General features: G+C 37.0%; 1 protein-coding gene across 1 annotated transcript; it reads left to right on the forward strand.

Moving 5' to 3' along the window:
- Positions 1–10831: 10831 nt before the first annotated feature.
- RFC3 (replication factor C subunit 3) lies at positions 10832–41158 on the forward strand. Its single transcript, XM_049778814.1, has 9 exons — positions 10832–10982; positions 13946–14083; positions 20433–20500; positions 23613–23710; positions 28812–28993; positions 29967–30103; positions 30192–30290; positions 34642–34711; positions 40878–41158. The coding sequence occupies exons 1-9, from the start codon at positions 10896–10898 to the stop codon at positions 41067–41069; spliced, it is 1071 nt and encodes a 356-aa protein (XP_049634771.1). The 5' UTR covers positions 10832–10895; the 3' UTR covers positions 41070–41158.
- Positions 41159–72089: the final 30931 nt, after the last annotated feature.

Here is a 72089-nt window from a genome sequence, read left to right on the forward strand (position 1 = left end):
GGCCCGGGAAAGCCCTGGAGATCTGGAGCAAGGCGGGCAGAGAAGTGCTGGGGTTACCCAAGTCCAGCACCCCCCTTAGGCCTGGCCAAGCAGGCCTCCGGCATGGCGTGGGCTTGCCAAGCCTCCTCCTGCTAGACTCCCGGCTCCCAGGAAGGAGAGATCCTTCAAGAAGCTGGGAGACCAGAGGTTCAGAGCCCCACCCAGACCCTCCCTAAGGAGCCGCATGGATAGTGGGGGAAGCCTAGGGTACCTTCAAGCTCCACCAAGGGACCCAACTCACCGGCTTGCCCAGGCGTGTGGCCCGGGAAAGCCCTGGAGATCTGGAGCAAGGCGGCAGAGGGTTGCTGGGGTTACCCAAGTCCCGCACCCCCCCTAGGCCTGGCCAAGCAGGCCTCCGGCATGGCGTGGGCTTGCCAAGCCTCCTCCTGCTAGACTCCCGGCTCCCAGGAAGGAGAGATCCTTCAAGAAGCTGGGAGACCAGAGGTTCAGAGCCCCACCCAGACCCTCTCTAAGGAGCCGCATGGATAGTGGGGGAAGGCCTAGGGTACCTTCAAGCTCCACCAAGGGACCCAACTCACCGGCTTGCCCAGGCGTGTGGCCCGGGAAAGCCCTGGAGATCTGGAGCAAGGCGGCAGAGGGGTGCTGGGGTTACCCAAGTCCCGCACCCCCCACTAGGCCTGGCCAAGCAGGCCTCCGGCATGGCGTGGGCTTGCCAAGCCTCCTCCTGCTAGACTCCCGGCTCCCAGGAAGGAGAGATCCTTCAAGAAGCTGGGAGACCAGAGGTTCAGAGCCCCACCCAGACCCTCCCTAAGGAGCTGCATGGATAGTGGGGGAAGGCCTAGGGTACCTTCAAGCTCCACCAAGGGACCCAACTCACCGGCTTGCCCAGGCGTGTGGCCCGGGAAAGCCCTGGAGATCTGGAGCAAGGCGGCAGAGGGGTGCTGGGGTTACCCAAGTCCCGCACCCCTCCTAGGCCTGGCCAAGCAGGCCTCCGGCATGGCGTGGGCTTGCCAAGCCTCCTCCTGCTAGACTCCCGGCTCCCAGGAAGGAGAGATCCTTCAAGAAGCTGGGAGACCAGAGGTTCAGAGCCCCACCCAGACCCTCCCTAAGGAGCCGCATGGATAGTGGGGGAAGGCCTAGGGTACCTTCAAGCTCCACCAAGGGACCCAACTCACCGGCTTGCCTAGGCGTGTGGCCCGGGAAAGCCCTGGAGATCTGGAGCAAGGCGGCAGAGAAGTGCTGGGGTTACCCAAGTCCAGCACCCCCCTTAGGCCTGGCCAAGCAGGCCTCCGGCATGGCGTGGGCCTGCCAAGCCTCCTCCTGCTAGACTCCCGGCTCCCAGGAAGGAGAGATCCTTCAAGAAGCTGGGAGACCAGAGGTTCAGAGCCCCACCCAGACCCTCCCTAAGGAGCCGCATGGATAGTGGGGGAAGGCCTAGGGTACCTTCAAGCTCCACCAAGGGACCCAACTCACCGGCTTGCCCAGGCGTGTGGCCCGGGAAAGCCCTGGAGATCTGGAGCAAGGCGGCAGAGGGTTGCTGGGGTTACCCAAGTCCCGCACCCCCCCTAGGCCTGGCCAAGCAGGCCTCCGGCATGGCGTGGGCTTGCCAAGCCTCCTCCTGCTAGACTCCCGGCTCCCAGGAAGGAGAGATCCTTCAAGAAGCTGGGAGACCAGAGGTTCAGAGCCCCACCCAGACCCTCTCTAAGGAGCCGCATGGATAGTGGGGGAAGGCCTAGGGTACCTTCAAGCTCCACCAAGGGACCCAACTCACCGGCTTGCCCAGGCGTGTGGCCCGGGAAAGCCCTGGAGATCTGGAGCAAGGCGGCAGAGGGGTGCTGGGGTTACCCAAGTCCCGCACCCCCCCTAGGCCTGGCCAAGCAGGCCTCCGGCATGGCGTGGGCTTGCCAAGCCTCCTCCTGCTAGACTCCCGGCTCCCAGGAAGGAGAGATCCTTCAAGAAGCTGGGAGACCAGAGGTTCAGAGCCCCACCCAGACCCTCCCTAAGGAGCCACATGGATAGTGGGGGAAGGCCTAGGGTACCTTCAAGCTCCACCAAGGGACCCAACTCACCGGCTTGCCCAGGCGTGTGGCCCGGGAAAGCCCTGGAGATCTGGAGCAAGGCGGCAGAGGGGTGCTGGGGTTACCCAAGTCCCGCACCCCCCACTAGGCCTGGCCAAGCAGGCCTCCGGCATGGCGTGGGCTTGCCAAGCCTCCTCCTGCTAGACTCCCGGCTCCCAGGAAGGAGAGATCCTTCAAGAAGCTGGGAGACCAGAGGTTCAGAGCCCCACCCAGACCCTCCCTAAGGAGCTGCATGGATAGTGGGGGAAGGCCTAGGGTACCTTCAAGCTCCACCAAGGGACCCAACTCACCGGCTTGCCCAGGCGTGTGGCCCGGGAAAGCCCTGGAGATCTGGAGCAAGGCGGCAGAGGGGTGCTGGGGTTACCCAAGTCCCGCACCCCCCCTAGGCCTGGCCAAGCAGGCCTCCGGCATGGCGTGGGCTTGCCAAGCCTCCTCCTGCTAGACTCCCCTCGAGTTACTTCTAACTGCACACAGAAGTAGCTTTTGGGGCCGGATTTATAGCACAGAAGTAGGGTGTTTGCCTTGCCTGCTACCTGCCCAGAATGGATAGACTTGGGTTAGAGGCATTTTAATAATAATAATGATAATCCAACTTAATCTGACAGTTTCTTTCTTAGTACACCTCCTCAGTCCCTTTTACACATTCTCAAATTCTCTGCATTCAACCACTTTCCTGTTTCCTTTCTAAATTCACTCTACAAATTTCCTTCAGTCTTACCAACTGGCTGCTCTTTTTCAGAGTTTTATTTTCTTTTCCCCAGTATTAAATTCATCTGGCATAACCACATATCCTCCCACATAAATAATATTTGATAAGGCTTTTAATTAAAAATTTTAAAAGCTATGATTTTCTATTGTACATACAAGTATTTCATGTTAAAATTCCTATATATCATATTTAACAAAATCTTGGACCAATGCAAAATATAAATATCTCTTAAAAGATTTTTAAACCTACAATCTAGAGGAGTTATAATTCTCAAATCTGACCTTTCCACTTTAATTTTCTGAATAGCTTATAACATTATCCAAAATGATCCTTTTTCTTTTTTTTTGTTTTGTTTTGTTGTGTTTTTGTTTTTGTTTTTCGGGCCACACCTGTTTGATGCTCACGGGTTACTCCTGGCTAAGTGCTCAGAAATTGCCCCTGGCTTGGGAGGGACCATAAGGGACGCCAGGGGATCGAACTGCCGTCCTTCCTTGGCTAGCGCTTGCAAGGCAGTCTACCTTACCTCTAGTGCTACCTCGCCGGCCCTAGTCTTTTTTCTTTAACTATTTCAGGCATTGCATTGTGCAGTTTCTAAAAAAATTATCTTACAGTCTCTTACTGCTCTATAACTGATCATAGGTCCAAATGAGTTTACTACAAATCTACCCTGTTTATTGATCAAAATGACAAATTTACGACAGTGTCCAGAACATATTATATCTTAAATTCCAAGTTACTTAGGCTTTACATGATGCACCTTCAGCAAACGAGAGGTAGGTATTTTAACCATCCAAGCACTACAGTATAACTTAAGTTATAAAAACCTCAGCAATATTAAATATGACTAATTTTACTCCAATTTTAAAAGGTCTACACTTAATACAAATACTTAAAACTTTTATTTCTTTTATTTTTCCCAATTAGAAAACAAATTGCTAGAATTACTTTCATCTGACAGGACCAAGTTTTTCTCTATTACACTTAGTAAAGACAATCTATGGATTTTTACGTTAAGACCTTAAAACCACATTAAATTTCATATTGTTATCTAGATTTAGTTATCTTAACAATATTAAGCACTCACAAAGTTAACAATAGTATCAAAATGCTAACCACAACATTTTCCACACAATTTTGGTCTCTTAAAAATCAATATAAATTTTTAATAAAAATAGAAATATAAAGACTCATATTAAACCCACATTATAATGCTGTTGTAACCTGTCTCTGAATTGATTGATAATTCTTTAGGGTTGATGAAATTTCTTAAGGCAGGTGGCATTTTTCAGTCTGTATTAGAACTCATTTTCATCAGAAAAGTTAATTACAATAATTTGCATCATTTCCCACCAAATTATTTATTCTAAAAAATTTCTAAGTCAGAAGAATTTTTCTGAGAGATTTAAAGGCCCAATTTTTTTCTTCTGGACTCCCAACCACATCTTTCCTTTTATTTGTAAACCCTGGGGGGAAGGGAGTTGGATAAGTTTCTTTTTCTTAAATAAACTCCAATAAGAATTTTAAACTCTCAAATAAAGGGGGGAACAAGGAAGGGTACCAGGACCAAACATATATATGATCACTAATAGTAAGCTAGACAAAGAGGGGACTACCTACTCTAGCAGCCCAGAGGTGATGGTGGGGGATATGGGTTGCAGGAAGGGAACGGGGATGGGGGGAAGACAAATTTAGTGATGGGTATTCCCCTGATTCAATGTTAATATGTACCTAAAATACTACTGTGAAAGATATGATCAAAATATGATCAAAATAAAAATTAAAAAAGAGTGTTCTTTATGTATTATGTATCGAGGTGGAGCTTGATAATTCGAGTTATGTAGTTTTGTTTGAAGAAAAAAAAAGCAATAGAATGGATTAAAAATAAGAAAAAAATTAAAAAGTTAAATAAATAAAATAAGCTAAAAATGGGAGGAGTCCTTCTAGAGGCTTTCAACCTCAGTTTGAGTGAAGACATAAAAAAGGTAAATGAAATACCACATCAATACAGAAAGAAATATCAAACTAAATATCCAGTGAGCACTACAGCAATAAAGACAAGCACCACACAATAGTCTTGGTTCTGAAATCAAACCATGCCAGAGTGCAAAAAGAAATCGAAAGATAAAATAAAATAAAATTGGAGACATCAACTTCAATATCTACACCAAAATAAAGACGTCAATAAAAATTGATCAGTCAATAAATATATGTGTAAAAATGAAAAGAAAAGAATTTTAAACTGACCAATTTCTTCACTTTCCAGCCAGAAGCAGCAAGATGGAAGCTCTCAAGATTTTTCTGATTTTACCTTTTGGCTGAGGTGTTTAGTCACAAAGTCTGGCCTCTCCAGGACAAATTTAAGTCCTGCTGGCCAGTATGGAGGCAGAGTTTGTGACCACCATCCTGCCCTTTCCCTAACAGAGCCTGCCTTGAAATACAAAAACACATAAAACTCCATTAAACAGAAAATAACAAGGAAGTATAGAAATAGTCACTCACCAGGGGGGAGGTGCATGGGGAGGATGATGGGCAGATATCTGGCTTCTGGTTTCCTCTTTGATTCCAGAGGCCAGCTCTTGCCAGGTATGGCATTTGGGGAGGCCCCATGTTAGAGGCATTCTCCCTAGACTGGGGAGTGCTGGGAGGCTTGGCAGGCCCCAGCTGTCCCCCTTTTACTCCCCTGGACTCCAGGCCTTCCCTGTGTGTCAGCTCAGATGACCAAAAGTGGGTTCAGGTGGACTCTTAGGGGTCCTCAGGCTTCCCCCCACCCTCCGTACTCCGGATGGAGAGTAGGGCGGGCAGATATCTGGCTTCCAGTTTCCCCTTTGATTCTGGAGGCCAGCACTTGCCAGGTATGGGGCTTGGGGGGGTCCCCATGCCAGAGGCCTTCTTCCTAGCCTGAGGAGTGCTGGGAGGCTTGGCAGGCCCCCCCAGCCATCCCCCTCTTTCTCCCCTAGACTTCAGGCCTTGCCTGGGTGCTGGTCCAGGTGGACTTTATATAGGGGTCATCAGGCTTTCCCCTACCTCTCCCTACACTAATGGGAATGTGCTTTGGGAGGAAGGTGGGCCGTTGCAGCACTGGTTTATGTTGGGATAGTCACTGGAAATTTTTTCTCCTTGGTCTCCACCACGTGTACAATATATATTGATAGTATTATATGCATATAGTTTATATATGCATAATATCTATCTTGTATTGTGACCTTGATATTGCCCTACAAAGCTCATTTCTAATCTTTTACTGCCTTAGTCCCAATTATTATTTCCCCCTATTTACCCATGTAGGTGCAGCTCATGACATGAAGCTCACCACATAGAGTGATGAGTGCAGTTAGAGAAATAACTACACTGAAAACTATCGTAACAAAGTGAATGAATGAGGGAAATAGAAAGCCTGTCTTGAGTACAGATGTGGGTGGGGTGGGGAGGAGGGAGATCTAGGAAATTGGTGGTGGGAATCTTGCACTGGTGAAAGGGGGTGTTCTTTACCTGACTGTAATTATACAACTACAATCATATTTGTAATCCCGGTTTTTAAATAAAAATAATTAAAAAAAAATAGTCACTCAACACCATTTTCTGCACCTCTGGGAAGTTTGCCAGCAAGAGACCTTGGTCTGAGCAGACTGAACCTGCTCCATGGTTGACTGAGAAAAGGCAATAGATAACAATAGTCAAGAAACCAGCTATCACACAAATTCCCCACACATTCTGCCAAGTGCTCCACCACTCACACTGACCAATCCACAGAAACACTTCAAGTGGTTCCAAATTCATCTGCCACAAGGGGCCACAACCCCTTAGGATCCGGAGGGACGTCTCCCTCGTCCTGGGTTGTTTCCAATTTAAAAGGAAAAAAGAAAAATGAAACCAAACCAACCTGTAAAGGATTTGCCAAGGGCTCAAGCCCAATTTGGAAAGTCCGCCAGGGACTTGCACTGATCCTTGGAGCTCCGTGAAGTCTCCTTTGTTTGGAGCCAGGATTCCTGTTCCCTGCTGAGGAGGCCTCGCCCAACCTCCTCCCTGCTGAGAAGGGCCCCTCTGGGCACTTTTCTCTAGGACTCCTCAATAAGAAGAAACAATACACACAAAACACTAACAGACAGACAGACAGACAGACAGACAGACAGACAGACAGACAGACAAACAACAGTAACAGACAGCAAAGTCTAACCTAGGTCCTAATTCTTGGGCAGTTCACAAATGTATAGCACACTTACAAAAGGGTATACTTACAAAAGGGGTTTCCGAGTGTCCTCGGGATCCCCAAACTTCACTGAGGCGTCCCTCGGGTGTGTGACCTGCGGCCTTCTAGACACATCTGTCAGCCACCATTGAGAACCCTCACAGGCCTTTCGGCAGTCACACTGTCCACACCAAGTACAAATTTAACCTCCTAGGAGCCGGTGATCACTAAATCCCGAGTTGAGATGTTAATGTCCCCAAATAGGCGTGGATATCTCAATGGAACCTCCAATGTTAAGTCCGGGAGAACAACAGGGTCTTTCAAAGACACCAAGACCCCAGTCTCATGCAAAAGTTTATTGTTCAAGCATATATGCATGGGCACCGGAGCATTGAGGCTGAGAGCCCTGATCACAAATCCAGCAATTCTTTTATAACACTCCAGTACAATGGAAAATTTACAGAACACAGCATGACATTAATTTCAGGAAGTTTAGTGATTTTTATATTTCAGGGAACATTTGGAACATTTATCATTGACACAATAACAGGTTGTACAGGTTCAGTGAATTTTCAGTTGTGGTCACCTTAACCTTTTGAGGGCTTTCCAGCCATATACAGAGACTTTTTAACCTTTTTTAACTCATTTATGTCCCTTTTCACTAGTAATAGAAGTCACTTGTTAAGCACATATTCTTTACTGGTAACAATTGGTTGAAATTGCCTTTGACATGTATGAAGTCATAAGATTTGAATTCTTGAACTTTCTTTTTTGAGGCAATTCATGTGCCAATAGCAAAGCAGCAGAGTTATCTGCTAAAAACTGTTGATCTATTCTTGATTTGTGAATCCCTGGCATTTTAATAAAGTGTCATTTTACTTTTTGCGTGTAAAAGTCTTCTCTGTTAAACATTATTCTCTCTGATGAGTTATATTCACACATATATATTAGTTATAATAATTAAGGCACATGTAGTTATTATGAAAGAATGGTGTTATGGGGCCGGAGAGATAGCATGGAGGTAAGGCGTTTGCCTTTCATGCAGAACGTCAGTGGTTCGAATCCTGGCACCCCATATGGTTCCCTGAGCCTGCCAGGAGCATTTTCTGAGCATAGAAGTAACCCCTGAGCACTGCCCAGGTGTGACCCCCCAAAAAACAAACAAACAAAAAGAATGGTGTTATAAGTAATAACATAGTTATGTTAACAAAGATTCATTAAATCAGTATATGGGATGGATGTTGGAGGAGTCCTTGAGACATTGGTGGAGTCAAGAGGTTCTCTGGAGGTAGATACAAATTATATATATATGAAAAACATAATGAACAGTATTGTAAATGTTGATACTTCAATAGTTATTGTTTTAAAAAGATATTGGCTAATGAAAGAATAAAGAGTAAAAGTCACCTAGAAGCATAGCATAGTTGAAGTGGAAATGGTGCTTTCCATTGTGGCTTACTTACCCTTGACCATAACTTACATGGTTCCATTTGGTGAGAGAAGGAATTTCCTACTGGAAAGCTGGATAAAGCAACAGAGATTTGGTGAGCACAGAACAGTGTCTGTTACAATTAGCCATTTCTGAAGCTTTAATGTATTTTTCTCATATATTTGCACCAAGAGGTATTTAAAAAATAGAAATCTTGTAATATTGCAAGAACTTAACTTATACATTATATTTATACTGTGAGAAATCTTAAAATTAAAAAATGTCTCAAATTTACTGTCTAATTTTTTGTTCTAAAGGATGGAGAGATAACTTCCTGTTGTCCTGCCTTGATTAAAAGAATGGAATTAAGGGGCTGGCATTTGCCTTGCATATGGCTGACCTAGGATGGACCGCAGTTCTATTCCTGGGTGGCCCATATGGTCCTCCAATCCAGGAGCTATTTCTGAGTGCATAGCCAGGAGTAACCCCTGAGTATCACTGGGTGTGGCTCCAAAACAAAACAAAAAGAATGAAATTAAAATTATCACTGCCAATTAAAAATATAATAAGTAAAAACTGAGAACACGTTTTCACTATTAAATAGAGTTGAAGGATGCTAGCAAAATTTGTGAATGCTCTCTGCAAAAGAAAGTCCAAATTTTCCAAGAAACATAAAGAAAACTGGGCCAGTGAAATAGCTGAATGAGTTGTTAGCACGCTTTGCATTCTGCAGGCCTGGGTTAGATCCTGTCACTGCCAGGATCCCCAGAACTATTTGAAATGATCCTTACTAGCAGAGAAAAGGCAGCAGCCACTCCCTCCATGAAACAAAAGGGTATGGCTTCAGAATAGAGGGATAAAAAGTGGGGAGGGGGAAGAAAGTGTAATTAAAAAGGGGAAATGGAGGTGCAGGAGAGGTTGGAGAGGAAGAGGATGAAGGAAGGAGTCAGATGCATGGATAAAGAGCAAATTACTATTGCTTTAGAGGAAGTACAATTGCTGTGGTATTCCTGACTAGACTAAGGCTTTTTAAGATTATGTATCATATGTCTCCTTTAATAACCTGAAAAGAGATTCAGCATGGACAAAGAGCTTTCTTTGAATTTTGGTAAGAATCCATTATGGATTTGCCCTTAGAGAGATGAGCAGAATAGACCAAGTAGCTCAATCCTTTCTCTTGAGGGCCTTTAAGAAAGTTCATTTGGTTCTAGCCACTGGTTATAGGCACACATTTTAATTAATATCACTTTTTAACATTTAATCTTGACATATTTTATCTTTAAATTTTTTACTTAAGCATCATGATTTACAATGCTTTTTGTTGTTCTTAATTATTTTGGGGTCACACCTAGTCATGCACCAGGCTTTACTCCTGCTTTGTGCTCAGAGATCACTCCTGATGGTGCTCAAGGGACTATCCCATCTGGTTTTCAGAAGATAGAACTCAGTCAGCTGTTTGCAAGGCAAACACCTTATTTACTGTACTATTGCTTTGGTTCCTGATTAACAATAGTAGTTGTAGACATGTAATGTTACATTTCCACATCTACTAACAATGTCAGTTTCCCTTCACCAATATCCTAAAGTTGTCTCCTATTCCTAACGATTATTTCATTGGCAAAGTAATTTATAAAAATGGATATTTTTTATAGTTTGAGCTACATGTTTACAATAATGCTAACCCTAAGAATCTTAACATACCAAGTTACCTCAATTTATCACAATCAAAATGTCCAAGACTTGTCCACCAAGGTTACTATGTGACACTCAGTTTATCTCATCATTTCCTCATCCCTTTCTTCTCTAGCTCACTCTCATATTTGGCAATTTCAGTTTTGTAATGTAGGGCCTGACAAATATACATATATTTTTATTGTATTTTTATTCAAGTCCCCTCCTTATGTGTACCATGGTGAATATTAGTCTCCTCAATGGGTGCCTTTTATGTTTAGACCTGTTCACTTAAATTGGCTGATGTAATCCTCAAATGAACCATGGAAAACAAGTATCATTAATCTCATTTGAACGGAAGAATATTAATTATTAAGGGATTTCATCTGTAGTGTGCCATTCACTGCTTCATATTTATAATGTCTTTTTTGATCACTTCTTTCAAGTTCTTATTATCCACTCCAAAAATCCCTTTCTATAGTTGTCTGTCACACATTTTCAGAGTATAAGATGGGATTGCAAAGATAACACAAAGGACACCTAATTAGAGTTTAATTACAGATAATGGTTTTAAAAAATAAATATATCTTGCCCTGGTGCTACAATATTATATAAAAAAAAATACAAAAGAGCAAAAGCTGTGACTAATTTTGACTCTTCTCAGTGCCCGTAGTCCGGACGTCTCGTCGACGTGATTTCCGCACCCAAGGCCGGAAGTGACGCCCGGGGCTTTGGAACTCGCGGGAAAGAAGCCGCGTCTGTCTGGGTGTCAGGCGCGCGCGCGGGATTTTCAAGCTCCGGACCCCCTGGCCGCCCGGTGACATGAGCCTCTGGGTGGACAAGTATCGGCCCTGCTCCCTGGGACGGCTGGACTATCACAAGGAGCAGGCGGCCCAGCTGCGCAACCTGGTGCGCGGCCTTGCAGGGTGCGGGGGGAGGAGAAGGGAGGGAACCGGCCCAGAATTCGCGGCCCGGGGTAGCGGTGCTGGTGCCGTATAATTTTTTTCATTCATTCATTCATTCGTTCATTCATTCATTATTTTTTTCTTTTCTTTTTTCCTCCTTCCTTTCCTTACTTTCTTTTCTGTTTTCTTTCACTTTTTCTTCTTTTCTTCCTTTCCTTTTCTTTTTTCCCTTTCCTTTTTCTTTCTTTATTTTTCCCTTCCTTTTTCTTTTTTATTTCTTTTGTATATATAACTCATTTTATTTACTTATTTTTTAAATAATATCTTTATTGAAGCACCATGATTACAAACCTGTTTGTCGTTGGGTTTCAGTTCCAAAAAAAAAAAAAAAAAAGAAAAAAAGAAAAAAGGACACTTCCCCTTTACCAGTTTTTTTTGTTTGTTTGTTTGTTTGTTTTTGTTTTTGTTTTTGAGTCTAGAATAAGTCGGGAAGAGGGTGTGTGGAATTTTAAATGAAATAAGGGGAGTATTTTTGTTTTGTTTTGTTTTGTTTTGTTTTGTTTTGAGGAAGGCCGATTTGAAGGGAGCCAAGCAAACCCCCAAGTAGAAATCTGCGGGAAGCTTGAAAGGAACAGCAAGCTGCAAACGCCTCCTTCCCCAATGGCGGGCTGCCTGGTGCACCCCTGCAGCAGGCCCGTGTGGTCCGGTCACTGGCTCTTGCAAGCGACAACGGGCGTGGGGTGCAGTGCTAGAAAAGCCTTAGTGAGCTGGGAGGCCAAAGGAGGATTTGGAGCAGAAAAAATACCTCTGTCTCCTCCCAAGTTTTTGCACACACCAATTTAAATGATTGTGATATTTTGTCCTTCACGCAGATCAGGGAAGGGGATGGGTTTAATTTCTCGGGGCACTTCTAATGCTAAATTGGTGTGTCAGCATATCCTTGGTGTCTCAACAATAAGTAGGTATAAGGAATAAAATGATCATTTCAAATTTTTTTCGTAGTTAGTTGCACTTTAAAGCATCCAGTGTTTTGAGAGAAACTGCAGAATCTTGTGGAAGCCATTCACATACCTTTTCCACTGGATCCCCCCCCCCCTCCACTGGATGTTTTTAATGTTTGGTTTTGGGGTAACACCTGGCTGTGCTCAAGGCTTACTGTGCTCAGGTGGTGGAGATTGAAGAGTCACTGCTTGCAAGGCAGCAACGCTTCCCATCCCCTTAGGACCCTGTCTATTTCTTCCATGTACTGATTGGAAGTGTTTTTGTTAAGCATTCTGGTTCCATTAATTTTCAGAATTACTATTAAATTTACTTTTTAACCACTGAGAATTAATTAACGGGAAACATTCTATATCTGAATATCATCAGAAAAATTGAGAATGAATGGCTAGTTTTTTTTTAATTGTCTGTAATTACTGATATTCCATCTATACTAGTTTAGAATAACTTAAAATTGCATTCTCATACAATAATGAACTTTGTCTTTGATTTTTCTTAGGGTAATTTTATTTTCTGTGACTTTGTCTACAATTTGGAGTATTTTGACCTTAAGCTTGTCATATGAACTAAAGACATTTAAAATAGTCATCCATTTATTGCAGAATTTAAAAACTAATAAAGATGGATGTTTTAGGCATAATCTTTTTTTTTGGTTAAAATAAGTATAACACTTAATGTTATTCATTATTTGTATTAAGTGAATCATTCCTTTCCTGAGATTTTCTTATTCTTTGTTTTTGTAGCACATTTTTTAATATGTACATTAAAATTTAGCTTGTAAGGACATCTATTATACTTTTCATCTATAATGATTGTTAATAAAGCTTTTGAGGAGTCATGCAGCTGAGGCTAAATAAGGGTGGTTTTCAATGTCATTAGGGTTTTCTTGACATTGATTGTTAGAATTATTTTCTCATCTGATTATTTTCTCATTTGATTATTTTCTCATCTGATTGTTAGAATTATTTTCAAAACCAGAATATAGCACTGCCATGCCCATGTCCCTTCCCAGGCATTTAACTTCCATTGTGCAAAAACTGCCATCTAACTTTCTCTAATAAGCATTTTCTGAAGGCTGTTTTTTGCTAACATCCCTAGGAAGACTAGAATTTGACTAGAATTATTCTCTTGGCATTAACATTAGAAAATTTATGTACTTAACATAGTATAGGCAAGATAAAAGTACTATATGTTGTATATGTGTATATATGCATACATATATACATATGCATATATATACATTATATAGTCCTATATACAGGGTACATATACAGAGTCAGTATATATATATATATATATATATATATATATATATACTGTATCTTGATTCCTAGATTGCTAGGGAATTAATGTCTTGTATTACTCCATCTACTTTCCCTATAGGCTTAGTAAGGCATTCATGAAAGGAAGCATATCAAAGATTGACCTCCTCACTCCTTTGTAGGTTAACCAGTGTAATACTGGCTTTTCAAGAGAAGACCCAGCAAGATCAAGTCTCAGATGCCCAGAGTTGTGTTTAAGTTGATAATAAACTTTTATTGACTTTTCTTCCTTGTTTATGTCTCTGTCACCCTACAGTTTTTCTTTATTTTCCATATAAACAGTGTGCTCAGTTCTCAACAGAGACCCTTTGTAGAAACCTAACCAGTAAGACTCAGTCATCTTATGGATGCCATCCAGTCTTTTTTGGAGAAGGGTCTCAGGAGAGTCAAAGTTAGTTGTATTAGGGAATTCTTGCTTTCTAATATATAGTACTCTTATCTTGCCTATACTATTGTATTACATAAATTATCTAATGTTAATGCCAAGGGAATAATTGCCATTTGAGAGTTATTTAAATGCCTCTTCTAGTGCACATAAATGTTTATTTGAAATTTTATAGGTAGAGATGAAAATTATTTAATAAGTAATTTAATTATACCCATCAGGTATTTAATTAGGAAAGTGCTGTGTTCTTTTGTTTTTCAGGTGCAGTGTGGTGACTTTCCTCATCTGTTAGTGTATGGACCATCAGGAGCTGGAAAAAAGACTCGAATTATGTGTATTCTACGTGAACTTTATGGTGTTGGAGTAGAAAAACTGAGAATTGAACATCAATCCATCACAGTAAGCTTTTTACTTAGATTCTAGCAGGATGATAGTATAGCAGGGTTTTTTGATTTTTGAAGTTATATTGCATCTTGTATTCCTTGCTTTGCTGCTGTCTGCATGATATAAATATGACTCTCATAGATAATCCTGGTACACGCATTGAGAGCTATTGAATTATTACCAGACAAAATACATTCGAAAATATGAAAATATATGTTTGTGAAATGAAGGTGGCAGGTTCATTACAAGTTATCCAGTAAATCAGTGTCTAAGAGTGCTATGGAAAATGTTTCTAAAGTTCCTTGTTCTGAGACCTATAGAGGAAATGGGGGGGGGAATGGAATGATTTTTGAGGAAATTGTTATATATAGAATTAGGTTACTTATTGGGTAGTTGATTGGAAAGGGAGATATGAGATTCTGAATTTAAGGTGTTCCTATCATCTTTCCTGTTTCACTTTTACTTACGTTCTTTTCTTTTGGATATATTTAAGATTTAGCTGAAATATTAACTTGGACATATCCTATAACCCCATTAGAATTAAGTTTTCCTTCTGCAGTCCATAGTAAATACTTTATCGGGACATATATTTTGCCTTGACTGAGTATTTTTGTGTTTGTGTGTGTGTTTCTGTGTCTGTGTGCACACATACACAATAAATTTTAGACTATTGGTTAGCTTGTATTTAGAAACTGGGTTTAAAATGCTAGTGGAAATTCTTGCAAATTTTGTAGAAATTAATTTAACAAGAAAGGTGTGGTCTATATCAAAAGAAAACAAATTTCTACTTTTTTCTTTTTCTTTTTTAATTTTTTGTTTTGTTTTGTTTTGTTTTTGGACCTGACTCTTCAGGCCTTACTCCTGGCTCTGTTTAAGGATCATTTCTGAAGAAGATAAGGAGACTGTAGTGTCTGGGATCAAACCTGGGTAGTACAATCAGTATTGGTCTCTGTTGCATTGTGATTTGATACGGTGCTTGGTGTAATTCTGTTATTTGTGACTTTATGTTAGATTTGTGTCCTAAAATGTGGTCTATCCTAGAGAAGATTCCACGTGCACTTGAAAAGAATGTGTATTCAGGTTTTTGAGGATGAAAGATCCTATATAGATCGTATAGATCTGTATAGTCTAAGTTCTTCTAGTTTCTCATGTAGGTCTCTTAATGTCTTTGCTAGTGTTCTGCCTGGAGGTTCTGTCTAGTGATGATAATGACATGTTCAAATCTCTCACTACTATCACATTTCCACTCATATGTTTCTCAAGGTTTGTGAGCAAAAGCATTACATATTTTGTGGCTCTATGTTTGGTGCGAAAATGTTGGTCAGAGTTAGTACTTCCTGGTTTAATGTTCCCAAACCTGGGTAGTACAAGGCAAGCAGCTTACCTGCAGTATTGTATGGCTCTAAAAAAGTTAAATTTCTTTCTTTTTTTTATTTAAACAACTTTATTACATACATGATTGTGTTTGGGTTTCAGTCATGTAAACAACAACACCCATCACCAGTGCAACATTCCCATTATCAATGTCCCAAATCTCCCTCCTCCCCACCCAACCCCCACCTGTACTCTAGATAGGCTTTCTATTTCCCTCCTACAGTCTCATTATTAGGATAGCTCAAAATGTAGTTATTTCTCTAACTAACCTCATCCCTGTTTGTAGTGAGCTTCATGAGGTGAGCTGTTACTTCCAGCTCTTTTCTTTTCATGTCTGTAAGTTGTTATTGCAAGAATGTCTTTTATTTTTCTTAAAACCCATAGATGAGTGAGACCATTCTGTGTCTTTCTCTCTCTCTCTGACTTATTTCACTCAGCATAATAGATTCCATGTACATCCATATATAGAAAAATGTCATACTTCATCTCTCCTGACAGCTGCATAATATTCCATTGTGTATATGTACCACAGTTTCTTTAGCCATTCATCTGTTGAAGGGTATCTTGGCTGTTTCCAGAGTCTTGCTATGGTAAATAGTGCTGCAATGAATATAGGTGTAAGGAAGGGGTTTTTGTATTGTATTTTTGTGTTCCTAGGGTATATTCCTAGGAGTGGTATAGCTGGATCATATGGGAGCTCCATTTCCAGTTTTTGGAGGAATCTCCATATTGCTATCCATAAAGGTTGAACTAGACGGCATTCCCATCAGCAGTGGATAAGAGTTCCTTTCTCTCCACATCCCCACCAACACTGCTTGTTCTCATTCTTTGTGATGTGTGCCAATCTCTGGGGTGTGAGGTGGTACCTCATGGTTGTTTTGATTTGCATTCCCTGATAATTAGTGATGTGGAGCATTTTTTCATGTGTCTTTTGGCCATTTGTATTTCTTCTTTGTCAAAGTGTCTGTCCATTTCTTCTCCCCATTTTTTGAAGGGATTAGATGTTTTTTTCTTGTAAATTTCTGTCAGTGCCATGTTTAATTTGGAGATTAGCCCTTGTCTGATGGGTATTGGGTGAATAGTTTCTCCCACTCAGTGGGTGGCTCTTGTAAAGCACCAACTTCTGCTTTCCTTGATCTTTTGGATTATTTTTCGGGTTTCCACTTCATTGATTTCTGCTCTCAGCTTTGTTATTTCCTTCTGTATCCCTATTTTTGGGTCCTTTTGTTGAGTACTTTCTAATTCTATGAGCTGTGTCATTAACCTATTCAGGTATGCCCCTTCTTTCCTGATGTGTGCTTGCAAAGCTATAAATTTTCCTCTCAATACTGCTTTTGCTGTGTCCCATAGGTTCTGATAGTTTGTGTCTCCATTGTCATTTGTTTCTAGGAAGGTTTTGATTTCCTCTTTGATTTCATCTCGGACCCACTGGTTATTCAGTATTAGGCTGTTTAACTTCCAGGTATTAAAGTTTTTCTTTTGTGTCCCTTTGTAGTTCACATATAATTTCAGGGCCTTGTGGTCAGCAAAGGTAGCCTGCAAAATTTCTATTCTCTTGATATTATGGAGGTATGTTTTATGTGCTAGCAAGTAGTCTATCCTGGAGAATGTCCCATGTACATTAGAGAAGAATGTGTATCCAAGCTTCTGGGGGTGGAGTGTCCTGTATATATCTACTAGACTTCTTTCTTCCATTTCTCTTTTCAGGTCTAGTATATTGTTGTTGGGTTTCAGTCTGGTTGACCTGTCAAGTGTTGACAATGCCGTGTTGAGGTCTCCTACAATTATTGTGTTGTTATTGATATTATTTTTCAGATTTGTCAACAATTTTATTAAATATTTTGCTGGCTCCTCATTTGGTGCATATATGATTAGGAAAGTGATTTCTTCCTGCTGTATATATCCCTTGATTAATACAAAATGTCCATCTTTGTCCCTTACAACTTTCCTAAGTATAAAGTTTGCATCATCTGATATTAGTATGGCCACTGTAGCTTTTTTATGAGTGTTGTTTTCTTGAATGATTTTGCTCCAGCCTTTTATTTTGAGTCTATGTTTGTTCTGACTTATTCAGGTGCATTTCTTGTAGGCAGCAGAAAGTTGGATTGAGTTTTTTGATCCATTTAGCCACTCTGTGTCTCTTAACTGGTGCATTTAGTCCATTGACATTGAGAGAAAGAATTGTCCTGGAAGTTGGTACCATCTTTATATCTGAGTTTGATGTGTCTGTTGGTCAGTCTTGTCTTAAAGTAGGTGTTCAGTTTTTCTTTTAAGAATGGTTTTGAGTATGCAAAGTTTCTGAGCTGCTGTTTGTCTGTGAAACCATGTATTATTCCTTCAAACCTGAAAGTGAGTTTTGCTGGGTGCAGTATTCTAGGCAAAGCATTTATTTCATTGAGTTTTATCACTATGTCCCACCACTGCCTTCTGGCCTTGAGTGTTTCCAGTGATAGGTCTGCAGTAAATCTCAAGGATGCTCTCTTGAATGTAATTTCTCTTTTTGATCTTGCTGCTTTCAGAATTCTGTCTCTATATGTGGGTTTCGTCATTGTGACTAGGATGTGTCTTGGGTGTTTTTTCTGGGGTCTCTTTTAGTTGGTACTCTTCGGGCATGCAGGATTTGATCACATGTATTCATTAGCTCTGGTAGTTTCTCTTTAATGATGTTCTTGACCGTTGATTCTTCCTGGAGATTTTCTTCCTGGGTCTCTGGGACTCTAATGATTCTTGTTTCTGTTGAGCTTATCATAGACTTTTATTTTCATCTGTTTCCATTCTTTGAGTAACTTTTCCATTGTCTGATCCTTTGATTTAAGGCTTTTTTCCAATCTCTTCTGCTGTGTAAAGTTGTTATGCATCTCATCTTCCAGCGCACTAATTCTATCCTCAGCTGCTGTTAACCCGTGGGAAAGCTCAACCATGTTTTCCTTCAATTCATCTACTGAATTTTTCAGACCTGTTATTTGACCTGAAATTTCAGTTTGGAGTTTTCTGATTTCTATCTTCATAATCTCTTGATTCTTATTAGTGTTCTCTTCTATACTTTGTTTGCGTTCTTTGAACATCTTCTATATTGCAACTCTAAACTCCTTATCTGAGAGACTGACTAGTTGGTTGGTCATGTTCAAGTCATCAGAGTTGCCATCGTTATTCTCTATGTGTGGCGCTGGCCTGCGTTGTTTCCCTGTTGTCACACTTGTATCTGAGTTTTTCTACCTGTTGTGGTTGTATTCATTGGCTAAATGATGTGCATGGCCGGGAAGCAAAGCAGAGCGGCCATGCCCTCTTGCTCCACCCTTTCTGGGATTGTAAACTCACCTTGTAAACTGGGCTTCTAAACTCATATACAGGATGAAATCAGGCTGAAAATGGAGCACAGCACAGAAGACAGGCATATAGGGGTGCTGGCATCTGAGTTCCAGCAGAGTTCAGTGGTTTCCCCTTTCTGGGTGTGTAAGCTCAGCTCCAGGGAAGGCTCCAGGGAAGGCGAGCTGTCCGCAGATGAGCCACATACAGGATGAAATCAGGCCAATAATGGAGTACAACACAGAAGACAGGCAGATAGGGGTGCTGGCATCTGAGTTCCAGCAGAGTTCTGCGGCTTCCCTTTTCTGGGCTTGTAAACTCACCTCCAGGGAAGTCTCCAGGGAAGGCGAGTGGTCTGTAGATGAGCCACACACAGGATGAAATCAGGCTGAAAATGGAGCACATGACAGAAGACAGGTAGATAGGGGTGCTGTCATCTGAGTTCCCGCAGAATTCAGCTGCTTCCCCTTTCTGGGCTTGTAAACTCACCCTCCAGGGAAGGCTCCAGGGAAGGTGAGCCTTCTGCAGATGAGCCACACACAGGATGAAATCAGGCTGAAAATGGAGCACAGCACAGAAGACAGGCAGATAGGGGTGCTGGCATCTGAGTTCCAGCAGAGTTCAGCCTCCAGCACAGTTCTTAGTGTGATTTTTTCCTTCTTGTTTCAATGGCGTTCTTTCCTTAGAAAGAATGCACGGCCGCATAGCGAAGTGGAGTGGCTGTGCTCTGCTGGAGACTCTTTTCAGCCCACTCCCAAGAGGTTCAAGCGACAGGACAGGAGACAGACACACACAGGCAGCACTCACAGTTTCTCACGGTCGGGCCCCACTGGGCAGGCATAGTTTTTTAGATTTTCCCAGCCTGATGTCACAAACAGGGGACCTGACTTCTGCAAAGTACTGCTTATAGCCGGTTTTCACATTGTGGAGCAGTTCCTAGGTTGCCCGCCCTTGAATGAGCCTCTGGGAGAGTGAGTTTTCTGGAATCTGGAATCTGGAACCTCTTCGGCTCACTCCCAAGAGGTTCAAGTGACAGGACAGGATACAGATACACACAGGCAGCATCACAATTTCTCATGGTTGGGCCCCACTGGGCAGGCGTAGTTTCGTAAAGTTAAATTTCTTATAATTACAGAAAGACAATGCTGACTGAATGGAAAAATAAAATATACTCTCATATGAGAACCAGTAGTTAATAGTTCTTTCCAAGTCAGAATATAAGTTTTACTGAAATTCTAATTAAAATTCAATGTTTAATTTGACATGGTGATCTTAAAGCACATATGAAAAAATGTATTTATGAGACTAGCTAAAGTAATTGTGAAAAAGATTTGTTAAATGGAACATGTAAGACTGAATAGAAAATGAACAAAATCGAGTCGTTGTGGGAATGGAGTATTAGATCAGTGTAGATGATATATAAAATATAACTGGAAATCTCTTCCAGATCAGTGAGAAAAGGATGAATCAGTAAAATGTGCTGGCATATATATATATATATATATATATATATATATATATATATACATATATATATATATATATATATATATATATAGTTACCTAATCAGAAGAAAATGATTCTCTAACATAAAACACCATATGTGATACAATCTAAGTTAAACATATAGAAAAGATAATTGCCAAAAAATATTTTTTAAAAATTCTCTTTTCTCCCCAATAGACTCCCTCTAAAAAGAAAATTGAAATTAGCACTATTGCAAGCAATTACCATCTTGAAGTTAATCCCAGGTAAGTTTCTATAAATCAGCATTTTGAGAATAGTGATACTCAGATTATTTTTTAAAGAACACTTTTTTTTTTTTTTTTTTTTTTTGTGGTTTTTGGGTCACACCCGGCAGTGCTCAGGGGTTATTCCTGGCTCCAGGCTCAGAAATTGCTTCTGGCAGGCACGGGAGGACCATATATGGGACACCGGGATTCGAACCGATGACCTCCTGCATGAGAGGCAAACGCCTTACCTCCATGCTATCTCTCCGGCCCCCACACTTTTTTTTTTTTATAGTGGTACAACCTGAGGTGCTCAGAGGTTTCTTTTGGTTCTGCCTTAGGAATCAGTTTTAGCAAGCTCAGTATATCATATAGGATGCTGGAGAATTGAATCTGAGTCAGCTGTGTGCAGGCTAGCAACTTTTCCACTGTACTATCTCTGGTCCCAAGAATACTTAAAATAACAGTGAAACTATTCTCCAAATTCGGGAGTTAAAATTGTTTGGCTAGAACCATTTTTCCTCCTTGAGACCTCTGATAATAATTTAATATTTATATTATTTTTAATCCAATATGAATTAATATAATTAAAAAATAAGCAAAAATATTATTGACTAAATAACATAATTAACCCAATATTATTTTTGCTTTATGTAGCTTAGTGTTTTACACAAACTGCCTTGAATAACTAATACATTTTTGTTAAATTGTATTTACTCCTTCAGAACTGATAAGCAAAGTGTATTTCAAAATTTATGTCTTGGACAAGAGAATATGTACAAAGGTGAAAGCTCTTTTCTTGTATACACCAACTTGGTTAGAATTCTGAACACTGTGTGGTACTTGAACATGGTCACTCCTCAGCACTCCTGAGCCTGGAGCTGGGAGTAGGCCCTGAATATTGCTTTCCTGGGTGAGGGGCAACACCTCCCATTGCCCCCCAAAAAGTGTATGTCTGATTGAATGTTTCAGAGTGGGAAATATGCCTCTTCCTTTGTTTCTTTATCTTGGTTAGAGGGTATTTTAATAGAACAGCCAAAGTCTGTTTTTACCTGTTAATAAGATCAGGGTTTTATTGGGTAGAACTTTTAAAGCATATTAGACACCAGTTAAATCCTTAAGTAAATTGTATGTAAATGATTATATTGGGAGCAAAGCTGGCTAAGGATTCAGATAACTGGTACTTTCTTGAAACAGAATTGAATCCTGGCAAAAGCTACTTGATGGCAGTGTCACAGAGTCCTGACTCTGGGCAAAGGCTCCTAGATGGGCCCAAAGTGAGTTCTGTTTTGGATGGACTCTATATTTAATATTGGAGCAGGAAGAGCAGAGTTAGAAGTTGATGTTTAATATTTTGGTGGGCCTATGCAAACAATATTTGCCACTCTAACACCGTTTATACTGTGCCCTTTTGACTAACCCTTAAAAAAAAAACTCTTAAACTTTTGATGTTAACTTAAACTAATATGTATGTGCATGAAAATATAAAAAATACTATGCCTTCAATGTTAAGGAGTCACATAAATCTCATGGCTTTAGGTTGCTTTGTGTACTGCTAAGAAATGTTATAATGTACTACAATCTGGGGACTTGTGGACAAAGTAATTGTACATGGGTTCTGCCTTATTTTTCTTAATGTTCTTTGACTGTAAGTTCAATATCTAGGCATCAGCAAGGGGATTTCTTCTGAGAACTCTGTTTATGGGCTATTGTCCTTTCACTGTAACTTTACCTTGTCCTCTTTGCATCATTTTTCTCATAATTAAAAATAAAAAATTAAAAAAAAAGAAGTTGATGTTTATTTAGTAGCAGGCAATGTGCAAGAATATTTCATGGATTATTTAGTTCTCAGAGAAGCTTAATGGACAATCCTGATTATGCCAGAGACAATTAAAAGAAAAAGGTTGGTTGAAAGGATCTTTTGAAATAGAGAAAATGTTAATTTTATAGACAAAAGAAAATGTTTTAGATTTTTTTTTTTTGTTTTGGGGTCACACCCGGCAGCACTCAGGAGGTACTCCTGGCTGTACACTAAGAAATCGCTCCTGGCAGGTTTGGGGGGACCATATGGGATGCCAGGATTCGAACCACTGTCATTCTGCATGCAAGGTATGCCTTACCTCCATGCTATCTCTCCAGCCCCATGTTTTAGATTCTTTTTTTTTTTTTTTTTTTTTTTGGTTTTTGGGTCACACCCAGCAGCGCTCAGGTGTTACTACTGGCTCCACGCTCAGAAATCGCTCCTGGCAGGCTCGGGGGACCATATGGGATGCCGGGATTTGAACCAATGAAGGCAAACGCCTTACCTCATGCTATCTCTCCAGACCCATCATGTTTTAGATTCTTGACTAGAAAATTATTTAAAAAAATGCCCACGGTGTATTGATCTGAGAAATTAAACTGAGAAAGACTTGATAACTCTGGAAAAATAAACTAAAGCTATTGGCTTTATATTTTGTTTTTCCTTGTGAATTTATTTGTAGCAAGAATAGCCAATTACAGATTAATATGATTGCTTTTAAGATGTTTGAAACCAACAGTCTAAAGGACTTATTATGGCTTGTGAGATGCTTGACTTAAGTGCTCAAGCATTACGTTTACAGCTTGATTTTGTATGGTTATTTGCATATCCTAACCCTTTATTAAGACCCATAATCAACCTGTTGCCAGTGCTGGGAGCAGACTTGATCTAGGCTTTCAGAGCTTTGCTGTTTTCAAGATGAGAAGAATAGTAATTACATTTTTGTTTTAGAGTTATTTATATTTTGTGGGTAATTGCAGAGAATTAAGATGTTAGATGTAATTAGGTAATTAAATATAGTCCATACAAAAGTAGCTAAAGTATTTGTAAACTTGTTAGTATTGTTCTTTTAAAAATAACATCAAGTTTATAAGTTCATGCTTAGTGTTCTTTTGGTGGTGTTGATCAAGTTGCAATTGGGTAATGGGTTTTTTATTACCCAATTAGTCCTGTAATTGAATGCTGGTGATTGTTGGCCTAGTGCAAGGATGCTTGCATCCTACCAGTTGTACTATCGCTTTGGTCCTGAACTTCAATATTTTTTTGTATGCTAAGAATAGAAAAAATACTTTGTAAGTATTTACATGTATATTTATATTATTTTTAATACAGTGATGCTGGAAATAGTGATCGGGTAGTAATACAGGAGATGTTGAAAACAGTAGCACAGTCACAACAACTTGAAACAAATTCTCAAAGAGATTTTAAAGGTATGTGATAAAACATTTTCCTTGTATGAGGCTGATACTCAAATTGAAAGCAGTGTATGTAAGAAAAGAAGTCACATATAATTTATTAACTATAATTTCTATGAGAAAGGTATTGTTATCTTTTTTGATATAAAAGTGAATAAAAGCCTGATGGGGGCCAGCATCAGGTAATGTGTTTGCCTTGTATGTGACTGACCAAAATTTGATCCCTGGCATCTTATGTGGTCCCCTGTGTCCTGTGAAGAGTGATTCTGAGTTCAGAAAATTTAACAACCTTTAAAGTAGAACAAAGGCTGGAAAGATAGTACAGCAGGTAGGGTTGCATTTAGTTGATGCAAGTTTGATCCCTAACATGCAAATGGTCCTCAAGCCTGACAGAAATAGAGAGCAGTAGTAAGCCCTGAGCACTATTCTCACTGGCTCCAAACAACAAAAAAGTAGAACATTATATGTATAATACTCAACTCTTAGCAGATTTATAAATCAAGTTGTTTAAACAACAAATAAGAAATTGCATGCTTTCAAAACATGTCTTAGAACAGATTGTTGTCAAATATTTAAACCAAAAAAGATAAATGAAATATAATTTTACCATCCAGATACACTATATTTTTTCATATTCATATTTTAGATAATACATATACTTCATATTTCAAATTCAATATTTCAGTATTATTTCTGAGATGTACATCTTTTTTTTTATTTTATTTTTTTTTATTTTGGTTTTTGGGCCACACCCAGTAACGCTCAGGGGTTACTCCTGGCTATGCACTCAGAAGTTGCTCCTGGCTTGGGGGACCATATGGGACACCGGGGGATCGAACCGCAGTCCGTCCAAGGCTAGCGCAGGCAAGGCAGGCACCTTACCTTTAGCGCCACCGCCCGGCCCCTGAGATGTACATCTTAATATTAGAGAAAAATCTTATGATGATTTTAAACATTTTTAAATGTCTTAAATTTTAAACATTTTTAAAATTTTAAACATTAAACATTTAAATGCTTTTAAAATTCTAAAAGTATCTATACTAAAGCATGTATTTTGAGGTATCCTTTTCTATATATTTTTCAACATTATGGCTATTTTTCTTTTTTATCATCAGTTTGAAAGAAAATAGTTTCTTTTATTTTTCTTTAGTACGATCCTTTCTTGGTGATGTTGCTGTTTTGTGAGTTCCCTGTGGATATTCCAACTTGTTTTTGTTTTATTCCCCAGTCTTCAATAGAAATTTATATGCTCATATTAAATGGAGTCTTATATTTTTCTAACTGTTGATTATGTGTATGGCTATTGATAATATTTATTGTCATAATTTGGTCCTATTTAGTCTTACAGAGGTTTTTTAGTGCTTTTTTGTTTTATTTTTTTATTTTTATTTTTTTATTTTTTTTGGTTTTTGGGCCACACCGGGCGGTGCTCAGGGGTTACTCCTGGCTGGCTGCTCAGAAATAGCTCCTGGCAGGCACGGGGGACCATATGGGGACACCGGGATTCGAACCAACCACCTTTGGTCCTGGATAGGCTGCTTGCAAGGCAAACGCCACTGTGCTATCTCTCCGGGCCCTTGTTTTATTTTTTTAAAAGTAAGTACCATATTATCTATGCACGTATTTTTGCCATATCTATGCATGTATTTTTTCTCATTAAATATTGAGATAAAAAGTATTTAAATTTCTCTTGTCTAATATGTTTGCACCTCCAATACAGCAATATAGTTTTTAGTCTTGGTATACCAGATAGCTTTAGATAGCAGTATTAGGAAAGATAATAGATATCTTTTTGTTGTTGTTGTTTGGGTCCACATCTGGTTGTGCTCTCTCAGTGCTTATTCCTGGTTCTGTGTCCCAGGATCACTCCTGTCAGCTAACCAGGGATTACTCTGGGTACAAGGCAATTGCCATACCCACTGTACTATCTCTCCAGCCCCAGTAGATTGTTTTCATGACACTAGAAGATTACGGTTTCCATGTTGTTAGTGGGGAAACTTTGACTCAGTTTATTCTATCATGGTAAGAAAGAACTCAGCAATTTTTATTTTAGGGGCATCTCTAACAGATACATATGTTAACATTGTCCCCCATTTTCCTACTCCCCAATCCCCTGCCTGTCTTTGAGAGAGGCATTGTATTTCTCTATCATTGTCATGGTAGCTGTTAGTGTAGTTTTTTTCTCTAACTTGCAATTACCACTTTTTGTGATAAGCTTCTTATCATGGGCTGGTCCTTCCAGCTCTCATATCTATTGTCTCTGTGTATTATACTGTCTTTTATTTTTCTTAAATACCACATATGAGGGAGGCTATTGTCTATCTCTCTCCCCCTGACTTATTTCACTCAACCTAATACTCTCCAAATCCATCCATGTATAAGCAAATTTTATGACTATATTTTTAACAGCTCATAATATGCCATTGTATATATGTACCACAGTTTCTTTAATCACTCATCTGTTGTCTGGCATCTGGGTTGTTTCTATAGTCTGGCAATTGTAAATAGTGCTGCAATGAACACAGGAGTGCAGAGGGCATTATTGTATTGTGTTTTTGTGGTCTTAGGGTATATTCTAGGAGTGGTATTTCTGTATTATATGGGAGCTCAATTTCCATTTTCTAAATCTCCATATTGTTTTCCAAAAAGGCTGGACTAAATGACATTCTCACCAGTAGTGAATGAGTTCTTTCTCCCCACATGCATGCCAGTGGTTGTTTCTGTTCTTTGTGATGTGTGCCACTCACTGGTGTGAGATGATATCTCACTGTTGTTTTGATTTGCATCTCCTTGATGGATGATTAGTGATGTGGAGCATTTTCATGTGCCTCATGGCCATCTGTATTTCTTCAGTAAGGAAATGTCTGTTTTTCCCATTTTATGATGGGGTTAGATGTTTTTATCTTGTTAAGTTCTGTCAATGCCTTGTATATCTTAGATATTAGCCCTTTATCTGATGGATGTTGTGTGAATAGTTCTCCCAAAATTCAGTGGGTGACCTTTTTACTCTAGTCACTATTTCCTTTGAAGTACAGAAGCTTCTCAGTTTAATGTAAATCCCATTTGTTTATTTCTTTTTCCACTTGTTTGGACAGTGGTGTTTGCTCCTTGAAGATGTCTTTAGTTTTAATGTCATGGACTGTTTTGCCTACTTTTTCTTCTATATACCTTATGGTGTCAAGTCTGATATCAAGGTCTTTAATCTCTTTAGATTTGACCTTTGTGCACGGTGCTAATAGAGTTCCAAGCTTGCTTTCTTGCATATGACAGACCAATTGCCCCAATAACACTTACTGAAGAGGCTTTCCTTGATCCATTTTGCGTTTTTTGCTTTTTTGTCAAAGATTAATTGATTGTATGTCTGGGGAACAATCTCTGAATATTCAAGTCTATTCTATTGCTCTGAGGATCTGTCTTTATTCCAGTTTTTTATTTTTTTTATTTCATGCTGTTTTAATGACTGTTGCTTTATAATACAATTTAAAGTTGGGAAAAGTGATGCCTCCCATCTTCTTTTAACCTCAGAATTGCTTTAGCTATTCTTGGGTGCTTCTATTCTTGGGTGCTTATTGTTCCAGATGAATTTTAGGAGTGTTTGATCCACTTCTTTGAAGAATGGCATGGGCATCCTTAGAGGGATTGCATTGAATCTGTACAATGGATTGTATAGATTTGCAGAGTATTGCTCATCACTTTTCTAAAAGTACATTTGACCCTTTAAACTTTTGGTTTCCTTTCTCACAGATTTTCTTGTAAACAGTCAACATAATCTGAGGTATCAATAACTAACATACCGTATTTTCTGGTGTATAAGACGACTTTTGAAACAAAAAAAAGTCAACCGAAAATTGGGGGTTGTCTTGTATGCCGAGTATATCCCGAAAAATGTTTCAATATGCCACTAAACGAAAATTGTCTGAATATTGCCACAAAACTAATTTTCCAACTCGCTCCTGCACCAGTCACTGCAAGGCTGCTGGGACCGCCTTTCTAACTCAGCCAATCCAAGCAGGCTTTTTATGCATGCAAATTAGACAATGTTCTGGACCCAAATGTACACTGTCAAAAGCCTGCTCAGATTGGCCAGAGTCAGAGAGGAAGTCTATTACAGTATAACCTTTGAACCTTTGCTTGTTGTGATTGGCTCACTGTGGTACATACAGTTGCAGCACAGGAACGTTCTGTCTGATACAGCGAATATAGGCCTAAACCTATGTCTTAACTGCAAAATTAGGGGGTCGTCTTATACGCTGGCAAATACGGTACTACAAATGTATTTTTTCTTATATTTTTTTCTAGCCTTAATTGTGAGACTATAGGACATATTTTTTTTTTTTTTTGGTTTTTGGGCCACACCCGGTGATGCTCAGGAGTTACTCCTGGTTATGCGCTCAGAAGTCGCTCCTGGCTTGGGGGACCATATGGGACGCAGGGGGATCGAACCGCAGTCCATCCTAGGCTAGCGCCACCGCCCAGCCAGACATATTTTGTAACATACAGAATATGTTTTTTATTAGCTGTTTTTGTTACAGTGAGGCTTTCGGTGAGGCTAGTAAGTTAATAGGCTTAGGGCAGTTAAAAGTTAAATGTGGGTTTTTAACTGAGGAAATTGGGAGGTGTCAAATACTAAGATTTAAATTGTTCCATAACTTAAATGCTCTCCTGAGAGAAAGTATTTTGAGGAAATGCAGCCTACTACATTCTTGGTGTTTTTTACTGCATCAAAGTATAATAAAGTCAGTACTGCATTGCATGTTTCAAAATAACCTTTTTATTTTAGTTGGTTATTTTCTATGTTAATACGATTATAGAATATTTCAGATAAGTCATTCTGATTAAAACTACACACTTTATGTCTTTTTTTGTTTGTTTGTTTGTTTGTTTGTTTTTTGTTATTTGGGCCACACCCGGCGATGTTCAGGTGTTACTCCTGGCTGTCTGCTCAGAAATAGCTCCTGGCAGGGACGGGGGACCATATGGGACACCGGCACTTTATGTCTTAACTGATGGGAAGCGTAGTATTGGTCAAGCTTGGAATTCATTCTGAGTAATGAGGAAGAGGAGTTACTAGACAGACAGTTCATTTAAGGTTTGTTTTATTTTTCTCGAATTTTAGTGGTCTTATTGACAGAGGTTGATAAACTCACCAAAGATGCTCAGCATGCCTTGCGCAGAACCATGGAAAAGTATATGTCCACCTGCAGACTGATCTTATGCTGCAATTCCACATCAAAAGTGATCCCACCTATTCGGAGCAGGTGCTTGGCAGTTCGTGTGCCTGCTCCCAGCATTGAAGATGTGAGTTGTATTGAACTTGTCAGGCAAGAATCAGGTCAGGTTCTGTGGGTATATATATTTATATATATATATATATATATATATATATATATATATATATATATATATATATATATATATATATATATATATTTGTATATATATACATTATACATATACATATGTATATATATATGTAGAATGTGTTACTGCTTATGCACTTATAGCATATATATTACCTGATACAGTACATAGAAAGCATTCTCCTTGAATTGCCTTTTACTCTTAAGTAGGAAGGTGTTAATGAATTTTACTGTGCTAAATAAGGGCTAGCTCTTTAGTGTATTTTACCTCAACCTGATTTAACTAAATTTGGAAGAGACTTGAATCGGAAGGCAGTGTGTTTTGCAATGATATGATTTGTAGGTAGGGGACCAGAAAGAGTTAGTCTGATTTTATATATTTCTTTTCTTTATCACTCTTAAGGCTGTTACTAAGAATACTTAATTTCTCATAATAGAGTATCTTTTCTATCGTTAATAGATTTGGGATTATTAGATGCAGACTACAAGGTATAATCTGGCATTGTGTAGTTGCAAAGAAAAATTTTTGATGAAATGCAGCTGAAAGGGTTTATTTAGCATACTGGGCTACAGATTAAATTCCTCTGTGGACATTATTCAAATTTTCAGGCATGTATTTAATACCTTGTAGTCATGGAAAATTCAGCTTGTTAACTACTCATAACCCTGTCAGCTGTGTCCTATTTGCTCCCCGTGTTCAGGCTCCCTGTGTTTTCTAGTCTTTGCTGCCCTGAGGAGGATGGATTATTTGGAGCTTGACCTAGGTTTTCTACCAATTGCTGAGCCAGTAATTGAGAGTTGGATTTCTTGCTGTGTAGCATGTGGGTGAGAGCAGGAGAATGACAGAAAAATATCAAGAGAAATTGTTCCAGTGTGCTGTTGGACTTATTGCCTACTTTTTTTTTTTGTAGATTTGTCATGTGTTATCTGCTGTGTGCAAGAAGGAAGGTCTGACTCTTTCTCCACAGCTAGCTCAAAGAATTGCAGAGAAGTCCTGCAGAAATCTCAGAAAAGCCCTACTTATGTGTGAAGCCTGCAGAGTACAGCAGTGAGTAAAAGATGAAGTTACCACAGGAAATACCTTGGGACATAAACATACCTTCATTTAATTTATTGTGCTCTTTGTTTTCACTTAGATATCCTTTTACTTTAGATCAAGAAATCCCTGAAACAGATTGGGAAGTATATCTGAGGGAGACTGCCAATGCTATTGTCAGTCAGCAGACTCCACAAAGGTAATAAAAGATTGCAATAAATGTTTAATCATCAAATTGATGGAGATATTTTGGAGCTTCTGATGGGCTGTTTCATACCAATGCCAAATAATTTAGAATTTTAATTAAATTTGAAATGACTTTTTTTTTTTTTTTGGTTTTTGGGCCACACCTGGCGATGCTCAGGGGTTACTCCTGGCTGTCTGCTCAGAAATAGCTCCTGGCAGGCACGGGGGACCATATGGGACACCGGGATTCAAACCAACCACCTTTGGTCCTGGATCGGCTGCTTGCAAGGCAAACGCCGCTGTGCTATCTCTCCGGGCCCTGAAATGACTTTTAATGATAAACATTTAGTTTTATAAAGTTACTCATTTAAAATAGTTGGTATATCAAGACTTTTATTAAGCTGTTGACATGTAAATATGGAATTTAGACTTGGAAAATCTTTAAAACTTGGAAGTTTAGTTTTTCTTTTAGGATATTTATATTTAAAAGTGTATATAAACTTATAATGATTATAAGAATAATGTTGTAACTGTTTTATCATTTTAGAAAGACATCAGGCCTGAGAATGGGATTGTTTTCTTAATGTCCATTTCTTCTCTATCATTATTGGTGTACAAAGGCATTAATTTTTGCATTTTAATTTGGTAGCCTGCCACTTTGCTTTAAGAATCTATTGTTTCTAGAAGCTTTTTGGTAGTTTTTAGGGTTTTTTTTTAAATATAGTATTATGTCGTCAGCAAACAGTGAGAGCTTGACTTCTTCCTTTCCTATCTGGATGCCCTTGATATCTTTTTCTTGCCTAATCGCTATGGCAAGAACTTTCAGCACTATGTTGAAGATTAGTGGAGAGAGAGGGCAGCCTTGTCTTGTAACAGATTTTAGAGGAAAGGCTTTTAGTTTATTTCCATTGATAATAATATTTGACAGTGGCTTGTGGTAGATGGCCTTGACTATATTGAGAAAAGTTCCTTCCATTCCCATTTTGATGAGAGTTTTTTTTTTTTAAGAATGGGTGTTGGACCTTATCGATTGCTTTCTCTGCATCTATTGATATGATCATATGGTTTTTATTTTTCTTTTTGTTGATATGGTGCATTCTGTTGACTGATTTACGGATGTTAAACCATCCTTGCATTCCTGGGATGAAACCTACTTGGTCATAGTGTATGATCTTCTTGATGATGCATTGGATCCTATTTGCCAGGATTTTTTGAGGATCTTTGTATCTGTGTTCATCAGGGATATTGGTGTGTAGTTTTTGTATCAACTCAGTCTGGTTTTGGTATCAAGGCGATGGTAGCTTTGTATAAACGATTTGGGTGTGTTCCTGTTTCTTCAATTTCATGAAAGAGCCTGAAAAGCATTGGTAGTAGTTCCTCTTGAAAGGTTTGGAAAAATTCATTATTGAATTCACCTAGGCCTGGGCTTTGGTTTTTGGAAGACTTCTGATTACTATTTTAATTTTCTCAGTAGTGGTGGGTCTGTTTAGATATGCTAGATCATCCTGGTTTAACCATGGAAAATTATAAGAGTCCAAGAATATATTCATTTTTTTCCAGGTTCTCATGTTTCATGTTATGGAGTTTATTTTGAATCTCTGCAATATCTGTAGTAATTTCATTTTCATTTCTAGTCTGGTTTATTAAGTTTCTCTCCTTTTCTTTGTGAGTTTTGTTAGTGGTGTATCAATCTTTGTTTATTTTTTCAAATAAACAATTTTTGCTTTTCTTGAGCGTTCAGATAATTTTGTGATTTTCACTTCATTGATTTCTATAAGCTTTATTATTTCCTACTGCCTATTTTTGGTTTCTTTTCTTGATCATTTTCTAATTTTATTAGCTGTGTCATTAGGCCATTTCTGTGGGCCTTTTTCTTCCTGTTGTGTGCTTGCAAAGCTATAAATTCTCATGTTAGTACCATTTTTGCTGTGCCCTATATATTCTGAAAATTTGTGTCTTTATTGGCATTTGTTTCCAGAATCTTTTTATTTCCTCTTTGATTTCATCTCTGGCCCGACTGCTTGTTCAGCAGTAGGCTGTTTAATTTCCAGGTGTTAAAGTTTTTTTCTGTGTCCCTTTGTAGTTCACATCTAATTTCAGTGCCTTGTGATCTAAGAAGTAGTCTGTAAAATTTCTTATCCTCTTGACTTTATGGAGATATGTTTTATGTGCCAGCATTATTCCATGTTCATTGGAGAAGAATGTGTTTCCAGTTTTGGGGGAATAGAGTGCCCTATATAAATATCTACTAGTCCACTTTCTTCATTTTCTCTTTTCAGAGCTTGTATATTCTTGTTGGATTTCAGCCTGGTTGATCTATCAAGGGGTAATAGGACAGTGTTGAGGCCTCCCACTATTATTGTGTTGCTGTTGATGTCTTCTTTCAGAAACATCAATTTTGTCAACAATATTGCCAACAATTTGTCAACAATTGTATTAGATATTTAATGGTCTCTCATTGACTGCATATGTGCTTAGGAGTGTGATTTTTTTCCTGTTGTACATATTCTTTGATTAGTATGAAATGTCCATCTTTGTCCCTTATAACTTTCTGTGCCTAAAGTTTGTGTCATCTAAGATTGATAAGGCTTCTTCAGCTTGTTTAAGGGAGCTGTTTGCTTTGATGATTTTCCTCCATCCTTTGATTTTGAGTCTATGTTTATTCTGACTATTCAGATGTGTTTCTTGTAGGCAGCCAAATGTTGGATTCAAGTTTTTGATCCATTTTGCTACTCTGTGTCTCTTAATAGGTACATATAGTCCATTGATGTTGAGAGAGATTACTGTCATCTTTGTGCAAAAGTTTGATGTTTCTCTTGGTCTGTCTTGTCTTAAAGCAGACCTTTAAATTATTCTTTTAAGGCTGGTTTTGAGTCTTTAAAGTTTCTGAGGTGTTGTTTATTCATGAAGCTCTTATAGTTTCTTCAAACATGAGAATGAGTCTGACTGTGTGCAGTATTCTAGACAAAGCATTCATTTCATTGAGTTTTGCCATTATATCCCATCACTGCCTTCTGACCTTGAGGGTTTCTTATGACAGATCTGCTGTAAATATTAAGGATGCTCCTTAAAATGTAATTTCCCTTTTTGATATTGCTGCTTTCAAGTATTCTGTGCCTATCTGTGGGATTCGTCATTGTATCTAGGATGTGTCTTGAGGTGCTTTTATTCAGGTCTCTTTTAGCTGGTAATTTTTGGGCATGCAGGTTTAGTTGCATACAGTCTTTAGCTCTGGGAGTTTTTCTGCAATAATGTCCTTGACTGCTGATTCTTTCCTGGGTTTCCTGGATTCCATTGATTCTTATGTTGTTTTTGTTGAGTTTATCATTGACTTCTGATTTCAGCTGTTCACATTCTTTGAATATTTTTTCCGTTGTCTGAACATTTAAGGCTCTTTTCCAATCTCTTCTGTTGTATGGAGTTATTACACATCTCATCTTCCAGCTCACTGATTCTATCCACAGCTGCTGTTACCCTGTTGGAGAGGCTTTCATTGAGGTTTTCTTTTCTTCTATTAGTTTTTCAGTCCTGTTTTTTCAGTTTGGAGTTTTTCAATTCTATCTTCATATCCTCTTGATTTGTATTTGTCATCTGTTCAGCTCGATATATGCTTTATTTGAGTTCTGTTAGCATTTTCTATATTTCTTCTCTAAACTTATCTGAGAGGCTGACTAGGTGGTTGGCACTTTTCGGTTCATAAGAGCTGCCATCTTCATTCTTTATTCCTGGTGTTGGCTTGCTTTGTTTCCCTATTGTATGCTTGTAGTGTGATTATTTTCTACATGTTATGGTGGGGTCCATTGGCTCGTAGATGTGCATATTTGCTAACCCATTTAGCTGTGCTCTTCTGAAGTATAAACTCATGATATGAATTAAACATGCCACAAAAGGCTGTGAGCACAGTTAGAGCACTAACTTCACAGACAACTACCATAACCATGATAGAAGCTAGAATGCCTGTCCCAGAGACTGGCAGAGGGTGGGGGTGGGAGAAGCAAATGGGGGACATTGGTGTTGGGAAATTTGCACTGGTGATGGCTAGAGTGTATTCTATGACAAACCCAACTACAAAATTGTAACCAGGGTGCTTAAATAAATTATTAAAAAACATAATAAATTGAGCTTGTTATGATGGTAGGCTGGATTGGGTAGTGGTTGTGGTATGGGCTATACTCTGGGAAACTTGGTGAAGGCAAATTGACACTGGTGGTGGGATTGCTCCTGAAACATGTATGTCTGAAACCTAACTATGAAGAACTTTCTAAATCAATGGTTTCAGTAAAAAATACTTCTAAAAAGGCAAACTATGCAGTAGGTGTATCAAATATTACCTTTCCTTTTAATTGTAAAAATTTTTTTTGTAGACTCCTTGAAGTTCGTGGAAGACTTTATGAACTTCTAACTCACTGTATTCCTCCTGAAGTAATAATGAAGGTAACCTGATTTTAACTGTTTACAATAATAAAATTTGGCCTTTTGGGATTATAATTACATTTCTTTTGCAGTCATCATCACCTCTTTCTAGCTAATTAGTTTAATTTTTTTTTTGACTAGCACTATTTAAAAGAGTGTAGAACACAACTGGTTGGAACCTGTTTTAGAGAAGTTAGATTTTAGTGGAGTGAATTGGGAAATAAGCATATCTAAACATACAACAAAGAAAGTTACTGGATAGAATGATAATATTGGGCTATAAACCTGCTGATCATTGATGACTTCTGAGGGAGATGTGCTTAAACTGAAATTTAGAAAATTATTTCAGACAGCAGTTGTAGTATATCTGGATAAAAATTTATAGTTTTCTATATTTAAATATTCCATTTGTTTTAAAAGTTTTTATTTCTAGATAATTAATTTTTGAGGAATAATTGAGAATGAGTTTTTTCCTGATTTTTCTTTTGAATGTAGGGTTGCTGAGAGTTGAGTGTTTTTTAGCCTGCTGCATTACTAGATATGCTTATTGTTCCTGTGAGTATTTATGGTAGTTTTTAGTTTTATTAGTACATGCTATCTTCAAGTAGTGATACTTTGTCTTCTTTTTTTAAAAAAATGTTGTTGTTGTTGTTTTGTCTTATTTTTCAATCTACATGCCCTTATTATCTCTTTTTTGCCTTACTGCTATGGCTAGTACTTCCAATAATACATAGAAAACAGTGGTGAGAGTGGGCGACCTTATCTTTTTACTAATCTTCAAAGATATGCTTTTAGTTTTTCACCATTGAGTGTGTTAGTGATGTGGTCATAGTAAATGTCTTTAACTATATTGAGAACAGTTCGTTTTATCCCTACTTTGATTTTTATGATAAATGGATGTTATTGTTGAATGCTTTGTCTAATCACATAGTTTTAATTTTCTTTTGTATTGATAGAATATATTATGTTGATTGACGTGAGTTTATTACTTACATCCCTGGGATGCTTCCCACTTGGACAATGGTGTATGATCTTTTTGATGTACTGTTGGATTTGATTTGCTAATATTTTGATGGATATTCCTGTTTATAAAGATATCCGTAGTTTTCCTTTTTAGTGTTTTCTTCATGACTGGTATAAGGTAATATGGCCTAATAAAAATTGTGAGGGTTCCTTCCTGTTTCTTCAACTTTTAGGAAGAGCCAAAAACTAATTGGGAGTAGATCTTTAATGATTTGGAAAAACTAAATATTAAACATCTCTGGGCCCAGGCTTTTATTTTGAGGAGTCTTGATTACCATTTCAGTTTCTATGATATTGGTTTGTCAGGTGCTTTATTTTTTTCTTGGTTCAGTCTTGAATAGTTTTGAGTCCAAAAATAAATCTGCATCTGCCAGGTTCTCTAATCTTGTGGCATAGAAGGATTTTCAGTTATCTGTAGTATCTCGTTATATCTCCCCTTCCATTTTTCAGTCAGTTTATGAGTATCTTCTCTTTTTAAAAAATCTTTGTTTCACTAATTTTTTTTTTTTTTTATTTTGGGCCACACCCGGTGATGCTCAGCGGTTGCTTTTGGCTTGGGGGCTATATGGGACTTTGTCCTGGGTCAGCTGCGTGGAAGGCAAATGCCCTACCACCATCACTCCTACCCCTGTTATTTTCAAAGAACTTTCTGGTTTCTGATATTTTTGAAAAAAGGAAAAAAAACTTTAGTTTTTATTTTATTTATTTTTGCTCTAAATTTTATTATTTTCTTTCTTTATTTCCTTTTCTTTGGATTTTGTTGGGTGGATGTTAATGGTATTCAGGGCTAACTACTGACAATACACGGGGACCTGTCTTAGTGGTATGCAGGGTGCCATATGGGGTAATGGTGATCAAACTTGAATTGGGTCTGTTTGCATACTTTTATTTGCTTTAGAAATTCTCTTTGCTGGTGTTTTTCAAGATACCTAAGCTGTGCTGTTAAGTTAAATATTTTTTTAATAAATACTTGCATTGCTATGAGTTTTCTTAACATCCTGTTTGCTCAGTCACAGATATAATGGTAACTCATACCTTCAGTATTATATGTTTTAAGAATCTTTTGATTTCTTTTCTCCCTTTCTCTTTGATTCACTAGTTGAGTTGTTTGGTTGCCAAGTATTTTGAATTTTGCCCCATTTTTGTTTTCATTATTTTTTATATTTTAAGGCACTGTAGTCTTAGAGATGATAGTTTATATGATTTTTGCCTTCTTGATTTTTATGGAAGTACACGATTCAGCATGTGTTCTCTATGTTGGGGTATGTACCATGAAACCTGAAAAAGGTTGTATACTCAACTCTTTGGGGTTGAAAGGTTGTATTTATGTTTTCAAGGCTTATCTCTTCCATTTTTTAAAGGTAGAAGTATCCATTTGTTAAGATTTTGTTTACGTGGACTATCTAGCCATAAAGAAAGTATGTTTAAATCTCTCCACTATTTGTGTTGTTGCCATCTTTCTTATGTTATCTTCGTTGTTTTAAATATTTTGATGACCTATAATTCAGTGCATTTATATTTAGGAATGTGAGTTATTCTGATGGATAGATCCCTTATAATTAAGAAATGAACATTTCTATCCATTACAATCTTTTTCAATTTGTATTATGTTGTCTGATGTAAAATTTCACCAACCCTTATAATTAAGAAATGAACATTTCTGTCCATTACAGTCTTTTTAAATTTGTAGTATGTTGTCTGATGTAAAATTTCACCAACCCTGCCTTTTTAAGAGAATAGTTTTCTTCTAAGATTGTTTTTCAATCCCTTGAATTTAATCCATAGTTTACCTTATTATACAATGGTATCTAAGTCAGGTTCAGTTTTCTGATTCATCTTGTCACACTGTTCTCTTCATTTTGATTGGAGGTTTCAGGCCACTGGTGGTGGATGATTATTAAGAAGAAAGAACTTTTTGCCATTGTCTGTTGAAGTTATTCATGTTGGTAAAGTTATTTTTGATTTTCTTAGGAAGCCCAATTCAAAGCTTCTTGCAAAATTAATTTTGAGACTATGACACCTAAATGCTTTCCTATTGAGTCTTATTTTATTTTTCTCCTGTTCTCCTATTCTATTTCTTTCTTCAAAGCCATTTTATCCTTGTTGAGTTGTAGCCTGGTTGATCTCTAACACCATGACAGAACAGTGTTGAATTCTCGCAACTGCTGTTGTTTTAGCAATTTTTCTGTTCCTTCATTGGTGCATATATGTTTAGAAGTGTGATTTCTTTCTGATGTACATATACCTTGATTATTATTAAGAAATGCCCCTCTTTGTTTTTTGTAATTTTATTAAGTCTGAAGTCTACGTCATCTGACATTAGTATGCCAACCCAGTCTTTTGGACAGAGTTGTTTGCTTAAGAATTGTCTTCCAGTCTTTGACTTTGAGTCTGTGTTTGTCCTGAAGTAGCAGCCAGCAGAATGTTGCATTTTATTTTGCCACTCAGTGTCTTTTAATTGGTTTACTTAAACCATTGACAGTAAGAGACATCATTGTCATGCAATTTTGTGTCATTTTGTAGAAGGTCATTCTGTTTGTTTGGTTTATTTTGCCTTAAAATAACCCCCTTTGGTTCTTTTAAAGTTGCTTTTGAGTCTGTAAAGTTCCTGAACCTTTGCTTCTCTCTGAAGCTGTTTTCTTTCTTCAAATCTGAGTAAGCATCTGTCTGGGTGAAGTATTCTCAGTGAGACATTTCTCAAAACCATCATTTTGTTCAGTTAGTTTTCACTTCATCCCACCACTGCCTTTTTGGGTTGTATGGTTGCTGTGATAAATCTATAAATCTTAAGGATGCTCTTCAGTATGCAATTTTCTTTTTTTGTTAATCTATGGTTTTCATCATTCTGTCTAGGATGTGCCTATTGGGTGTTTTTATTTGGGTCTCTTTTAGCTGTTACTCTTTGGGCATCCAGATATGGGTGCATGTGCTCTTCAGCTCTGGAAACTTCTAAGCAATGATGTTGCTTCTTCATAGTGGTTTTCTTCCTGGCTCTCCGGGACCCAATGATTTCTATTGAATAGAACCCAAAGTTCTATTATTGTTTATTTTGACGCTCTTTTCCATTTTCTGTTGTTGTTTGTAGATTTTCTGCACTTCTCTTTTCAAGCTCACAGATTCTGTCCTCAGCAGCTATTACTCTACTGGTGAGGCCTTCCATTGAATTTTTTGTTTTGCTTTACAAATTTTCAGTTCTGACATCACTTTGTATTTTTCTCATTCCTGCTCTCTTATCCTCCTGTGTTTTATTAGCATTACCTTCCATTGTTTCTTTCAACTCCTTGAACATTCTAAGCATTTTAATCCACTTCAGACTCCATTTCTGAGAGGTTTTATAGGGGATTAGTGCTACTGTATCTGCAGGTTTGCTATCTTCATCTATCAGATGTTAAGGGGTTTGTACTGCTTTACCACAGTTCATTTTCTAGTCTCAAGATCACTATCAATTCCCTACTGCCAGGCAAGTTTTAGGGGAGTTTATGTGGCTTTACCTGGATGTGTGGACTAGAGTTTATTTTCCTGCAATGAGGAACCCAAACTGTAGGTTCTCTGCTTCTTTGGACTGGTGTGTTCCATGTATAACCTCACCTGGGTACCATCTATCAAGTTTTAAGCTGTGTATCATTTCTTCAAGTCTGTATTATAGTCTTGCTTGGCGGACTATTTTTGATGAGGTTCATTTTATTGAGTTTTACTATTCTTCATATTCATATTACTATTTCTTCATATTCATATGGTGTATAGTCTCATCTGATAAATCTGCTGTAACTCTTTGGTATTTCCTTTGTATGTTCCTTCATTGGTTTTGCTGTTTTACAGAAAACTGTCACTGGCTTTTGTCATTCTGATTCTAATATGTCTTGAAATTATTTCATTTGGGTCTATTTTGGTGTTTGGACTTTACCCAGTGCTGTGCAGATCTTACTCCTCACTGTGTGCTTAGAAGTCATTCTGAAAATTGAACCCAGCTCAACCTTACTTCATATTATCTCTTCAGCCCAATTTGGGTCTGTTTTGGCTAGAACCCTGTGGGTCTCTTCTCCATTTCTGTCTGCTATACTTGAAGGTGAACCCTTGTGTTTTTCCCTCATGGGGATTCTGAGGATTTAGTTGAATGTCTTGTCATTACTGCCAGGTCTTTCCAATGAATCTTTATCTTTTTTGGTTATTGAATTTGTACCCTAAAGTGGTACAGGGATATTTTGCAAGCTGTCTTGGTCCTGCCTATATTCTGGCTACAATTTGAGCCTGTTTGATTTTTTTTTTTTTTTACCACCATCATTGAGTTTTTGAGTTTTCCTGAAGAGTGGATATGTTTATAGAACTAGAAATGAAGTAGTAATCACACAGACCCTAGGGGCAGCCTGGGATATACTCCAGTCTTTGGGCTCACTTTAGGGGTTAAGTGTATTTATGTTTAGTAAGGAGTATGAAAAAAATGTGCTCTCAAAGCTGGAGCGGTGACACAGCTGTAGGGCGTTTGCCTTGCAACTGGCTGACCTAGGAATGAACTGCGGTTTGATCCCCCAGCGTCCCATATGGTCCCGTCAAGCCAGAAGTGATTTCTGAGTGCATAGCTAGGAGTACAGGAGTAATCAATTCCTGAGCATCACTGGGTGTGGCCCCAAAAAACAAAAAAGAAAGAAATGGAAGGAAAGAAAGAAAAGAGAAAAAGAAAGAAGGAAAGATGGAAGGAAGGGAAAGAAAAAGTAAGTGAAAGAAAGAAAAAATGGACCCTTAAGCATCTACTAATGTGAGCATCCAATTTGTAGTATACCCAGTGGCAGTCATGACTGTGGAATTCATACCTTGAGAATAGTGGCAGCCAGCCAGAGCTAGAGAATAGCTAACCTGTGCTGAAAGCAGCCTGGGAGAGTTAGGGGAGGTGGGGGGGGTGGGGGACTGTGGTTAGAAATTGGCATCAGCAGGGGCCTCAGAGACACAGGCATGAGAAAAATGGGTAGAGAGAGATGGCAGAGCAGCTCCTAATCTGGTCAAGTAAGTGTTAACAGCTATGATGTTTTGAGTTTTTCACTTTTGGATAGACTTCTGATCCATATAAAACAATGAGGACTTGACAAGCTAAAAAAGAACAATTAAAATTTAAGACTTGTTACAGTTTTTTAAATGTTTTCTCTTAATATTACTGATTATATTTCTTTAGGGCCTTCTCTCAGAACTTCTACATAATTGTGATGGGCAGCTGAAAGGAGAAGTGGCTCAAATGGCAGCTTTCTATGAGCATCGTCTACAGCTGGGTAGCAAAGCCATTTATCATTTGGAAGCATTTGTGGCTAAATTTATGGCACTTTATAAAAAGTTCATGGAGGATGGATTGGAAGGCATGATGTTCTGACACCAGTAATTTCAATATTTCTTATTAACATTTATAATCAGTTTACGTTCAAATAGTTGCAGCTAAAATAAACTAAAAGTGCTTACTCATTTCTGTGTATGTGTGTGATTTTTGAACTCTTAATCATAATACTCTTAATTGCTTCGTACTATTGAAGTATATTGAAAGGAACATTAGAAACTTTTGAGTTTAAGAATATGACTGTATAATTGATCTTAAGAGATTACTATATCAAACTAGAGTGATAGTGTAGTGGCTAACGCAAGTACTAGCAAAATATTGTCTGCCATTTTTCAATATATATTTTAAAATCAATGTTATTTTAATATGTACAATATTATCAGTTACCTGAGGCTGGGAAAAATTGTAAAATTAGATTTCTAATGACAGTGATTCACAACTAGGCAGGGTTTGTTTTTTTTTTAATCCCAACTTCTGTGCTCTCACTCCCAGTTAAAAAAGAATGATACTGGAATGTCCTAGTATAAAGAACTAGAAAACGAAAAAAAGTATAAAGACTAAGACATCGGACAATAGGCAATACAAAACTGTTGCATCAGAGAAAATTTTCCATTGAGATAAACTTAAAACACCCCTCTGGTTTCTACCTAAAGGTATAAGAGGGTGGGTAGAAAAAGGAAATTTAGCAACAGTATTGAATTTAAGAGAAAAAAGAGTAATCCATAGATACTGATGCTGCTGAATATGCAAGACTGAACTCTGGAAAGGAGTGCTACAGTAGGCATGACCCTGAAACAAATACACCTGACTTTTAGATACACTTGACAGCTAAGCTTGAAAAGAAAAACACCACTGAAATCCAGACACAATCATGTATGTAATCAAGGTGTTTAAATAAAATTAAAAAAAGAAAAAATATGTTTGAGACCAAAAAAAAAAAAAAAAGCCCTGAGCACAGCCAGATATAGCCCCAAAACACAAAACAAACAGACAATTAAAAAAAAAAAAAAAAGAAAGAAAAAAAGAAAAGAAAAACACCAAGGAATAAGAACTGGTAGCAATTTTGAACTCTTCAATTTATCATTCACCTGACTCAAAGGCTCAGCTTTTGAAGTTCTCTGCTTGAACTCTCAAGTTATCAATATTGGTGTTTTTTTGATTACCAAAATCAGTGGTTTACTGTTAGGCCATTCAGATAAGGATATAGTAAATCAAGACCAAAGTAAAACAAAACTGAACAGAAATATCAGTGCCTGTGTAATGTAAGATAGGTAAGCTATAAAATATTTATCTATTTAGTATTTAGGCTACACCCTGTGGTTACTCCCTACTCTGGTTACTTCCCGCTCTGTACTCTGGAATTCTGGTGTGCTTGGGGAACCATATGTGATGCTGATTATCAAACACGTCAGCCCCATTTATGGCAAAATCCCTACCACTGTACTATTTATTGCTCTAGCACAGCTATTTCTAAAAAATTAAGCAAAAACAAAATTGGTTGAAACATCTAAAAATTTCTTTTCAACTCAAAATTCCAAGATGGCAAAAGAAAAAACACAGTATCAACAGATATCAAAATTTAAATCTGAATGGAACCAGATGTGGGACTTAACAAAAACTTTCAAAGAGAATATGAATATATTTGAATATTGTAAGAAAACATGTTAATAAGATAATAGTGGAATCAATAGACAATGACAGATTATGTAAAAATTATATAAATTCAGCATTAAAATCTGAGACCCAAAATGAAACAAGTTAAATAGTGAATATGGAATGGAAGAAGTCAGCCCAAAGTTGAAGATATATAGTAAAACTTGAACACAAGGGTTGCAAAAATTGCCAAAAGAAAAGCTTTAGAGATCTATATATAGTACAAGTTTAAGCATTCTAAATTCCTGCATGAGTTACAGTTTCAAAGGAGATGAGAAAAACAAAAATGATTTTACTAATAGCTCAGAATTCATAAAATTGGTACTATATACTGTCATTCATGTAATGGCAAATACGTTCAAGAAATATCTTTAGGTTATTGTGTATACATCCTATGGTGCAATTATGCAAACTAATGATATATAATCTGCATTATGCATAGGTGACATCTGGAAAGTTGACATAAATGATATCTAGTGTCATATTGAAAATATCCTATACACTGCTGTTGAATCATCATTACGGAAACAACTGTACAATTCAGTAATCTGATTCAAGAAATTAAAGCTCAAGTCAGTAATTAAAAGAAGTACTAGACATAATTATGTTGCTAAAAATTATGTTCTTTCCAGTGAAGGAAAGAAAATCCTTCAAAGAGTGATGTGTAATGTAATAGGGAACAATCATAAGCTGGCCAATTTTTCACCAGAAATGAGACCAGAAGGCAATGGAGTAAGATGTAGGAGTAGAGTGGAAAAGTAAAAATGTCTCAGTCATAAATATTATAAATGAGACAAAATACATTCCATATACAAGGTATTTAAGAGAATTCATTGCAAGTGGATCATTACCCCTATCAACCAAATTCTAATTAAATTAATATCAGTACCATAATTTATAGTTTAGATTTTTCCAGGTAGTTTTTTCTTTTATATTTCTATCACTGAAATAAAAAATATATTTAATCTCATTGTTACGGAATTTTCTAACTTATATTTTTGTTTTAGAGTTTATTATTAGATGCATACTTAGAATTGCTGTGCAATCCCTCTTTTAATATAATTTTTATTTTGAACATAGTGGCTTACATATTGTTGACAATAATATTTTAGGTACATATTTACATATAATCGGGGATTCCCATCACCGATTTGTCCTCCCTACACCTCCGTTTTCGTCCTACATCCCAAATCCTCCCTCACCCCCGGGGCTGCTAGAAAATGTGGTCCTCTCTGTACCTAGTTTACTACTTAGTAGTCTTGCACCTGTTTGGTCTTGGTATCTCTTTTATTTCCCCACCCCCCAACTGGGAGGCAGGACTAGATAGTTCAAGTTATGTGGTTTTGTTTGAAGAAGAGAAAAGTAATAAACTGAGGTAAAAGTCTAATACGCCGAAAATGGGCGGGATCCTTCTGAGGCTCTCATCATCAGTTTGAGAGACGAAGGAGAAAAATAAGGTGTAACACCCCAACAGTACAAAAAGAAGTGTCAAATATCCAGTGAACACTCCAACAATAACAACGATAAGCACCACAAAAATAGCCATGGTCTTGAGATAAAAAACATGGCAGGGCATATACAGAAAGAAAAGAAGGAAAAAACATAAATGTAAATGGGGACAACAACTTCAATAACCACACCAAAACAAGGAAATCGACAAGAAGTAGATAGGTAAATAAAAACTAAAAAATGAGTATTTAAAAAAAAAAAATATATATATATATATATATATGTATATATAAATAAAACATGTTTTGTGCTTTTTGCCTTTTTTTTTTTTCCTCCTGCAATGGCACAGTAAATATTGGGGTCATTCGAAAAGGAATTAACTTGGTTTAAGAGATATGGGGTTTCTCCACCCTTGGAGTATATTGACATGGGATTAACTATAGACTTCCTTCAGGTTCATTTCCTCTCCCCTTGGTGCTTTAGTGGTGTTTGGAAGGCTTCTGCTCCTTCTTGGGCGATAAAATCAGACCTCTGTATCTAGAGATCTCAGTATCTGCACAGGTCCAGGAGTGGGATTTATGAAGTTCTGTTCCCTCAGTGTCATTTTAATCCATCTTCTGTGGTTGGTGGTCTTGGTCTTTGCACTGATCCTAGGATAGAACCTAGGATAGCATCTTTCATTGTTTCCAGAAGCCCGTTTCCGTTGCAATTGTCTCAGCCAGACCTTTGGAACTGGGGGTCATGGTTGTTGTGCAGGTCGTAATTCAAACCCTAGACTGGTGCTTTTTTATTGGTCCCAAGATATATACAGTCCAGTCATGGTTCTAGTAGCCAGTCATCTGTAAATCGCGATCTTGGCTTTTGGACCAACCAAAGGGTGACAAGTCTTCTGATTTTGTCTTATCGTTAGCTGGTGAGGTAGGATAACCTGCTCTTAGGTCAAGTTGTTCCCATTTTCCTTGTTGTTAGGATATCGTATTAGAGCTGGCACTTGTTGGTGGCCCAGCAGTATTAAGGATGTTCCGGTTGGGATTTGTTTCCCATAGCTGTTGTGAAGAACTTTGTCGTTTCTATGTCTAGGATCCAGGGTTCAAGGCTGGACGGATGGTGTCAAATCACCTGGGGTCTAAGTTGGGTCCACATGACATATTTTCAAGGTGGGAGATATCCCTGTATTGTAAACAAGTATGAGTTCTTATCCCTAGTAGACAAGAGTTCATTTTTATATGTAGAATTTTCCCTTTTATTAATGTGCCTTTGCAGGGAGGAATGGTGCTACATTATATTATCGGTGCATTTGGGGGTGGACAGAGAAGAAAACAGAAACAGGTCACACACACAAAAAAGATAAAAATAGGAATAAAAATATATGTGCTCACCTATGTATATGTAGAACAAACAGTTTTTAAAAAATGAATTAAAGTAATTAAAGGAACAAAGTGATGCAAGAGACTACTTTACTTTTGGGGATAAGCAGGTAAGGAGGTGGTGTAATACAGGTCTTATACTTATGTTGAAAGTTTAGGTTTCCCCATTGTCTTTTGGAATTTTCTTGTGGTGTGTGGGTTCCCAGGCACCTTTCCATCACAGCCCTTGACCTTCTTGAGATTGGTAAAGATTTGCGGCAGGGAGGTCTTGGAAGAGCTCTTGATTTGGGGATACTTTTAGAGCTAAGTCCAGTTTCAAGTAACAGTCCATGTTAGGGGGAGTTGGTAGGGAGGGCCATGCAGCATGAGTCTGCAGGAGAGTTGGTTGCCTTTTCTTGCAGGGGACGAGGTGTGGGTTTGACTGGGTGTCCTTTCGCTTGGGTGCTGGGTACTGGTTCGTTGGGGTAGGAGGTCATTCTTGATGCCTAATGGATTAAGAACTGTTGGTGAAGAGTTTTAATACGGTGGGAGGTCTGGATGGGATTGAAGGGTGAAGGGATAGTTGGATTTCCAAAGGGGGGAAAGGGGTATATGGAAGGGGTAGGAAGGAAGAGAAGAGAAAATACATTAGAAAGAAAGGGAGAAGAGGAAAGAAAAAAGGAAAAGAGAAGAAAGGTAAAGAAAAGAAAAAATAAAAAAGAAAGTAGTGAGAAGAGAGGAGAAAATAGCAAGGGAATGCTAGTTTCCTTGAATGTATTCGATGAGTAGGGCCTGTAGTTTAAGTTTGTACATCACGATTGCTGCTTCAGTGGTCTGACTGGTCACGTACTTCAAATCCTAAAACAAGGTATAACCTAGAGATAAAGTGTATGTTAAAGAGTTTTCTCGGGACATTCTCACAGTGCAAGCTGGTTATGGTATCTCATGTGACTGAGCCCCAAGATGCCATCTTAGTTTGTTCACCCTTTGTATCCAAGAATGCCTGTGGATAGAAAAGCTGAGAGGTTATTTTAAATATGGTAAGATTAAGGCATTAAAACATAGTGTTATGAGATATTTCCATTGGAGTCAGTGATTTCCCGTGGTGTTCTTTACCTCTGATCCTGTATAAGATCCCTAAGGGATTATTATGGGACTTTGTATTAGAAGGCTGATTACATACCTGTTCTCTCAATGCTGCTGTTTGTGCTGTTGCTGGTTTCTTTGTGGTATAATTTGTTGTCAAGAGTTTGTGTTGCTCCTTTTTCTTGTATTTTGGATCCTACTCCTGAGTATATGTTGACTATTACAGTGTTTGGAGTTTCTACCCTGTTAAACCCTGTTATTTGGTTGTTGAGTATTAGTTGTCTATAAGGTGTATATTCTAGGTGCTTCAGAATAGTGCTATCATTCTCTGTTTATCTTTCGTGTTCTGACTTACTTCATTTAACTTAATATGTTCTAGGTCCATCCACGTTGCTGCAAAGTCTATGATTGTATCATTCCTGACTGCCATGTAGTATTCCATTGTGTATAGATACCACATCTTAATGACCCATTCATCTGTTGCTGGGCATCGAGGTTGGTTCCAGGACTTGGCTATTATACTGAGTGCTGCAATAAATAGTGGGGTGCACACATACTTTGGAATGAATGTTTTTCCAACTTGGGGATTGATACCTAGGAGAGCAATGGGTGGGTCAAATGGCAGCTTAATTTTGAGTTCTTTGAGCATTCTCCAGACTGTTCTCCATAGGTGTAGGACTAGGGGGCATTCCAACCAGCAGTGGATGAGAGTACCTTTCATACCGCATCCCCGCCAACACAGATTGTTCCCATTATTTTTGATGTGATCCATCCTCACTGGTGTAAGGTGGTATCTCATTGTTGTCTTGATTTGGATCTCCCTGATGATGAGTGAAGGTTTTCATGTGTTTGTTGGCCATCTTTCTGTCTTCCTCAGAGAAATGTCTATTCATTTCATCTCTCCATTTTTATGGCTTTATTTGGTTTTGGGGGGCTTAGCTTTCTGAGTGCTTTTCTAGATATCAGCCCTTTATCTGATATGTCGAGTGAAAAGATTTTTTTTCCCATTTTGTTAACTGTCTTTTTGTGTTAAATAAGGTTTCTTTCGCCATGCAGAAGCTTTTTAGTTTGATGTAGTCCCATTTGTTTATGTTTGATGCTAAAGTTCTTGCCAATGGTGCTCCATCTTCAAAGACCTTTTTGATATATAGGTCTTCGAGTGTTCTGCCTATTTTAATCTCGATAAAATTTATAGTTTCGGGTCTGATTTCAAGGTCTGTGATCCATTTTGAGTTGACTTTTGTATAAGGAGAGAGATATGGGTCAATTCTCACTTTCATACATGTGGTTTTCCAGTTGTACCAACACCATTTGTTGAATAGACTTTCTTTGTTCTATTTCAAGTTCTTGCCTCTTTTATCAAATATTAGTTGGCTGTATATCTGGGGGTTTATGTCTGGGATTTCTGTTCTGACCCACTGGTCTGTTCCAGTACCATGCTGTTTTGATCACTATGGCTTTATAGTATAGTTTCAAGTTAGGTAAGGAGATGCCACCAAGCTTCTTGTTTTTCATTATGTGTTTGGCTATCCTGGATCTTTTGTGGTTCCATATGAATTCTGTGATTGATTGTTCTAATTTTTTAAAGAATGATGTCTAAATTTGGATTGAGATTGCATTAAATCTATACAGTAGTTTGGGTAGGATAGACATTTTGACTATGATAATTCTACCTATCCATGAGCATGGGATGTTATTCCATTTCTTAAGAGCCTCTTCAATTTCTTTCTGGAGTGTCTTAAAGTTTCCCTGGTATAGGTCTTTCACTTACCTTATAAGGTTGATTCCTAGGTACCTGATATTTTCGATACTATTTTAAATGGAATTGTACTTTTAATCTCTCTCTCCTCGACTTCATTGTTCGTGTATAGGAACACTACTGTCTTTTGTGTATTGACTTTGTATCCAGCCACTTTGCTGTATTGGTTGATTGTTTCTAGTAGTTTTACTGTGGACTCTTTAGGGTTTTCGATGTATATCATCATATCGCCTACAAATAGAAATAGTTTGATTTCCTCTTTCCCAATTTGGATTCTTTTGATTCCCTTCTCTTGTTGGTTTGCTATTGCTAGGTAGGACTGCTAAGGTTATATTGAATAAGAATGGAGAAAGTGGACAGCCTTGCCTAGTTCCTGACCTTAGTGGGAATGCTTCTAGCTTCTAGCCATTAAGGATTATGTTGGCTGTAGGCTTTTCATAGATAGTTGTAACTATCTTGAGGAAGGTTCCTTCTAATCCTATTTTGCTGAGTGTCTTTAACATGAAAGGGTGTTGGATATTGTCAAATGCCTTCTCTGCATCGATTGATATGATCATGTGGTTTTTGTCTTTCTTGTTGATGTGATATATAATGTTGATTGATTTGTGTATGTTGATGAAACCTACTTGATCGAAGTAAATGATCTTCTTGATGAGGCACTGGATCCTGTTCCCCAGGATTTTGTTGAGGATCTTTGCATCTGTGTTCATCAAGGATATTGGTCTGTAATTTTCTTTTTTGGCAGCATCTCTATATGGTTTTTGTATTAAGGTGATGTTGGTTTCATAAAAGCTATTTGGAAATGTTCCTGTATTTTTGATTTTATAAAAGAGCCTGGCCAGTATTGGTAGTAGTTCCTCTTGAAAGGTTTCAAAGAATTCATTCGTGAATCCATCAGGGTCCTGGCTTTTGTTTTGGGGCAAATTTTTGATTATGGTTTTAATTTCCTCAATAGTGATGGGGGTGTTTAGACATGCTACATCTTCTTTATTCAACCACGGAAGGTTATATGAGTTCAAAAATTTATCCATTTTGTTCAGGTTCTCATATTAGTGGCATAGAGTTTCTCAAAGTATTCTCTAAATACCCTTTGAATCTCTGCACTATCAGTAGTGATCTCCCCCTTTTCATCTCTAATACGCATTATCAAGTTTCTCTCTTTTGCTTTGTGAGTTTTTTCAATGGTTTATCAATCTTGTTTATTTTTTCAAAGAACCAACTTCTGCTTTCGTTGATCTTTCGGATTGATTTTTGGGTTTCCATTTCATTGATTTCTGCTCTCAGCTTTGTTATTTCCTTCTGTCTCCCTATTTTTAGTTTCTTCTGTTGATCATTTTCTGATTCTATAAGCTGCATAATTAAGCTATTCATGTATGCTCCTTCTTCCTTCTTCATGTGTGCTTGCAAAGCTATAAATTTTCCTCTCAGTACCGCTTATGCTGTATCCCATAGGTTCTGATAGTTTGTGTTTTCATTCTCGTTTGTTTCCAGGAAATTTTTGATTTCTTCTTTGATATCATCTCGGACCCACTGGTTGTTCTGTAGTAGGCTGTTTAATTTCCAGGTGTTAAATTTTTTCTTCTGTGTCCCTTTGTAGTTCACATCTACAAGGCTTCAGAGCCTTGTGGTCAGCAAAGGTAGCCTGCAAAATTTCTATCCTTTTGATTTTATGAAGGTATGTTTTATGTGCCAGCACATGGTCTATCCTGGAGAATGACCCACATATGTTGGAAAAGAATGTGTATCCAGGTTTCTGAGGATGGAGTGTCCTATAAATATCTACTAGACCTCTTTCTTCCATTTCTCTTTTCAGGTCTAGTATATTTTTGTTGGGTTTCCATTTGGTTGACCTATCAAGTGTTAACAAGCCTGTGTTGAGGTCTCCCACAATTATTGTGTTATTATTAATATCCTTCTTCAGATTTGTCAACAATTGTATTAAACACTTTGCTGGTCTTTCATTGGTTGCTTATATGTTTATGAGAGTGATTTCTTCCTGCTGTACAAATCCCTTGATTAGTACATAATATCCATCTTTGTCCCTTACAACTTTTCTGAGTATAAAGTTTGTGTCATCTGATATTAGTATGGTCACCTCCGCTTTTTTTTTTTTTTTTTTTGGTTTTTGGGCCACACCCGTTTGACGCTCAGGGGTTACTCCTGGCTATGTGCTCAGAAATCGCCCCTGGCTTGGGGGGACCATATGGGACGCCGGGGGATCGAACCGCGGTCCGTTCCTTGGCTAGCGCTTGTAAGGCAGACACCTTACCTCTAGCGCCACCTTCCCAGCCCCACCTCCGCTTTTTTAAGGGTGTTGTTTGCTTTAATGATTTTCCTCCAGCCTTTGATTTTGAGTCTATGTTTATTCTGACTATTCAGGTGTGTTTCTTGTAGGCAGCAGAAGGTTGGCTTCAGTTTTTTGATCCATTTCACCACTCTGTGCCTCTTAACGGGTGCATTTAGTCCATTGACTTTGAGAGAAATATTTGTCATGGGATTTATTGCCATCTTTGTGTAGAAGTTTGGTTTGTGTTTTTTGTTCTGTCTTGTCTTTAGAATAGATCTTTCAGTTTTTCTTTTAAGGCTGGTTTTGAGTCTGTAAAGTTTTTGAGCTGTTGTTTATCTATGAAGCCATGTATACTTCATTCAAACCTGAAAGTGAGTTTTGCTGGGTGCAGTATTCTGGGCAAAGCATTTATTTCATTGAGTTTTGTCACTATATCCCACCACTGCCTTCTGGCCTTGAGTGTTTCTGGTGACAGGTCTGCTGTAAATTTCAAGGATGCTCCCTGGAATGTAATTTCCCTTTTGGATCTTGCTGCTTATAGTATTCTATCTCTATCTGTGGAATTCATCATTGTGACTAGGATGTGTCTTGGGGTGTTTCTCCTGGGGTCTTTTTTAGCTGTTACTCTTTGGGCATGCAGGTTTTGGTCACATGTTTTCTTTAGCTCTGGCAGTTTCTCTATTATGATGTTCTTGACTATTGATTCTTCCTGGAAATTTTCTTCTTGGTTCTCTGGGACTCCAATGATTCTAAAGTTTCTTCTGTTGAGCGTATCAAAGACTTTTATTTTCATCTGCTCATATTCTTTGAGTAACTTTTCCATTGTCTTATCCTTTGATTTAAGGCTTTTTTCCAATTTCTTCGGCTGTGTAAAGTTGTTATGCATCTCATCTTCCAGCACAATAATTCTATCCTCAGCTGTTTTTAACCTGTTGGAAAGCTCATCCATTATGTTCTTCAATTAATCTACTGAGTTTTTCAGACCTGTTATTTGACCTGATATTTCAGTTTGGAGTTTTCTAATTTTTATCTTCATATTCTCTTTAATTTTTATTAGTGTTCTGATTTATACTTTCTTTGAGTTCTGTGAGTAATCTCCATATTTCTTCTCTAAACTCCATTTCTGAAAGACTGCTTAGGTGATTGGCCATTGTTGGGTCATCAGAGTTTTCATCTTCATTCTCTATGGCTGAAGTTGGTCTGCGTAGTTTCCCCATTGTTTTGCTTATGCTGTGGGTTTTTCTATGTGTTTTGGTGGTATTCATTGGCTAGGTGGAGTGCGCGGCCAGGAAGCGAAGCAGATTGGTCGCACTCCTCTGTTTCGACCCCTTATAGGTGGGCTTAAGGGGGCCAGCAGAGTCAGCTTTATCTGCAACTTTGGCCCAGAAATACTCCCCTCAGCCGAGGCAAGCCATCTGGGGATGAATGCCAGAGAAGATCCAAGTTCTCAGGTTGAAGCAAGCATGGGGAAGCCCCAAAATGTCTGCGGAGCTTAAGGGGCCAAGCAGTGTCTGTTTTATCCACAACTCCGTCCAGAAAGACACACCTCAGCTGAGGCACGCCCTCAGGGGATTAATGCCAGAGAAGATCAAAGTTCCCAGGTTGAAGCAAGCCCGGGAAGCCCCAAAGTGTCTGCCCTTTTTCTAATTTCTTGAGGTATAAAAAAACTAGGTTATTTATTGAGATTTTTTTCCTTAGGGATTTTTTTTAATTGATCTAGACTTCCCTATAGAAATTCTCTTGCAGCAGCTTATACAATTTTATATGATATTTTTTTTTTTTTTTTTTTTTTTTGTGGTTTTTGGGTCACACCCGGCAGTGCTCAGGGGTTATTCCTGGCTCCAGGCTCAGAAATTGCTCCTGGCAGGCACGGGAGGACCATATATGGGACGCCGGGATTCGAACCGATGACCTCCTGCATGAGAGGCAAACGCCTTACCTCCATGCTATCTCTCCGGCCCTTTATATGATATTTTTATTTCCATTTTGTTTTAAGACTATTTCTTTGACCCATAGGTTTTTTGAAGTGTATTTAATTTCCAGATACTATTCAATATTTTTCTCCTTTTACTGTTTTCTTATTTTGAGTAATTGTATTTGAAAAGATTACTGGTCTGATTTTAGCTATCTTAAATTTGTTTATTTTTATTTTATTACCTATTATAAGACTTATTCTAGAAAACTTCAAGTATGCTTCAAGAAAAGGTGTTTTGTCTTGCTGTTAACATGCAGTTTTTGTATATATGTCTTTTAGGTTCACTTAGTTTAATGTATGACTGTTTTCTTGTTGATTTTGTCCTGATGATCTATACCTTATTGAAAATAGGTTATTGAATTCTACAGTTATTACCATAATGCTTTCTGTTTCTGTATACTTGTTCTATTTGCCTAATTAATTTAAGTATTCCTACTGTTTTCTATAGCTATATTGTTACAATTTCTATAATCTTGATCAATTGACCCCTTTATTATTGTATTATGCCCTTCTTTTCAGGTTTTGGCCTAGATCTGTTTTGTTTAACATAAATACAGTTACTTGTGCACTCTTGGTTTCCACTTGCATGAAATGTATTTTTATCCCTTTGAGCAGATGTGTTTCCTATAGCAATGACTCATTCTTGTTAGCATTCTACTGGGTCTTATTTGGGCATGGGAAGCAGAGATTACCAAACTTCACTCAGGAGACCCAGAAGCCTCACCAGGGGTTCTCAGCTAATCAGACCCACAATTAAGCACAAGGTCCAAGAATGTGACAGTCGGTCCCTCCCTCCCTCCCTTCCTTCCTTCCTTCCTTCCTTCCTTCCTTCCTTCCTTCCTTCCTTCCTTCCTTCCTTCCTTCCTTCCTTCCTTCCTTCCTTCCTTCCTTCCTTCCATACTTCTTCCTTCCTTCCTTCCCTTCCTTTTTTCCTTTACACATCTGACTGTGCCCATGGATTACTCCTAGCTCTGTGCTCAGGGATAATTCCTGACTCTATGCTAATGGATTACTCCTGGTGCTATTCAAGGGATCATATCTAGTGCTACAAAATAAATGTGGTTCAGCTGCTTATAAGAAAGTATCTTACTCTTTACATTATCTCTCTGTCCCCTTTTATTTTTATATTTTCTTGTTAATAATTTATCCTTTTATTTAACTTGAACTTCGTTAAGCACTCCTAATATGGCAGCTGTAGTGGTGATGAATCATTCAGCTTTTGTGTATGTCATGAAGTTCTTTTATGAAAATGTAACTTTGCTGGATACTACTTTTTCCTGATCTGTAATATAATGTCTGCAGAAAAATAGGCTGATTGCACACTTTGTCTTACTGAATATTTTTCATATTTTCTTTGTTCATGATTTCTGACAGTTCCATTATAATATATCAGGGAAAAGATCTCTTTCAGTTTATTATATTTGGTGTTCAATGTGTTTCATGAATTTGATATATAAATTTCTCCCCAGACTTGGAAAGTTCTCAGCCACTTTTACTTTAGATGAGTTGCTTTCTATGCCTTTGTTTCAGGAACTACAGCATTCTCAGTTGGTCCTTCATTGGTATCCTATATATTTGTAGCTTTAAAAAAGATTCTTATAATATATATTTTTTTCTAAATTCCTGTCTTCAGTTTTGCAGATTTTTCTCTCATGAGTCAATCTGCTGCTGATACTCTTTATTGCTTTTTAAGTTTCATTTGTTGTCTTCTTCAGCTTTCTGTGTTTTTTATTTTTTTCGCTTTGTTAATTTTTTCATTTGGTAATGTATTGTTTCTTTGTGATTGTCCTGTGTTTTTTTTGTGTTAAGTAAATGCTTTATTTATTTATCAGGTGAGTTAAAAATCCTTTTGCTTTGTGTACAAGATTTTTTTTAAGTCTTAAATCAAAGCACATTACCTTGATTTTTTTTTAGTTCCAAGTCTTATGTTTGCATTTTCACATTTTAAGCAGCATTCATCTCTGTTTTTTATGAACAAAGAATCTTTTTAGCCCTGATGGTGACAGTCATCATCACATCTTTATGTGTTCCATGCATCGTATTTTCTGTTGTGGCAGAATTTTCTCTTTTTTTACTTTTAGGCCATACCCAGATGTGGGAAGTCTTTACTTCTGGCTCTCCTCAGATAGCACTTACTCAGAGATCACTCCTTGTGTTGCTTTGTGGACCATATAGAGTGCCAGGAGTTGAACCTGGGTCAGCTGTATGCAAAGTATGAACCCTATTCTTGAGAACTTTTAAGCTTATGAGTCCCTTGAGTCTATAGTGTACCTTATAAAGTACTAAAAACCCTCTTTCCTTTTCCTAAAGTTGGCATTTAAGTATGTACTTTCCATGGCATGCCAGTCAGCCAACTTATATATGTATTCACTAATCACCTTCTGAAGTTTGCTGTTGTTCCTACCATTGGGAATTTACACAAACATCTGAATACAGGGTTTTTAGGTGTGCATTGAGGCACCTAGAGTAGTGGAGAATGTCTGTTATGGAAATCTACGTCTGAATTATTCTCCTGCTATGGATGGGCTTCTTAATGGAATCCTTAGTGCTGTTATGATCATTTTCCTTTGTTGTACTTGTGATTTTACCACTATTCCTATCTCACTTCTCCCACATTCCTATTGTTTATAGTTGAGTACTATGGGTAGAGTAAGAGAGAAATAAGCCTCTTTTGTAGCATTCTGCATAGTGGAGAAATTAGGTGCTTATTTACACATGCCCTTTCTTTACCAGTGAGATAAATCACATGTTGAGGAAGATAAATCAAATGTTGATCATAAGTGTTTCTTAAATAATGGTGCAGGTAAAATTAAACTGTTACTTTTGCCCACTTCAGTGCTGAAGACTGGAGACCTGGACATTTGTAAAGTCTCTTTTATCTGTAACTGATCAGCTAAATCAGTGTCCCAGGGGCTTTTATTTATTGCTATGAGGTAAAAGAACTAGTTTATAAGCTACTTGCAATCATCCACAGCTGGTAATGATGTATGCCTGCTATTTGATGGATTGTCACAGACAATTTTTAGGTCCCTATTGTGTCCCTACAATTGCCTCAAAAATCCTTTTGTCCACAGATAAATACCAAATTTTTATTTTTTGGAAAGTGAAAATATGAATGTTTTAATGATGATGTCACTCAACTTCAATGTTATGCTTCTATGAGAAAAAATAAAAATTTATCCTAAAATATGAAGTTGTGCAATATACATCACAATAAAATTCTTGCTCAAGTGCTGTTTTTATATGTTGAGAAATCTCAGAACAGTAATAGGAATTTAATTTTATTTTTACTTATAGCATTTCAAATCATAAAGCACATGCCTTGAAATCTAAAGGAAACATTTAGCAGCAATATATCTCATAACTCACTTTCAGGAAACCGTAATTGTTTTATATTTTTCAATTTGATTAAATAAATGGTATTCTTTCTTCTCTGTTCTATTTATTGTTTACAATTTCTTTGGAGATTTGGAGTATTAAATATGAGATGTTCTTTATCAGTTTGATTCTGGCATGTAAGACTTAACTTACTTTTCTTTTGGTAACTTTGCAAAAATAGTGGTCCCTATAAACCTTAGCTTGTGTTTAAATTACAGCCTAATTCTAGTTCCAAATGCTCTATGGCACTTTGTGGTGTGGTAACATCTGTGCTTGTTCCAGCTCTTTTGATTAGCTCATTGCACAGTGAAATTACTTTTGCTTTAATATAGCAACATAAGAAACCTGAAGAACTTTCTAGGCACAGCTTTGCAAAATAATTAGTGGTAGGCTGAGGAAAAACTTAAAATATCCTTTCCAGAATAATATTAAGTTCCTTTATGTGAGGCATTGTGCTATATTCTTTACAAACTTCCTCATGTAATTGTACCATAAGCTATGCAATATAAACAATATGCAGATTGGGAAACTGGATCCAGGCAACTGAACACTGGCTAATGCTATAATAAATCTATAGCTACTGGCCATGAAATAAGTTTTAAATATTGCCAAACAATTCTTGTTTCTTATTCAAGTCTCAAGTCTTTATAGTGACTCTTTTAAAACTTCACTTAGAGCTGATAACCATAACTATTTATCAGTCTTCTATCCAAACCAATCTATAGGTATTCTATGTTACTTTATTGGCATTTATCCTATTTACTCTATGTATTCATATTTTTCTGAAAAATAAAAAAGATACATGTTCAAATTTTTTGGTGGTGCTCAGAGATTTTCCCTGGCTCTTTTCTCAGGGAGTACTCCCAATGGTGTTTGAGGAACCTTATGAATATTGGGATTGAACCAGGGTCAGCTGAATGTGAGGAGAGCACCTTACCTGTTATAATATATTGCTGTCCTTACACATATGTCAATTTTTATATTAATCTATTTATGTTTTTGACTTTTACTAAGTCTAGCTTGTTTTTAAAAACAAGCTTATTTTGCCTTTGTTTTGAATTTTCAATATCTCTCTTGCTTTGATTTTCTTTTCCAAATATTAAAATTTCCAGCATAGAGAAATTGAGTATATAAAAAAAGACCCTGGACATTAATTTTGATGTTTTGTAATTAACAATTGATTATTTGAATTTTACATATATATCACTATTCTTTGGCATATTATATTTTGGTGCATTTTTATGTAAGTTAGAGACATCAGTAAATTTCTAATAAATCTATTAATTATTATCTCATTAAACACTTTAATAAGACAAAAAATAAAAAGGGAAGGAAGAAAATTCTCTTTGTCTGCAGGTACAATATTTAGATAGGAAGTCCTAAATGATTCATTAAGTATATTAATTCAGTAAGATCCCAAAGTTAACAGAAAAATGATTGCTTTTTGCTTTTTAAGTATTATATCAATAAAAAATTGAAAGATGAGTTAAAGTAATTAATTCAAATGAAAATATATCAAAAACATAAAATACTTAGTAATAGAATTTTAATTTTATTATAGTTTGAATAAGATAACAACATTAGTGCTAATATGTGGTACTGATGTGTAAAGTAGCTAAACCACACCACCAAAATATAAATGCCTATGATCTTCTACCATTGTCCTTATGTCACTTCAGTTTCATCATTGTTTTTAACCCTTTCTTTGATACTTTTAAAATTTAATTTTAATTTATTATAGTTTCAATAAAGTGGTTATATCAGTGCCAAATATGTGGTATTGAAGTATAAAGTTACTGTACTCAACCACTACCAAAATGCCTTTAACCTTCCACCATTATCACTAAGTCACCTCTAGTCTTGTCTTCATTCTTCTACCCCCTCCCTTTAGGTTTTGTTAATAAGTATTATAATCTAAGGTCAAGAGTTTTGTCATTGTATTTTTATGTTTTTTATAATTTTGTCTCTCTAGAATTCACAGTAATTTTTCCATGTTTTTTATCAAGAGAAATTTTAGATGAATGAGATTATCCAGTACTTTTCCTTCTCCCTCTGACCTAGTTAACTTAGTATTATATCCTCCATTTTATCTTTTATTGTTTTTTGCTTTTTTTTTTTTTACCATACCTGGAAGTGCTCACAACTGGCTTCTTAGATCAGTGTTCTCAAATTTCAAATTTTCTTTTCATATGAAGAGATTCTTATCTATAATTTCTTCCACTACAGGGTATATTATTCTTTCTTTGTCAGGGGTGGCGGACAAGTTCGACAAAGAGCCAAAATTTTAAACTGTGAGAGTCAGAGAGCCACAGCACGCAGACAAACACTCACACAAAAGCATATAATTTTAACAATAATATAATAAAGAGCTACATTATAATAAAGAGCTGCATAATAAGTAAGAGGCAAAGAGCTGCATTCATATTGGCCGGGAGCTGCATGAGGCTCGAGAGCTGCATGTTCGCCACCCCTGCTCTGTGATTCCTACAATTCAGCATTGTTCCACTTACTGTTCAATGACATTTCTTGCATTCTCTTTATTTTTTTCTAATGCTTCTGTTTTATTCCTAGTTCTGTTTACTATAACTTTAAGGTCACTAATTCTACCTCTAGCATTATCCATTTTGCTTCTGAGACTTTCTACTGTATTCTTTACCTTCTTTACTTTTTCTGGTTTTTAATTTATTGTAAATTTATTTTCCTTTACATCCTAGACCATGATTACATTTTTATGATTTAATTTATTTTCTGATAATTTCACAATTGGGTATTATGGTGCTGTTTCTTTGAGCTGACTTTCTCTTGGTAAACATAATTCTCGTTTCTTTGTTGTTGAATATTTTGAATTATATCAATGACTTCTGAATAATTGCACATTAGCCAGAGAAGATCAACTCTCTTGTGTTTGTCTTTTCTGGAATTGTCTGTACAACTTTTTGGTAGATCCTATTGCCATAATCACCCAATTAGTCAATCCAATTAAACTGTAGGATTTTGTTTGTTTGTTTGTTTTTGAGTCACAGCTGGTGATGCTCAGGGGCCAGTTCGCTTCTGGCTATGCGCTCAGAAATCACTCCTGGCTTGGGGGATAGAATCACAGTCTGTCCTTGCGCAAAGCAGATGCCTTACTGCCTGTGCCACCACTCCAGCCCCACTGTAGGATTTTCTTAAGAAACTTAGGTGATTATCTTAACACGATGTAGGGTTTACCCTCATACTTAACACTAAGAAATATGAAAACTTTCTTAGTTTTTTTTACCCATCTTCTCATTGTTATCACTCTTCCAGTCTCTGCTTCTCCCTATTCAGCATTGCTTTTTATATTTTCTTAAAAGTTTGTAGTTTCTTCGCTGGAAGATAGACTGATATACCTATCTATGTTCAAAAATGGAGGCTTCTTAATTACTGTAAACCTGTTCAAGTCTTTCCAATTGTTTTTTTTTTTAAATGGGGGTGATAGTCATATAGTCTGCATTTTCATCTTTCAACATCTCTTTCTACTCTTAAACTTCTGAAGTGTTTTATTGCCAATATTTTCTTTTCAACCCATTCCATAATTTGGAAAATATAGTCTGGTTTAATTAATATAATCAAACAATGTAGTTAGTATATATGCATTTTTTCTTTAACCAATGGACTCATATCTGACTTCAGAAATGCTTATTACACTTCCTTGGATTCATTTTTTCACCATAAAACAGATAAATTCTGTCTTTTAATGCTTTTCAGTTTCTTTGTTCACTTTATGAGCTGATTTGCAGTGAATAATAAGTGTGTAATATGGTGTTATTATAGACTTTTCTGTTGATAAGGTTTTTGTCCTGAGGTTACCTTATATATTCTTAAGGACTTAAATACTACCTGATGATTTTATTTGTATGACTTAATATTTTTTAATTTCAAAATTTTTACATTTAAATACTCATCTATATGACATTTGTTTGTAGACTCTTCCATGATAAATGAAACAAAATATATCCCAGCCTGAGTTTTTGATCTTCTAAGAACCCTACTATATTTTTTCCAGTATTACTTTTCATCACTCATTTTTTCTGAGACTTATCCTTGCAGAACAACTGTAGATATTGCTTATGTTTCCAACTAATCTTCTTTACTCAGTGACTAATTATTATCTGGATCTTGTTTTCATGCTCTCTTTTCAACTCTGCAATCTGTGGCAACTGTCTTGGCTTTATGAATTATACATATACTAGTTGATTACAAAGACATTAGCAGAGTTTTCTAATTAAAATCTTCAATAAATTTAATTTTAGTTTGTGCAAAATAAATTAACTTTTTTCTTTAATCAACTACTTAGTACATTTCAGATTTTTGTGTTAAGACAATATTTTCCTAGATCTTATAGAGTTGTCAAGTTCTGCTCACTTACCATTATAAATGGGTATTATTTTGAGTCCCCTTTACTTCTATAAGTGGTATATTTAGTTCTACCTACCTCAATTTCATGGTAGGATGTTGGAAATTTATGCCGTTGAGTAATAAGTAAGCAAACTTTTTTTTTTTTTTTTTTTTTTTTTTACTGTTTTCAGGTCTCTAGCAAGAAACAATCCTTTCCATTTCCCTGACATTGACTTCCTGTCAAATAAGCTCAATGTCATCCCCCATCCTCTTTCTGTCTTTAATTCAAACAGCAATTAGTGTTTTACTTAATTGTTTTGGATAATAGCAACAAGAGAATGTGACCATTGGTTGATCTGTAAGCTTAACCTAGGTATCAGAGGCTTCTTATAACTCTGTGCCATGGAATGAAACTCATAAACACCTACTGAGATAGAAGGTTAACACCATTTGGTTAGCATATTTAAAGGAACTTTCTCAAGACCTCTGTACAAACTATTCAACTTGAGTAGATGAAACACTCAGGATAAGCCTTGTTTATTAAAATTACTTGTCTTGCTTATTAAAATTCTCATCATTGAATCTAGAGTTATCTTCAATGATTCAATATCATTGACAAGCAAATAGGAGCAAAGATAAAGAGATTGGACTATTTTAAATGAAAAAGTTTCTGCATTGCAAAGGAAATGATGTCCAGAATTAAAGGATACCTCAAAGACTGAGAGAATATTTTCTCACCACTTATTTATAAAAAAGGATTGATATCAAAGGTATATAAAATATGAATGAATTCTACATGAATAAAACAGTCTCATCACAAAATGGAGGGAAATTGTGAACAGAAACTTCCTGAAGAAGACATGGTATATAAAGACATGGTATATAAAAGAATGCACTGCCTCACTAATTACTATAATATTAATATGGAAATAGTAAAATATTAATAATACCAATAATCTAACTTATCTTAATAATCAACAGTAAGAATTAATTATATTATATATTAATAAAATAAGCACTAATACTTATAGATTAATAACATTAAATTTATGACACTAAAGTGATTTTTAAACATCAGTGAAATTTAGTAATCTGGATAGAAATGTAGTAATCTGGATAGAAGTGCCTATTTGTCGTAAAGTAGAAAAATATTACCTTAAAATTAAAATGAGAAAATACAATTTGAGCACAACTGAATGGTAAAAATTTTTTTTAAATATTAATAGGGAAATGCACAATGAAACAATGAGGTATCATCCATCACAACAGTGATCCTGAGACACACACACACACACACACACACACACATACATCAAAGAACAAAAAGCAGTGGTGGCTACATAAGTAAAAAGGTACTCATAGCTGGTTGGCTGGTCCGGGTTCTTGAGAAAATAATATGGATATTTCTAAAAAACCAAAACAAAATCCCAAACAAGAAGCAAAGCAAAACAAAAAAGCCCTAAGAATTGAGTTTCCATATAACCAAGCAATTACAATTCTTCTCATCTACTTTAGTGGCCCCCCAAAAAACTTCAGAAAGATATTTACAATTCTATGCTCATTTCAGTACTATTCACAATAGTCAAAATCTGGAAACTACTCACTATTCAAGAACAGATGACTTGATAAAGAAACTATGGAATATATACACAATGGAATAGTACTTTGTTTTCGAAAAATATAAAATTGTACAATGGCTGCTACCTGGATGGATCTGGAGAGTAACATGCTAAATGAATTTGGTCAGAAGGAGAAATATAAACATAAACGAACTTTCTCATATGCAAGAAACAAATATCTAGCAGCAACAGAAACTGATAACAGGTCTTCAGTAGAAAGATTACCATAAGGAAATATGGATGGGCAGGTAGTGGGACAGTTGTGGAGAGATGTGGGCCCTTGAATGTTTTATGTATGAAATAGTAACATTTGTAAATCAAAGTGCCAAAATAAAATTTAAAAAATTTAAAAATTAAGTGACATATAAAATAAAATAAAATTTCCTCCTACTAGTTCAAAATAGTCAGACAGAAGTCTCCTGAACTTTGTATTGGGAACCAGTTTTAGATTTCAGTCTGGAAGGATTGTCTTCAAAACAACTAATTGTCAATTTAGGAAAGAATAAGTAAACCAGTTTTAATTAGTACCATCTTTCTTCTTGTGCATGATTGTACTCTGAAATGTAAATCTTAGTCAGGCTTCTAACAAGTGAGATGATCTACTCAAATCTAGCGCCAGTCCAACAAATAAGTCATGTCCTTCAACTTTCAGTAGCAGATGGTATTTTGGCATTCTTCTATCTTTCTGTTCTCTTAACTTATTTTAAGGTGGGTATATAATAAGAGTGATGATATTTATGGGGAGCTGCTCAGAGATACAAAAATTTTATTTATTCACTTGGGACTTTGAGAAATACCACTTATAAAGGCAATTTTATAAAAATATATTTTTCTCAATCCAAGGCCATGACTGTGGATTTTATATTTTATTTTTGGAATAATGTATTGCTTTATCATTTTACAGATGCTTATTTTTAAGCCAAACATGTTTTACACATTTGTATTTGCTTTGAATTTTTGGAGCCTGGGAAGGAAGCTCTAGCTGTCATGAGGTTTATAGCAACATATTCCTTATGCAACTTGTTTGAGAAATAAAGTAACTCCTTGAGCCATTTTAAAGGATCTAGAGTTTGTTTTAGTTTACTGAACAAATTTAGTTTTGCCTCACTAGAGATGTATTCCACTATTAGAAATAGCTTAGAAGCATGTAGGCATGGTGGTTAGATTGCTTGTACAACTGGCCACTAGAGATGTTCTCATTTCATATGAAGTACCCAGACTAGTTAAGTAATCAAGGAGAAGTTTTAGATTCTACCCCTTTTTAGAATGAAGGACTGGATGATCTTGAATTCACATAATGTTTTCGCTGATTTAAGGCTCATTGCTCCCATCATGGAATCTCAAATTAATTCTCACTATGCTATATCATAAATCCTAACATTGAGTTACTTTCTGAGAGCCATAGACCTATGTTATATATAGCAAACAAATAAGATAAGTGAGCTCTTATTATCAAGAAAAATGCCATTTCCTTATAATTGAAAATTGGCTAATTGACATTGCAAATTGACTTAAATGGAAATAAAATTACTCCATGTGTCACAAACTATTCATATTCATTCATTAAAACAAGGTGAAGTTATTTTTATAATTTTACTTTGATTAAATTATGAATTTTAATCCAAAACTGTTTTCTTTTAAATGGAGCTAGAGCTTGTCTTGCAAACACCCAACCTAGGTACTAGCCACAGCACTGCATGTGCCCCCCCCACCCCCATTTCTACCCCCAGAGCCTGACAGGAATAATCCTTGAGCTAGAAACAGGAATAACTGAGTTTGTACCACCAAGTATGGTCCCCCTCAAATAACAACCCACCAAAACAAAAAACCCTATCAAAAATGAAGCCAGAGAATAAAGAGAAAGTAGATGGGGAAAAGGTACCTAGTTCCAGAAATGAGCATCAGCTCTCAAACGTATTAGAGAAAACAAGGGGTCACTTTAAGGAGTGGATAAGTTATTAAGTAGTCTTTTAAAAGGATTGCAGGCAATTAACTGGAACATTAAATCCAAGTGGTATGTTCTAATAATACAGGAAAAATGAATTAGAAAAGATATGCAGACCTAGGACATTTAACACTAATGTTCCTAGGGGCATTCTCTTTGGAAGAGTCAAAATTGCTTAGTGCAATCAGAATTGGTTGAAATTTATTCTTAGTGAAGTTGAAATCAGTTGAAATAAATTCTCCAGTTGAAACAAAGTGGGAATGCAATAGAACTTTTCTCTGGGAAACAGGTTTTATGGGCCAAGAAATCCCAGAGGTAGAGGAAACAAGAAAGATGCTGTAGATGGGAAAGTCCTCTCATCAGAATGGGCTGGCCCATAGGGCACATTGAGGTAGCAAAGATCAATGGAGAAGTGTAATTAAGAGGCCCTGAATGTGTTGGATGGAGAGAAAGGGACCAGAAGTGAATCCCATTATCTGAAACTGTCTGTTACTGTTTAAACAATAAGGCAGAAATGCTTCAAATAATACTTAACACAGGGCATAGAAAGTATAGATTCACCCTTTCATAAAAACATACAGGTTAAAAATGTAAATGTAAAAATAAATGCTAAGTATGTAGTCTCAAAATAACTTTCGTTGGAAGAATTTTTTTGGTTTGATTTAAATAGGAAAGTCATGAAATCAAGAAAATAAGTCTTGAATAAATTGACTTTCTGCTGCTGTGTAATCTAAGATTTCCTTTTCCCTCAGAAATTACCAGATTTCTCTTGGGACTTGGCATTCCTGTATCTGGGAAAGTAATTTTGAGTAAATTTAAGGAACCAGGAACCAGGCATGCCTTTTTAAATTGAGTGGATATGAAAAAGTTCTGTGATAATCCTAAAAATCCTGTTCACTCTTTGAATTCTTTTCAGGTCAGGTATCGATGAGATAACATCAAATTACTTTGATTTTTCTCTCAAATTTGATCAAGGAATCAAGTTTTATAAGATTATTAATGATATTTTCATGCATACAATATTCTTTTTTTTGTATGCGAATATGAGTATTTTTAATAAATGAACATTACAACAAATGAATTATGAATTAAAAACTCTCCTCCCACCCTGAAGAAACACATTTTTCAAGTTGACGAGTCATTGTAACAGAACTGTAAGCTTAGAGTCATTTAAAATACCTGCTGTTTTATAAAAAGAAAAGTAAGTCACATCCTAAAAAACCCCATTTGACTGATGTTTATTCTGCTATTTGTTGGCCAACCTAATCTATCCAACCATGATTTAATCTCTCTCAATCTTGGACTATTCAAAATAAATTCCATTGGTTTTTTTGCACTAGTCATTTCAAACACTGTTCCTTGTTTTGTTAGCTGCTTATAAATGATATTGGACAACTTTTTTATGCTTTGTATCTGTAAAAATTAAGCCGGCATATTTTCTGATACTTCCAAAATTCTACTACCAGAATGTCCACTTTCCTCCACCAGTGTCCTAAGATTCACTCCCAGATACCCTATCCCAGCTTGGTAAACTCAGTTCTATAGACCAGAACTCAGGTTATTTTCCCTTTGGCCATTTCTCATCCCTTTATTATGTTGTTTTCTATACCTCATATGAGAGAGACAATTCTTTATTCTTTACTCTCCTTTTGATTTACTTCAATCAATATGATACCCTTTAGTTTAATCTGTTTAGTGGTAAATTACATACTTTCATTTTTTTATAATTAGTGTTATTCAATTGTGTAAAAATGCCACAATTTCTTTATCCAATCATTTGTTCTGGGAAATATAATACCGAAGGATATTTTGTTAAATTTTTTTTTGTTTTGTTTTGTTTTTGGACCACACCCATTGACTCTCAGGGTTACTCCTGGCTATGCACTCAAAAATTGCTCCTGGCTAAGGGGACCATATGGGATGTTCGAGATTGAACCCAGGTCTGTCCTGAGTCAGCCACATGCAAGGCAAACAACCTACTGCTGTGCTATAGCTCCGGCCCCAATGATACTAAGTTTTTAAACCATTTTGAATTGAATTATAGAAGAATATTTGTATACCCTTGATGAACATATATGCAAATTTCCTCAAAAAAAGCAAACAATCTAAATCATCAAAAAGAACATATACCATGATCAATATATAATTAGAGGACTGCAAGAATGGTTAATATATTCAAAACAATCAATGTAATACACCATAGGAAAGAAATTTATGATCATATTAGTAGATGCAGAGAAAAAATGGCAATATCTAACATTCATTCAGTATTATTTTTACTTAAAATGACATGGAAATAATTTTCAATATAAAGCCATATGCTACAAAGTCACAATTTTCAACACTGTACTCAATGTTGAAAAACGAAAAGCCTTCTCACTAAGTTCAGGCACAAGACAAGGTGGCCCACTCTCACCATTATTATTCAACATAGTGTTGGAAGCAGTTTTTATTTGCCACTGGAAAAGAAATCAATATAAAAGGCATTCATCTTAGAAGATAAGTCAAAAACTATTACTATCAAAACTCCTACAATAAACTTGTATAAAATAAAGGCTACAAAATTACCATGCTGAAATCAAAAGCATTTCTATATGTAAACAGTGAAGTAGAAAAAAAGACAAATTTGAATCATATCATTTAAAGTTGTGCCTAAAAAGTGTCAAGAGCCTGGGAATCAGCTAAACAAAAGAGAAAAAAAGAAAACTATATAAAGAAAACTATAAGTCTCTAGTAAAAGGAATGCAAAATAAGACAATGGAAGCACAAAATATTAATTTTAGTATTGTTAAAATAGTAACTCTATGCACTAGAAAGATCCAATTAGACAAGGCCAAAGGCTATTAAAATTTATATAAAATGATAGAACCCTGAATAATGAAAACAATATTAAGGGGGAAAACATGAAAATCTTTTCTTTCCCCAACTTTAAATTATAATAGCTAAGACAAAGTAATACTGGAAAAAAGACAGATTTGTTGACCAACTGAATAAAGACAAATTCTTAGACATATGGAAAGCTCGTCTTTAACAAAGAAGTTAAGTTTATGAACTTAAGCAAAGAATGACTCTTCAATAAATGGTGCTTGGAAAACTGGTTAGCCACACGTAAAATATTGTATCACTGTGACTTTTGTGATTTTGAAAGCTTCAAACACTTCCTACAAAGACCGCTATAGTTGCTAAAGAAACCCTACAGTTTACCCTTTTGTTGAATGATGGGTTATGCATTCCACTATCCCCAGAGATGGAGAGGGATTCCCATGGTCCCTGTCTAGGTAGGACAAGAAATGTAAATCCAAAAGCAAGTCTGACGCAGGAAATAATCCACACACAATTGGGAAGGTACAGCAGGCCAGAAACGAACACCGCAAGCTGTTCACTCACAAGCCAGTAGCTCCATCACGTGGAACCAGGAGCCTAGGTGACAGCTCCACTTCCAGTCCTCGTGAGTAGCCTTTATTGCGATAAACAATGCTCACCCCCAGAGGAAGGGAAAAAGCCAAAAGATGAGGCAATGGGGAAAGATCTTTTAAATAAGAAAACCAAAGGAATCAATTGAGAGACATCTAATTAGAAGGCAATATGAGGACCAATCAAAAGGCCTCTACCAATACCCTTCTATTTGAAAATGATTAAAAAATAGGAAAAAAGGAATATTTTTTGTTCTGTAGTTGAACTTTTCATACAGTCCAAGAGAATTTGGTTTCTGGCTTTAGTTCCTTTGAATTCTAGTGTCTTAGAATGTCAACTTATAAAATATTTTATTCTAATGACTTTATTGGAACATATAAATAGAAAGAAGTTAGTATCTATTCGCAAGCATTTATTATTAAGTTATCTGTTATATATTATTCAGTCTCTACAGAACCTTTATCTTGCTATATTAAATAATAAGTCTGGACTTGATTTTGCTCAGTATTAAAGTCTCTATATCCATTCATGTATAAGCAAACTTCATGACTTCATCTTTCTTAATAGCTGCATAGTATTCTACTGTGTCCATGTAATACCACAGTTTCATTAGTTACTCATCTGGATGTTATGAATAGTGCTACAATGAACACAGACACATAAAGACTTTTATACTTTTTGCTTTCGGGCTCCTAGGACATAAATATTTTTAGGAGTGATTTTACTGGGTCATATAGAAAAGTTTAGTTTTTAAGGAATATCCATGTGGTTTTTCTTTTTTTATATATTTATTATAATATTATTATAATAGCCATAACTAGTCATTTTTATTACAAGAACTGTTAAGAGCATTTATTTTAGCAAATATGCAATATCATATATGTAATGGAGTCTTATTATCTATAGTTATCATGATTAACTTTAACCAAAAGGTGAGAATTTTTCTTTACTTTATTGAAGCATCATTTTTTTCATATGTAGATTTCTTTAATGCTTTATATATATTTTATTGAAACACCTTGATTACATACATGATTGTGTTTGGGTTTCAGTCATGTAAAGAACACCACCCATCACCAACATTCGCATCACTAATGTCCCAAATCTTCCTCCTCCCCGCACAACCCCTGCCTGTACTCTAGACAGGCTTTCTATATTTCTCATACATTCTCATTATTAAGACAGTTCAAAATGTAGTTATTTCTCTAACTAAACTCATCCCTCTTTGTGGTGACCTTCATGAGGTGAGCTGCAACTCTAGCCCTTCTCTCTTTTGTGTCTGAAAATTATTATTGCAAGAATGTTTTTGTAAAACCCATAGATGAGCAAGACCATTCTGCATTTCTTTCTCTTTCTCTAACTTATTACACTCAGCATAATAGATTCCCTGTACATCCATGGATAGGAAAATTTCATGACTTCATCTCTCCTGACAGCTGCATAATATTCCATTGTGTATATGTACCACAGTTTCTTGAGCCATTCATCTGTTAAAGGGCATCTTGGTTGTTTTCAGAGTCTTGCTATGGTAAATAGTGCTGCAATGAATATAGGTGTAAGGAATGGGTTTTTGTATTGTGTTTTTGTGTTCCTAGGGTATATACCTAGGAGTGGTATAGCTGGATCCTATGGGAGCTCGATTTCCAGTTTTTGGAGGAATATCCATATCACTTTCCATAAAGGTTGAACTAGACGGCATTCACACCAGCTGTGGATAAGAGTTCCTTTCTCTCCACATCCCCGCCAACACTTTGTGATGTGTACCAATCTCTGTGGTGTGAGGTGGTACCTTATAGTTGTTTTGATTTGCATCTCCTTGATTATTAGTGATGTGGAGAATTTTTTCATGTATATTATGTATATTTTGGAGATTAGCCCCTTATCTGATGGGTATTGGGTGAATAGTTTGTCCCATTCAGTAGGTGGCTCTTGTATCCTGGGTGCTATTTCCTTTGAGGTGCAGAAGCTTCTCAGATTAATATATTCCCATCTGTTAATCTCTGCTTTCACTTGCTTGGAGAGTGCAGTTTCCTCCTTGAAGATGCCTGTAGTCTCAATGTCCTGGAGTGTTTTGCCTACGTGTTGTCCTCTATATCTTATGGTTTTGGGTCTGGTATCGATGTCTTTAGTCCATTTGGATTTTACCTTCATACATGATGCTAACTGGGGGTCTAAGTTCAATTTTTTGTAAGTGGCTAGCCAGTTGTGCCAACACCACTTCTTGAAGAGGCTTTCTTTGCTCCATTTAAGATTTCTTGCTCCTTTATCATAAACTAGGTGATTGTATGTCTGGGGAACATTCTTTGAGTATTCAAGCCAATTCCACTAATCTGAGGGCCTGTCTTTATTCCAATACTGTACTGTTTTGATAACTATTGCTTTGTAGTAAAGCTTAAAGTTAGGGAAAATAATTCCTCCCATATTTTTCCCAATGATTGCTTTAGCTATTCTAGGGTGTTTATTGTTCCAAATGAATTTCAAAACTGCCTGATCCACTTCTTGGAACAATGTCATGGGTATCTTTAGAGGGATCACATTAAATCTGTACAATGCTTTGGGGAGTATTGCCATTTTGATGATGTTAATCCTGCCAATTCATGAGCAGGGTATATGCTTCTATTTCCATGTGTCCTCTCTTATTTATTGGAGCAGAGTTTTATAGTTTTCTTTGTATAGGTCCTTCACATTTTTAGTCAAGTTGATTCCAAGATATACGAGTTTGTGCAGCACTATTGTGAATGGGGTTGCTTTCTTAATGTCCATTTCTTCCTTATTACTATTGGTTGTATAGAAAGGCCATTGATTTTTGTGTGTTAATTTTGTAGCCTGCCAGCTTGCTATATGAGTCTATTGTTTCTAGAAGCTTTTTGGTGGGGTCTTTAGGGTTTTCTAAGTAGAGTATCATGTCATCTGCAAACAGTGAGACCCTGACTTGTGTGTTTCTGGTGACAAGTCTGCTGTAAATATCAAGGATGCTCCCTTTAATATAATTTTTCTTTTTGTTCTTGCTGCTTTCAGATATTCTTTCTCTATCTGTGGGATTCATCAGTGTGACTAGGATGTGTCTTGGGGTATTTTTTCTGGGGTCTCTTTTGGTTAGTACTCTTCCGGCATGCAGGATTTGATCGCATATATTTTTTAGCTCTGGAAGTTTCCTTTAATGATGTTCTTGACTATTGATTCTTCCTGGAGATTTTCTTCCTGGGTCTTTGGGACTCAATGATTCTTAAGTTGTTTCTGTGAGCTTATCATAGACTTCTATTTTCATCTCTTCCCATTCTTTGACTAATTTTTCCATTGTCTATTCATTTGCTTTAAGTTTTTTTCCCAATCTCTCCTGCAGTATGGAGTTGTTATTTATCTCATCTTCCACAGCACCAATTCTATTCTCAGCTTCTGTTACCCTGTTGGAGAGCTTATACATTAAATTCATTTACTGAGTTTTTCAGGCCTGTTATTTGACCTGTTATTTCAGTTTGGAGTTTTGTGATTTCTGTTTCTTCTTCTTCTTCTTCTTCTTCTTCTTCTTCTTCTTCTTCTTCTTCTTCTTCTTCTTCTTCTTCTTCTTCTTCTTCTTCTTCTTCTTCTTCTTCTTCTTCTTCTTCTTCTTCTTCTTCTTCTTCTTCTTCTTCTTCTTCTTCTTCTTCTTCTTCTTCTTCTTCTTCTTCTTCTTCTTCTTCTTCTTCTTCTTCTTCTTCTTCTTCTTCTTCTTCTTCTTCTTCTTTGTTTCTTATTAGTGTTCTGTTCAACTCAACCCATGGTTTCTTTTAGTTCTTTAAGCATCTTCCATATTTCTTGTCTAAACTCCTTGTCTGAGAGGTTGATAAGTTGGTTGGCCATTTTCTGGTCATCAGAATTGTCATCTTAATTCTCTATGCCTGATGCTGTTCTGCGTTTTTTTCCCCATTGTCAAATTTGTATTATGGGTTTTTCTGCATGTTGTGATGGTATTCGTTGGCTAAATGATGTACGTGCCACGCTCCTCTGTCTCCGTCCTTTCTGGGTGAGTCGACTTGCCTCCAAGGAAGGGGAGTCCTTTGTGGATGAAGCCTCACACAGGATCAAATCTAAGGCGCGAGAATGGAGCAGAGAGGACTGTCCAGGGAGAAATGCTGGGCTTCAGTGATCCAGTACAGTTCTTAGTGTGATTTTTTCTTCTTGTTGCAGTGGCGTTTTTTTCTTAGAAAGAGCACACGACCACATAGCGAAGCAGAGCTAAGTGCTCTTCTGGAGTCTCTGGGACAGTGACTTTTCTGGGCCCTTTTTGGTCCACTCCCAAGAGGTTCAGGAGGCAGTACAGGAGACAAACACACAGGCAGCACTCACAGTTTCTCACAGTCGGGACCCACTGGGCAGGCATAGATTTTTTCCAGCCAGACGTCACAAACAGGGGACCTGCCTTCTGCGAAGTACTGCTTAGAGCCATTTTTCACATTTGGAAGCAGTTCTTTGGCGTTCTGGCCCTTGAATGAGCCTCTGGGAGAGCCAATTTTCTGGGCCCTTTTTGGCCCACTCCCAAGAGGTTCAGGAGACAAACACACACACACAGGGAGCACTCACAGTTTCCCATGTAGTTTTTCAAAAAGGATGGGCTAGTCAGCATTCCCACCAGCAGTGAATGAGAGTCCCTTTCTCCTGCATCTTCACCAGTACTGATTGTTTTTGTTCTTTGTGATGGGTTCCAGTCTCTGAGGTATCTTGTTGTTTTGGTTTATACGTCCCTGATAATTAATGATTTGGAGCATTTTTATGTGTCTTTTGGACATATGATTTTTTTCTTTGAGAAAAT

The sequence above is a fragment of the Suncus etruscus genome, chromosome 8, assembly GCF_024139225.1.
Source record: "Suncus etruscus isolate mSunEtr1 chromosome 8, mSunEtr1.pri.cur, whole genome shotgun sequence".
In the NCBI taxonomy this organism is placed as follows: domain Eukaryota; kingdom Metazoa; phylum Chordata; class Mammalia; order Eulipotyphla; family Soricidae; genus Suncus; species Suncus etruscus.

Excerpts from the sequence above, each read along its gene's own strand:
- RFC3 (XM_049778814.1), top strand. The coding sequence starts at position 10,896 with ATGAGCCTCTGGGTGGACAAGTATCGGCCCTGCTCCCTGGGACGGCTG. Across the intron at positions 20,501-23,612 it reads CATCTTGAAGTTAATCCCAG|TGATGCTGGAAATAGTGATC; the intron begins GTAAGTTTCTAT and ends TTTTTAATACAG. Across the intron at positions 30,104-30,191 it reads GAAGCCTGCAGAGTACAGCA|ATATCCTTTTACTTTAGATC; the intron begins GTGAGTAAAAGA and ends GTTTTCACTTAG.